This window comes from Lepidochelys kempii, chromosome 1 (genome assembly GCF_965140285.1).
Source record: "Lepidochelys kempii isolate rLepKem1 chromosome 1, rLepKem1.hap1, whole genome shotgun sequence".
NCBI lineage: Eukaryota > Metazoa > Chordata > Testudines > Cheloniidae > Lepidochelys > Lepidochelys kempii.
In genome coordinates, this window is record NC_136380.1 from 251,431,580 (window position 1) to 251,497,154 (window position 65,575).

The 65,575-nt window shown below is 41.8% G+C and overlaps 1 protein-coding gene across 2 annotated transcripts; it reads left to right on the plus strand.

The window, feature by feature from the left end:
* The first annotated feature begins 11,626 nt into the window (after positions 1-11,626).
* On the plus strand, positions 11,627-49,808 carry DRAM1 (DNA damage regulated autophagy modulator 1). Of its 2 annotated transcripts, none has more exons than XM_073323189.2 (7): positions 11,627-12,325; positions 22,213-22,280; positions 27,955-28,097; positions 38,437-38,614; positions 44,042-44,100; positions 46,669-46,761; positions 48,048-49,808. In XM_073323189.2, exons 1-7 carry the CDS (start codon positions 12,195-12,197, stop codon positions 48,090-48,092), a joined length of 717 nt encoding a protein of 238 aa, XP_073179290.1. In that variant the 5' UTR covers positions 11,627-12,194; the 3' UTR covers positions 48,093-49,808. The 2 variants fall into 2 exon arrangements, with proteins under 2 accessions (XP_073179290.1, XP_073179300.1); XM_073323199.2 differs by lacking the exon at positions 11,627-12,325 and adding an exon at positions 12,366-12,423.
* The last annotated feature ends 15,767 nt before the right edge of the window (positions 49,809-65,575 follow it).

Genomic DNA, 65,575 nt, shown 5'->3' on the forward strand with positions numbered 1-65,575 from the left:
CCTTCTGAGCCAGACTCACAAGCAAAGGCTTTGCCCTATGAAAAGCAGCAGTAGATCCATTGCTTTTAGTGTCCTTTGTTTATTGAAAGTCTCAAAAAAGGAAAGCATTTTGCCTAGCTGCCAAATATATTAAATATAAAGTTAACAAGTCTTACTAAAATTAAAGTTTTTTTAAAGACAAGTTGATATACATAATGCTTTAGCCTAATTTTTCAATGCCACACCATAATCTTGTCTGAGTTACTACTCTTTCCAGAGCTAATCCATATTTATTTGCTTTCTTTTAAATATTACCATGCTCCATATGGCCAGCTAATTGGATAGAATTAAAGAATCCTAATGCAATGAAGAAGATGGCACAGAGAAGAGGAGTTTGATATATTAGCTACTATGAAGCATTTGTGGAATGGATTATACAGAGAAGTGGTTGCAACTTTTTCAAAATGAAACTATGTTTCTGGTAATGAGCATCTAAGGAAGATTTTTGGGGTGGAGTATTTAGTAAAAATCATGGACGGTCATGGGTAGTAACCAAAAAGTCACAGCCAGACTTTTACTAAAAATACCCTTACTAAATCTTACCTGCTGAGGGTGGGGAGGCGGTGCTCCAGTGGAGGCTGCTGTTCTTGGGAGTGGGGGACAGCCTGTGGCCCCATCACTGTTGAAGCTGCTCCTGCAGGCGAGGGAGGTCTGTGGCACCGCTGCTGCTCCTGGACCACTGTTCCAGGGCAGCACCCGGAACCAGTTGCCTAGCCCCGCCAGAGCAGCATCCAGTGCGGCTGGCCCCAGAGCCACCCCAGCTGCTCAGGCAGCCCTGTGGTCAGCCGCACCAGCCGCTGCGGAAGTCATGGAGGTCCCGGAAAGTCATGTAATCTGTGACTTCTGTGACCTCCATGAAAGATTTGTAGCCTTAATAATGGTTGGCCCAAGAGTCAGATGAGAGACAAGGAACTGTTACATAAAACAGTGTGGCTGAGATAATATCTTTTATCATACCAACTTCTGTTGTTGAGATACAAACTTTTGAGCTGACATGGAGCTCTGTTTCAAGGGACCATTCAAGGGGAAGTGGCCCCGTAACACCTCTCCAGTCATAAGAAGGAAAGGAAGAAAGCTTGAAGGGGAGTTAAGTGGGTTATAGATTTCAGTATTAAGCCATAATTCCAGTGTCTCTATTCACTCCAGGATTTCTAGTATCTAGCAAAGTTATGAATTTAAGTTCCCAGGCTCACCTTTTGAAGGTGTTGTGCAGGTTTCATTTGAGGTTGAGGACTGGGAGGTCACACATATGCCTATCACAGAATGTGGCATACCTCATCCATGCATTAAATGCCCCAAAAAGCAGCTATGTGGGTGAGATGAGACAGAATCACTGCACTCTCAAATGAACTCACACAGAAAAATAAGACAAAAACACCCCATCACCTGCAGGTGAACACTTTTCACAAAACGATCACTCTATATCTGACCTATGCCATCCTGACAGACTGAGTAACCACATGAAGGAGCATCAGATTAAGTAGCAGAGCTAATTCCCCAGATGAGCCACAAGGAGGTGTTGCTGAGCAGTGAGTAGAGCAACCCTGTCACACTCAGGCTAGTGGGGCTGTAAAATTGTGCTGTAGATGTTTAGGCACAGGCTGGTGCCCAAGCTCACGGAGTCCCAGAGGCACGATGGTCCCAGACACCTGGCTCCAGCCTGAGCCAGAACATCTACACTGATATTTTACAGAGAGCCAGAGTCATCTGACATATGCCAGCCACAGGTGTTTATTTGCAGTATAAACATACCCTTTAAGCATGGGCGGCAGGTATAACAGGCCAGGAAAGGCTCTGCCTTCTTGGGCTGCAGCCACTGCCATGGGACACTGGGCTGAAGCGGCTGCCACCCTGGGCCAGCTGGGGTGGCCAGGACTGCTCTGGCTGGGGCTCAGGTTGGTCGGCTGGCTGGGGAAGGCCCAGGGCTCCTCTGGAGGTGAGGGACGGGGGTGTGGCTCGGGGTTCTGCTGGCCCAGGGCTTCTCCAGCCGGAGGGGGTGGTCCCAGGGGCAGGGCCTTGTGCAGAAGGGGGCGGGCTGTGAGGCTAGCCTCCCCGAAGGGGTGGGTCCACCCGCCGACCATGCCTTTGAGTACATTTCCCAGACCTGAAGAAGAAGAGCACTGAGTAAGCAAAATCAGTTGAGCTGGGTGCCTGGCACTGGGAGAGGAACTAGACAAAACTGAAAATTCTGATACATGATGGGATAATATGATCATCATATACTATATTTATCTAAAGAAGTTAAACATGGTGGAGAAAAAATACATAGAGATTACACTGATTCTACTGAAATAAAACATCTAGGTGGAGAAGACCATAAACATACCTATAAATCACAGGTCATAAAAATATACTAATGGGAATGTGCTAACAAGGTTTTTTATGAAAACCATGATAGTGAAGTCAAGATCCTGAACAGAATCAGGGAGGTAACAACAAAAACAGAGGAGTGACAGATGCCAGTTTTTTTTTGTTTTTCTTGTTGTGGGGAGCGGGGAAGAGACGTCCTAGACAGGGAGAAGTTATTGACATCAATAACACAACATGACTTCTAGCTACCACGTATAAACTAAGTGAGTGTCAGGATGTAGTTTGGAGAAATAATTTCTTGTCTATCATAAAAAATTTTTGTAACAGCTGGGTGTGCATCATACAAGACTTAGACCTAAATGCACAAATTCACATGCTTGAGCTAGTAAGTGATTATACAATATCATTGCATTTGACATCCTTGCAAGGATAAAACTATAGTTTCTTTGTAAACATCACTACGCATGAAACTTGGAATTAATCAGTCATGGTTTGACAGGAAAAAGAAATTACAGTCCATAGAATAACATAAGTACTGCTTAAGAAATAAAGCCTTACATCTCAGATGGGCTACATACCTCAAAACAAAAGAGGGGAAAAACAGTATATGATTAGAGTTTATTCGGACCCAAAAACTATTTTAAAAGGAATTCAGTGTACATGAAGCTTATAGAATATAATATACACTAAAATGGTGTTAAGAGAAAATGCAAAGGACATTCCGTTACAGATGTTTAGATCCTATCTAATGTTGGAGAGCTGGAGGATTAAAAACTGAGTGGAAGAGGGATAGATGACAGCCCTCATTCCACATCCGACATAAGACTAATGTATGTGTTCAACTTCAAACGTGGAGTAGTCCCATTAAAGTTAATGTGATAGTGACTGGTTATGTGCTTTAATAAAGTTAAGCATTGCTTAAGTCTTTATATTGGGGCCTTACTGACCTCCCTCTCCTCATCACATCAGCAAATGGGAAAGGCATCTTGCCCTTTGTTGGCACAGCTGCCAGACTCCACTCACAGCTCCCACCTGATAAGAAGAGAGGAGGATGTGGATGAAATCCTGCTTCTATGTGAAATTCTGCTCAGGTTGGGGTGTGGATCTTTGGCCAGAGGCATTTGATCCATAACCAGTTTCACAGGTTTGGCCCTAACACAACTTAAAAAAACCTCTTCTGCTAATGGTTAAAGCTACATTGTATACCTGGTGATGGCTACAATGATCCAAGTCACTTGATGCAGAGTCTTCTCAGTACTTCATTGTTTCCATAGAACTGCTCAGATCTACAGGTTTTCAAAAAGATACATGCTGCACAAACCCACTAAGGATACATCTGAGTGCAAAAGCTCCACTGCTTATGCGTTCAATCGTTAAGGGTGACATGGCTTGTTTTTTAAATTAGAAAAATATTGCTGATTAAAGGAATGTTAAAGGTGGTAGAGTCATGGTAAAATGAAGGGGTCTTAAAGGTAACACGCAAAGGAAAAAACAGTGTCTCCCCCCCCCACTTCTGTGAGGTGTCCAAAGCAGGTGTTTTCTTTTTGCCTTTTAAATGAAAAAAACCCCTCACTTCCCTGTTTGTGCTGGAGGTCTCCTTAGACTCAGAGGATTGGAGAACTGGAGTGAGACCGTTCCCTCCGTTTAAAGGACAGGTATGCTGAATCATTAACAAAGAGCTCTTCCTCCAGGTGTTCATCATCATGTGTTTGGTTTAAAATGATATTAATAGAACACAAGGTTATGAACTGTTTGACTAAAATCCCTCCCATCCTCAATCAACAGTTTTGGTCTCCATCTCTCATTTCCTGTGCTGATATAATCCTACTAGTTCTTCAGTCTTCCAGGGAGCCTCTAGCAAAAATCATAGAAGTTAATATATATCTAATGTAAATACCCTTACAGAACTTCTTTGCATATCATACAAGCAAAACAAAGACCTTTGTATTCCTTTATTTATGAGCAATTCTTTTTGTGAATAACAGCAATCATAATAGATTTTTTTACATCAGTATTTATAAACAATACCAAAAACAAATAACAGGACAGATTCTGACTGCCACCTAACCCCTGGGCAGAGCCTGAATGGAAGCCACCAGATCTCCTTAGCTGGGGATCATGCTGGTAGCCATATATGGTTCATATACACCACTTTCCCAGCCCCAGTCTAGAGGCAAAGGAGGCCTTGGCTTCAGCACACTGTAGTCTAGCAGTCCCCAGATGGTGGACAGCCTCTTGGGGTTGCTACCATTTTGAGTACTTTAGAGCAGTTCCTATGTTGCTCTAATTTTAAAAAGGGCCAAGATTGGCATCAAGCCAGCCCCAGGATCCATGCAGCTGTAACTGGTTCCTTTGTACTTTGTCTCAACTGCACTCAGAAAGCAGGGAGCAGCTGAAAAATCTAGTGCAATATACACGGTCCAAATTCCCCTCACCCAGCCAGTGCTTAAATACTATCATAGGCATAATAGAAAAGGTCTAGATTTGATAGATACAAATTTCAGATAAGCAAAATATGCAAACCTTATCTAAACAGTCTGTCTAGATTTAATAGAAACTCTCTTCAGTCCATCAACACTTAGAGATGTTTGTGTTTTCAGTATTTTGGATTTTTTAGCCATTAGTCAGTCCTTGGGCTTTCAAACCAGGCCTTGTACAAAGTGCTTTCACCTGACTGAGTTTCCACAGTTGTGAGTAACGGCAATATCCATTACTTCTCCTCTGAATATCCAGCCTCGGAGTTCATAGCCAAACTCAACATTTGTGGCCTCAAGCCAACAACCTCTGAATAAACTTTTAACAGTTTAGCCCTATTACCAGCCTTCCTCCAAACAATGATGTACAAAATGCAATGTAGAGTTACCATGGTGATGACACCACCATTGCCATATCATTGTAGGACTGAGGATGCCAGCTTTACAACACTGAATGGCAGTTTTTAAAATGCTGGGGAAAGCAACTGTGATTTAACTATACCAGAGTATTCCTGTGTTGTAACAGGTCCCTCAACCCATTAGTATCTATAACACATGTTGGAACTAATACTGAAAATTATTAATATGGGAAATCACACAACACCAGTTTAACCATAAATTCCTTTATTCAATCCAAAGGCCAAATGGTACATTAGGCAATAACTCTAAGCATGTCTAACAGCCTAAAAATAAGCAGTCACTACAGACAATACAGTAACAAAGTATTCATAAGCATGCGATCAATATATGTACAAATGGGCTAGACCTAGGCTGACCGTCTCATTCTGGTGTACTCCAGCATGATCAGGAAGGGTCTGATGAAGAACATTCAGATTTATGGCTCTCTTTCTATCCTTCATCTAACTTTAGCAAAAACCCAGTTTGAAGCAGTTTATTCTTGCTACTTTCCTTCCTCTCTGATCTTCTCTTCTCCCCCCCACCCCAGCCCCCACCGCTTAGCAGCAGAACAAGTGGAAAGGTTTGGACCGGTTTCTTTTAAGGCAGTTTTTCTTTGTCTTGTTACTGCATCTCTTTATTTTATTAGTTACATCCTACATATGTCCTTCCCCACTACTTATAATACTTATACTTATAATAAGACTTATTATTCTAAGGGCTTTCTTTTACTTGCTGGTTGGAGCCTTCTCCCTACTAGCCACAAACTATAAAGCAAATGTTATTTTCTCACAATATACTGAAGTTCAATTTGGAAAAGTAACATTTTGTCCTTGACATTCCACACGGATTTTCTCTATGCTCCTGCACTGAGCTAATTGAGATAGTAGCCCCCTGTGTCTTGTCCTGTTCCAGGCCCCTCGACCTCTACTGGCTGCAGTACTTCCACAGCTCACCCACACTGCAGCGGAAGCCTGGCCCAACTTACCTTCATGGACCATTCCAAGAGGAAGCATTTCCATGATGAACTTATAGTTGAAGTTCTGGACAGGGCCCACAAGCTGGTCCAGTACCAAAGAGAAAGATACTTGCGGCTAGAGGAGAGACAAGAGGAAAGACTCAGGCTGGCTGCACACCTTGAGGATGGGGTTTCAGCGCGGGAGCAGGCACTCGATTCACAGCTCCTGGAACAGGAATGGCAGTTAAAGGAGGAGCTCAGCGCTCAGCAGAAAGAGCTGTTTGAGCGGGTGATATCTCTAATGGCTGCAAGAGCGTCGGCTCCTGCTGCATCATCCAAGTCCCGTGTGGTAGGATGTGATGCAGTCCAGAAACAGCTTGGAAAACTCCATGGCTGGGTTGCCCATGCAATCAAACCCCAGGAGTGGCTGGGCAGAGCAACTTTACCCCATGCCACCCTCCATATTGACCCACTCTCCTAGGGATGCCTCCATCCCAACCTGGGCACCAAGGGCACAGCAAATGGGGAAAGAAAGGAAAAAAGAATGGGGGCAGGGGACATGCAATGGTAGGGTGTTTCTGTCTTGTACCTGTTTTCACTGTTTGCATTTATTCGTGCACTTTGTTTTTCTGTTTTGTTTTTTTTAAGGTACTGTTACTGGTGTTTTTAGTGTGGTAATGTCAGCTGGCTTGCCTGGCAGTGGTTGAATGTTGTATTTTTCTAATACATATTTATAAATAAACTTTTTTTTAATTAATCAAGAAAGTTTATCATTGTATCAAGTCATACAATCTGTATTTAAAATAATAAAAGTGAACACATGGTCAGGGACAATTAGGAATTAGTATGTAAACACTTTCTCAATATGTTTATCTACATCAGTGGTTCTCAAACTTATTTGATCAGGCCCCCCTTCTTTGTATCTGTAATCATTTACACGCTCCCCAAGTACATATACGGCCACCCAGCTGCAAAGGCAAAGTGGAGAGTAGTGGCTGCCAGCTGAGCGCCCAGCTCTGAAGGCAGCACCGTGCCAGCAGAAGCACAGAAGGAAAGTTGGCAATGTGGAAAGTGATATTTGTCAAATTCCCACATCTCCCTTGGCAGGCCCGCCCCATAGTTTGAGAACTGCTGATCTACATCAATCTATACTATGATTCACACCATCCACCTTTTTCAGAAGTGGTCATATCATTTATAAGTACATTGCATAACAATCAACACCCACCTCCCCAAGTATTGAAACCCACTACAATCAATAAGCCCATCTCCATCTCACACAAACACATTCATAAAGATACTATTTCCCACACTTCTATTAGGCCATGCAAGTCCATAATGTGGGAGCACAAAGCATCCCTGACTTCTATAGCCCAGGTGCATCTAGCTCCAGCTGTGATAGGTGGACTTTCTGACTGAATGTACCAATTCAGTGGCCCCTCGTGGTCATGGGTCCATTCAGCAGAAAGGGGCTCACCTCTGGCTTCACAAAGATTGTGAAGAGTACAGCAAGCCACAGTAAGGCGGACAGCATTGATGACACTGGAATCCAAATGGGTCTGTAGACATCTCCAACAGGATTTCAAACTGCCAAAAGCACATTCAACAACTATTCTACATCTGCTGAGAGTGTAATTAAACTTTCTTTTGCCAGGGCCTCTTAAATCAGGGTACAGTTTCAAAAACCAAGATTTATGACCGTGTCATTTGGTGGGAATAGAGTCTGAGCCTGTCCATGAATATAGACTGTGGTGGGCAAAACACTCTGCCATCATGAAATTCCCCAGTGCAACCCATGTTGTCATTCATAAATTTCCCTCTGTGGTCCACAAGGGCCTGCATAACAATGGAGTAGTCCCCTTTGCAGTTTAAGTACTCATGTGCTCCTTAAGAAGGAAAAACTATGGGTACATGAGTCCCATCAATGGCACAGTTAGAAAACTCCATTCTCTCAAAACCAGCAATTACTACAGCAGTGGTTTTCAAACTGCAAGTCGCAACCCAGTACTGGGTTGTGGAATGTAAGACACTTGGTCACGGCGGATCTGGTCAGCACCGCCGACTGGGCCAATAAAAATCCTATTGGCGGTACTTTCCGGCTAGGGCAGGCTAGTCCCTACCTGTTCCGACACCACACTGTGCCCCAGAAGCGGCCAATAGCAGGTCCAGCTCCTAGGTGGGGGGGCCATGGGGCTCTGCCCTTGCCCCGAGCACCGGCTCCACACTCCCATTGGCTGGGAACTGGCCAATGGGAGCTGGGCAGTGCCTGCAGGCGAGAGTCGCACTGAGCCATTTGTGCGCCTCCACCTAGGAGGCGGACTTGCTGCTGGCTGCTTCCGGGGCCCAGTGAGGTCCGCGGTGCCAGGACTGGCAGGAAGCCTGCCTTAGCACCCATGCTGTGCCGCTGACCTGGAGTTGCCTGAGGTAAGCCAGTGGCCCAAACCTGTGCCCCAATCCCCTGCCCCAGCCCTGAGCCCCCACAAACACATAGCCCCTTCCTGCACCCCAAACCCCTCATCCCTGGCCCCACCTCAGAGCCTGCACCCCCAGCCCAGAGCCCTGACCCCCCCACAGCCCCCTCCCACACCCTGAACCCCTCATTCCCAGCCCCACCCTGCAGCTTTCACCCCTGCACCTAAACCCTCTTCCCCAGCCCTGAGTCCCTCCCACACCCCAAACCCCTCATTCCTAGCTCCATTGGGTCGCGGGCATTAACAATTTTCTTCAACTGGGTTGCCAGAAAACAAGTTTGAAAACCACTGTATCGTTGGTCTTTTATGCCCGCCACCTTGGGGTAAACAACACCCCTTATTGCCTCAGAAATTTCCACCACTACTTTACCCATAGTCAAATTTCCAACACCAAACTGGTTGGCAATGTACCTGCAGCAGTCTGGGGTAGCCAGCTCCCAGACAGTATAGCAACCTGCTTCTGGATCACAATGGTCACTCTCACACTTTTGTTTACGCTGGAGGCTTGCGGCAAGCTACTCACAGAGCTCCAGAGATGTAGCTTTTTTCATGCAAAAGTTCTGGACCCACTGCTGGTCATCTCAGGTTTGCACGATAATGTTAACTGGTCCCACCAGGTCTGTGCTCGTGGCCCTGCTCCAGAAGCACAAGTCTACTTGGGGGGCATCAGCAGCTGTACCAAGCAAGCGTCATAAGCCGTATCAGCCAGTTTGAGTCTGTCACATCTGCGTCTTCCTCCTCTTGCTCCATCATTAGCTCTGTCAGGTGCTTTTGATAGTTCAGAATACACGGCGGAAAGGTCAACCAGCATCTCATGGAAGCTCTGCCTTTTTCTTGACACAGGAGTGAAAGCACACGCAAAATAAGTTAATTATAAGCCGCCTCTTTCATGTTGCTGGTGCTGGTAGCTGGGAACACACAAACCAAAATGACAGCTTGGCAGGATGTGTTGGCAGCTATTCAAACTTCCTGTAGCATGCAGGATGGAAGGTCAAGTTTTCCCACACTGCACCATGGTCAAAGGGCTACTCCAGCCACATCTCAGGATGGCACTAGGGAGTCTGGGATATGGTTGGTTTGACTTGGGTCTGCATGCAGCAGTGTGGATGCCAGAGCCCTACATTCAAGCCTGGATTAGAAATGTTTTAACCTAGAGTTAACAACCAGTGTAGATGCTTAAACCCTGGGTTCTCTAACCCAGGGTCAGATGACTCAAGTCCCACTAACGTGGAGTTTACATTGCAATGTAAATACCCCTTGTGTCTAGAACTGGCTTTTGGACCTCTTATGCCTTGTTTTCACTCAGCAAAAATTTGTGTTCTGAATTCATGTCCTGCAAACTTGTGTTAAAATGACACATTGCCTTGTCTTCACTAAGAATTTACTGTGTGTTAGCTAACATGAGCTAGCTTTTGTTCCTGGTGAGGATGAATACACAAAGCCTGTGGACATGGGCCTCCCTCTTGTAGGGAACTAGAAAGGAGAATACAAATCTGAACTTTAATATTTTTAGACAAAATATCCAGCCCTTTTCTTTGCAAAGATAACCTGGAAAACATATTTTTTTAAATAAATCAACATAAGCTGGTCACAGATCAAAATACTTTGTAAAAGCATTCTCAGGGCAGTGCAGCTCACTGCAGTGCCACAAACCTGGAGAACACTTCAATCTTTTTGGTCACTCGATTACAGGCCTAAAAGTTGCAATTCTTCAACAAAAAAACTTCATAAACAGACTCCAAGGAGAGACTGCTGAACTGGAATTAATTTGCAAACTGGATACAATTAATTTAGGCTTGAATAGAGACAGGGAGTGGATGGGTCATTACACAAAGTAAAACTATTTCCCCATGTTTATTCCCCCACCCACCGTTCCTCAGACGTTCTTGTCAACTGCTGGAAATGGCCCACCTTGATTATCACTACAAAAGGTCCCGTCCCCCCACTGCTACTAGCTCACCTTAAGTGATCACTCTCATTACAGTGTGTATGGTAACACCCATTGTTTCATGTTCTCTATGTATATAAATCTCCCCACTGTATTTTCCACTGAATGCATCCGATGAAGTGAGCTGTAGCTCACGAAAGCTTAGGCTCAAATAAATTTGTTAGTCTCTAAAGTGCCACAAGTCCTCCTTTTCTTTTTACAGATACAGATGAACACCGCTTACTCTGAAACAACTCTTAAATAGAGACCTGTTGGCTCCCTGCAGCCAGTTGGGCAGCTGGCCAAACAGGTGATTCTGCTGCAGCCCAGCTGGCTCATTACCCAGCCTGAGCTAGCTAGCCTTAGGCTCAGCTGAGGGAACGCTTACTTAACCCAGCCAGGGTGCTACAGCAACTGGCCTGTTGTTAGATGGTGTGGCTACTCTCCATCATGACAGGCTAACAGAAGGGAAATAACTGGAGACTAGATCACTCAAGTTAATTCTATAACAAGATTGTACCATAAAGCTGAAAGGCAGATGGGAGGGAAGACATCTAAGGTGTTTCTCTCTCTTCCCCTCTCTTTTTATGTAAAATAAATGTTACCATTTGGATGTGTCCCAAAGAATCATCTCGCTACTCTCCTCATCTCCTTATACCAGCTCTGTTCTCAGTGGGGCGATAACGGTGGTTAGAGATAGGGGCAGTTAGCAAGTCTGCTTCAAAAATGCTAAAACTAACTTTGCGGCAGCCAGTCGGAGAGTCAGGGCTTGCTGGGGCGTTCACGCCAGCCAACCCTGAATTCCTCCGTGCAGGAAACAAAAAGGGGAAGCGAGGAGCAGCAATATCCACGTGAAGGGCAGAAACGAAAGCGAAAGGGGACCTTCCCCTCGCGCGCGGTCACGGTGAAGCGCTGCGAACAACTCCACGGGAGAAGTCTCTGTGTGAACTTGGGGGCGGGGGACGCAAGCACTAGCTGCTTTACACTATTACCCAATAAATCATAAGAGAGAGAGAGAGAAAGACCCACGTCAGGAGGGGGTGGAGAGAGACAATTCCTTGAATGGGCTTACTTTTCGAATGTGCCAGGGGCCAAAGGGGGACTAGACAGCTAAGCCTGGCTGTGAGACTGACTAGACCCGTGTGCCTGCGTGTGAGAGGGGACAGTGCGGGGAGAGACGCGGGGTGTCCGTGGGGGGAGGCAGCCCTGTGTGTGTCGCGCCTGTGAAGAGAACTAGCCCCGTGGAGGGGAAGACCTGTGCGCGGGAGAGAAGGGACTAGCCCCGTGTGCGTGTAAGGGGACGGGGCCAGCCCTGCGTGGGGAGGAAGAGCGAAGAAGCCCCGAGAGCGAGAGAAGGGGAACAGCCCAGGGTGTGTGTGTGTGGCGGGGACAGACCGTGCAGTTCTGGCGGGGCAGGGAGACCCTCTCTCGGGGTGTCTCTGGAGAGCGGGGAGCTGGCAGCCGGTCGTGGCTCCTCCGCTGAGCCTTGTCCCATCCGCTTTGTGACTTCACTGGCTCCGTAACAAAGCCCGCTCCTCCACCCCGCCCGGCCGCTCCCGCTGCCCGGCGCCTCCAGTGCCCGGCCGGGGTGGGCTGCGGCCGCGGGCCCCCGGGGCAGGATGCTGTGCTTCATGCCGGGCGTGGCCTTCATCCCCGCGCTGCTCGTCTGCTGGTCCTCGGCCGCCTTCATCATCTCCTATATGATCGCCGTGCTAGGCGGGCACGTGGAGCCGCTTGTCCCCTACATCAGGTGGGAGCCCCCTGCCCTGCTCGCTGGAGGGGCGGGGCAGAGGCCGGGGCTTGCCCCCGGGTTGCAGAGCCGCAGGGCTCCGAGGTAGCAGCCCTCGGGTAAGGGGCAGCGAAAATGGGGGCTGGGATCTGGGGGATCAGGAGCTGGGAGCTGGGGCGTAATATTGGAGGCTGCCAGGAGACCGGAGGGCTGGAGTGGGGGGAAACCGGTGGAGGCTGCAGCCCAGGTGGCTGGGGAGAGCAGGCTGCAGCCAGGTGGGCGGAGGGCTGGAGTGGGGAGAAGCAGTTGAGCCCGCAGCCCAGGTGGCTGGGGAAAGGGGGAGGGTGCAGCGGGGGGAAGGGGCTGAGGTTTTAGAAGCTGGCGGGGTGGGGGCAGGGAAGGCCACTGCGCTGACACCTCAACGGAAAGGAGAAGAATCCTGCTCTTCCTGCCGAGGAGAGAGAGGCAGGGAAGTTGGTCTCGTCCTAGAGCAGAGGCTGGTCCCCGGGGTGGCTGCTTGCCCCCAGCGGGAGGAAGGAACCACGTATTGCAGCAGGGCCCCACCTGGCAGTTCTCCATAGCATAGAGTAGAGCCCTCTGGACGCGGGGGAGGCAGGACCGCTCTCCTTATACCAGTCATGCTTCTCGCGAGTCCTGCTTCCTTCATGACTGCAGAGTACAGGGGTTAAACAAGCCTCCCCTAGGCCCAAGCCCCTGCAGTGTCCTACTTATCCTGGTAAAACTCTTTCGGGTATTGGGAGTTTTGCCTGTGCCATGATAGCACTATTTGGACCCAAAGAGCAACAACGTGGTTCAAGGATCTAGAGAGAGTCTGACCTTATTTAAGAGCTGGTGTCCTGCAGTATTTATAGTCTGTGTAGAGAGCCCAGAATCTGATATTTTCATGGCTGGGTCTTTTAGAGGATGTCTTTTAAATGTCATCTTTGTTTATGTGTTGGGTTACTGAACCAAGACTGAAGCAATTTTTATGGCAATGTTTGTTTCTCTCTTTTCCTGATAACTTAGCATTCTTATAATTAAACTAGATGGGGGATAAAAGTCATTACTGTACATCAGAAAGGGATGGGAGGGCATGTGTGTGAAATGCCTTAAAATATTATATTTTATTTTCTACTTTCAATATTCAAGTACAGTTAAGTAAAATACAATTACTCATAGTTTTGACTTTATTCATATTTAATATCTGAATATTTTGGAGAATAATTATTTTGATTTAGTTCCTAGAAGGTTAAAAGTGACTGGCAAAGGGGAGAAATGCATTTGTTCCCTTTTTTTCCTTTATGGTGTGTAAATAGAATCTAAAAGGCAGTGTGGGGCAGTAGGGGTTGTATAGTTTTTCCCCCTCCCCTGCTTGTGTTTTTTTTATATATATTTCAAATCCTGTTTAGGCTGGAAGACTATGGCCCCAATCCTGAAAATACTTATGTACCTTTGTGGACATGAGTAGTTTCATGAGACTACTGTAAACACATAAAGTTACTCACATGTGTAAGAGTTTGCTAGTTTGGGGCCATGGTGAAAACTGGAGAAGTGGTTGGTATAAATGATGACATCAAAAGACACAAGAAAGATGAAAAAGGAGGCATCCGGTGGCACCTTAAAGACTAACAGATTTATTTGGGCATAAGCTTTTGTGGGTAAAAAGCCCACTTCTTCAGATGCATGGAGTGAAAATTACAGATACAGGTGATTTATTTGGGCATAAGCTACCCACGAAAGCGTATGCCCAAATAAATCTATTAGTCTTTAAGGTGCCATTGGACTCCTCGTTGTTTTGGTGGATACAGACTAACACTGTTACCCCTCTGATACAAGAAAGATGACTCATTAAGGGCCTTGGGCTTGAACTTAAAAGATATTTAGGTGCCTAAAGATGCAGATCGGCACCTAGCAGGATTTTCCAAGGCTCCTAACCTCATGGGAGTTAGGTGTCTAGGTATTTTTGAAAATGCCACTGCATACCTATCTGCATCTTTAGATGCCTATACAGTATACCTTTAAAAGTCTTGCCCCCCATCCAAAGCCCACTGAAGTCAATAGAGAGCTTCTCATGGACTTGGATTTCAGTGGTCTTTAGATCAGGTCCCATTGGCTTATGTTCATGAGAAAGTTGTATCGCTTTACCTATACCTGTATTGTTAAAGTGGTACAACACCGAGGTGTGGACACACTTATGTTGGTATAAAGGTGTTTACAATGGTATAGCTATTCCCATATGGGAAGAAGAATAATTATCCAGGTCTAAATCACCTTTTTACAAATATAACTGTGTTCACACTAGGGCTTTTACAGGCATAACTGTTTGGGTAAAAGAAACCCCACATCACTAACTAAAATAGTTATACCAGTAAAACTTTTAAGCGTAGACCAGAGCTAAGTGACTGTTGCTTCTTATAACAAACACAATCATGTAACTGTTTACCTTGTTCTTCCCACTCTTCTCCCTGATTCATCAGTTTTTCTCCATTTATTGTCTTAATATATGGGCCCTGCTCCTGTAAATATTTGCATGCTTATCTTTAATTGTTTCTGTGCTTAAATGTTTGTAGGATTAGGCTCTAAGAGTGTAAACTCTTTGGGACAGAGACTTGGGTATTTTAAATTACATGTATGTATGTACCCTGCATAGCACAATTGGGGCCCTGATCGGAGCCTCTAGAGCAGGGGTCAGCAACCTTTCAGAAGTGGTGTGCCAAATCTTCATTTATTCACTTTAATTTACGGTTTTGCATGCCAGTAATACATTTTAATGTTTTTTAGAAGGTCTCTCTCTATAAGTCTATACATACGACAATAGTTATATAATATAAAGTAAACAAGGTTTTCGAAATGTTTAAGAAGCGTCATTTAAAATTAAATTAAAATGCTGATCTTATGCTGCTGGCCCGCTCAGCCCATTGCCAGCCTGGGGTTCCGTTCACCTAGGCTGGCAGCATGCTGAGTGGGGCCTGCGGCCGGGACCCTGGCTGGCAAGGGGCCGGCAGCCAGAACCCCAGACCGGCAGCAGGCTGAGCGGAGCTGGCGGCTGGGACCCCAGACTGGCAGCAGGCTGAGCTGCTCAGCCCGCTGCCGCTCAGCCCGCTGCCCGTCTGGGGTTCCGTCTGCTGGGTCCTGCCAGCCAGGGTCCTGGCTGCCAGCCCTGCTCAGCCCACTGCCGGTCTGGGATCCTGACCCTGCTCACATAGAGTGGTTACTTACCTTCTTCCTGGTTCTAGCCCATTCTCGTCCTCTCTCTGCACTGAGCTGAGGGTGGGAGTGCACTGAGCACAGGGCTGGGGGTGAAGGAGCAAGCTAAGGGTTGGAGTGCAGGGTCTGGCCAGGAGCTAGAATGAGGGAGTGGGCTCAGGGTTGGGGCAAGAGGTTTGGGTGTGGAGTGCTTACCTGGGCAGCTCCCATTTCGTGCGAGGGGTGGGGATGGGAATGTGGGGCATGCAAGAGTTAGGACATGGGGTGTGAGGGGGCTGGGTATGTGTGGGGGGTGCAGGAGTCAGGGCTGGGGTGTGTTGGGGGTGCAGGGGTCAGGGGAGAGGGCTAGGTGTGTGTGAGGGGGTTGCAGGGCTCAGGGCAGAGGGCTGGGTGTGTGTGGGGTGCAGGGATGAGGGCTGGGGTGTGTGTGAGCAGGGTGCAGGGCTCAGGGCAGGGGGCTGGGGTGTGTGTGAGCGGGGTGCAGGGATCAGGGCAGGGAGCTGGGGTGTGTGTGAGCGGGGTGCAGGGATCAGGGCAGGGGGCTGGGGTGTGTGTGAGCAGGGTGCAGGGATCAGGGCGGAGGGCTGGGGTGTGTGTGAGCGGGGTGCAGGGATCAGGGCGGAGGGCTGGGGTGTGTGTGAGCGGGGTGCAGGGATCAGGGTGGAGGGCTGGGGTGTGTGTGAGGGGGTGCAGGGATCAGGGCAGGGGGCTGGGGGATGTGTGAGCGGGGTGCAGGGATCAGGGTGGAGGGCTGGGGTGTGTGTGAGGGGGTGCAGGGATCAGGGCAGGGGGCTGGGTGTGTGTGAGGGGGTGCAGGGATCAGGGCAGAGGAATGGGTGTGTATGAGGGGGTGCAGGGCTCAGGGCAGGGGGCTGGGAGTGTGGGCTGGGGTCATGGGGGTGCTCCTAGCCCCCTGCCCAGAGTGGCTCATGGCAGGGGGCTGGAGGGGATATGCCCTGATTCCACCCCCCTTCCCCAAGGCCTCGTCCCCACCTCTTCTCCGCCTCCTCCCCAGAACAGCTCCTCTTCTCCCCCTCCCACACAAGGGCCATCAGCTGATCGGTGGCAGGGAGGGAGAGGAGGAGGGGCAGGAACGCAGCATGCTGGGGGAAGAAGCGGGGGAGGGGGGAGCTTGCCTGCCCTGCAGCAGCAGCCGGCAGGACCAAGCTTCTTCATCCTGCGGGGCGGGAGAAGAGCGGGGCGGGCAGGATTTTTAATGGCATGCTGCTGCCTGCCGGGGTACCAGCCTGGGTTCAGCAGCGGGCTGAGTGGGGCCAGCGACTGGGACCTGGCAGGCAGCAGCGTGCCATTAAAAACGGGCTCGCCTGCCGACCCCTGCTCTAGAGGCAACTGCAATTCAAATAATACATAATACTAATTAAGAGGGGAAGAGATATTTATTCCATTTAAAACAACATTGTGTATTTATTTACACCTATTTAACTTCAATGGCATTCTGAGTCCAGGAAGCCTTTGGCCTTGCAAACGCAAAAATTGTACTGCTGTAACTATATACTCCTGGGGCCATTCTGCACCAAAAAAATAAAAGTTCTGTGCCAAGAAGTTAAAAATTCTGCAAATTTTATTTGTTAAAATAACACTACATAATCATGACAGTTTCAATTATTTTGGTAATTTATTTCAAAATACCTGTCAGCAAGTATGTCTGTAACAATACAGACACACACACACATTCCCCCCCGGAGTAGAGTGTTAAAGAAACCCCTTTGACAACCTAGTTCCTGTTTCTCTGCCCCCTTTCCCCCCGCCCTCCGAGCCCATCCGGGGGGCAGACACCCACAACCCCTCCTCCCCAGAGCCCACCTGTGGGGCCCCCCAGCCAATACACCCAAAACCCTGCTCCCCAGAGTTCAACCATGGGGTGACCTCAACCCAGATCCCACACCCTCTTTGCCCCCAGAGCCCAGCTGCAAATAACCCAGCTCTGCCGCATCCAGTTGTCCCTAGTGGCGGCTAGCAGCACTGCAGCCCATTTCTGTGGGGGGAAAGGAAATTCTGCATGCACAACATTAATTTCTGCAAAATTCTACATTGCAGAGTGGTGCAGAATTCCCCCAGGAGTAAACTATACCAGTAGAGCTAAAGCAGTACAATCCCCCTAGTGTGGACACAGTATTACTGGTGTAAAGGTGTTTATTCTAGTATAGCTCTTCCCCCTCCCCCCAATGGAAGGGAAATAAGATACACCAATTTAAACTTAAACCACTTTTACAGTGGTATAACTGTATCCACAATGGGCATTGTGCTGGTATAACTTTTGGTTTTTAAAAAAAAAATCACACTCCTAACTGACATAGTTATATCAGTATAAGAAGTGTATGGAGATTAGGCCTAAGTTATAGATTCAACGCCTTTACCCTTCAGTGAAGGTGTTAAGGTCTCACATTAAATATCCTTCTATCTTCCAGGAGATCCTTCAATAAAACTAGGAAAGACAGGACTTTATAATCTTGATATGTCTAAGATTTTGAATAAATACATACTCAGGAAACCCCTTCAGAAAATTTGCCCTGTCAGTTCAGAGCATCATAGAATTGCATTGGTGGAACAGGACATGCAGCAAAATTTGGCATACAATCTTTTAATAGTTATGAACTCAACTGATTTTGATAGATGACTGATTCAGCGTTCTGTGCTCTTCAGGATGATATTGTGATTCTTGCTAAACAGCTGTAACACATTGTTACACTGTTTAGTACTTGCTTCATTCCTTTAGTTTAATAACTAGCTTAATCAGGGGATTTAGCCATAAGTTAGCATAATTAAAGTGAAAGGGGAAGAATGTTGCAAGATATTTCAATTGTGCAATATGCCAGTCTTGGCTTATTTACTGGATATTAAAAAATGAACTAGTTCTCTTGAAAGGGGAGTTCCAGTTAGACAAAGCAAGATATTAACAGGTTTGATTCAAGTTTTCAGTTATAATCATTTTTATTTCATAAATACCCAATATATGTCCACTCATAGCTATTTCAGTTGTATTTCTTTATGATGTAACAGATATGTTAAGACATAGGCCTTGTCTACACTGGCCAGGACACCTATGTTAATATCTTTCTAGCAAACTGCTTAAACACAGTCGGTAGGAAACTGCTAACAGGACTTCACAGTCTATCATATATAGAACCTAAAATGGGGAGTGGATGTAGGATGGGTGGTGAGTCCTTTTCTTTATGCTGCTCAGAATCTAAACTGATCTTTACAAAAAAGCTTGAAGTCATTCAGTAGGATGTACTGGGTTGAATTTTCTGGCTCATTTTTAACTTGGTGGCTTAAATACTCAGTCAGACTCCTAAGGATATTTTCTGCAAGATGGTACTTTTTGGATCAATGAATGTCATAGTATGGAAGTATATCATGCCAATTCCTTGTGATGATAAATGTTGGGATTTCATTTTGAAGCAGAAGAATTTGACTTTATAGTAGGCATATAAGGTATTTTCTGACAGTGAGTGTAAATATTTTGGATCTTAAATATTCGTTCCCTTTCACCTCCATACACTTCAAAATAATATTTGATTCAGCAGAGTTCTGAGTGGAAATCTTAAACATTAATATTATAATTTCTCGCTAATTCCCTCATTTTATCCACAGTGGGTTACCTTTACCTGTACGTTATTGTAAATTAAATTAATAGCAGGTTTTGTTTCATCTGCGCTATATACTTTTTTCCATTTAAAAATTTCTATATGATGAATGTAATTTCATTTTAAATCTTTCTCAACTATAGGCTAAAGCAAATTATTTGTGTAAAATATCTACAATAGTGATCCTGAAAACATCAGTTATGCATTTTAAGGTTTCATTTCATGTTAGTTTTATTCTGTATGGTGAAAAGTATAGAATTTAACATGATTTTGTCCCTGAAAATCCAGTACTGTACCTTATGGTTACATTGTAGATGTGCCTATGATATTGTGGTATGAAAAAACAATCCTTTTTAAATACTGTACATATTTGAGTATATACAGCACTGAGTTTGCTTGAAACTGTAGAACTCTATAAAATTTAATTTAAGACAGCTTTAATTCAATAATGAGTGGAGCTCAGTACAATCTAAAATTATTTGGACTGCTCTTAAAATGTGAAGTGTTCCCAGAATTTCAAATTACTGCGTACTTCACGTGTGCAGATTCCATTCCTTTCTCACCTGAAGCTCTTCAAAGGCTTTGAAGTAACCACGGTTCAGTACTTGGCTTGCATAGAGCAGTTTCTAATTTGCAGAAGTACTTCAGAATTGTCTGAAGTGGCTCACTTTGGAAGTAAGTTTTCTGCCGTTTTTATAAAACTACTCCAGGCTCATGAGGAAAATATCAAAAATTCAAGGTTAAAAAGGCCTTGATAATTAAAGCAAAGATTGCAAATACACCTACACTATTAAATGTGAAATTAAGGCAACTTTATTGTTTTTACCAGGTTCACTGTCAGGTAAGGAATGTGTGATTATTAAAAAGTATGTGCTGTAGCAAGTCTTTGACTTGAACGAGCATAATAACTAGAAGATAAGATGAATAGAAAATCTTAACATTGTCCTGAGAGGCTGTACAAACTCTAAGATACTGATTAAATGCTGAAGTCTCCCAAGCTATTGCTCTCTGAACCCTATTAGAATTTTTATCCATATGTGCTGGGAGTCAGTATGGATGTTTTCAGTATTCATTACAACAACTTCACAAAGAAAAGGACTCACATCACTATCTTCAATGTATCCATCTAGTTTCTTGCCATTCTTGACCAGCTAGCCTAATTTTCAAGGAAGTGATAGACAGACTATGCACATCAATCATTTGGGGGCAGAGGGAGATTGTGATTCTCCGATTTAATTTTGAAGGTCTATTTCCAGTCTTCCTACTTGAAGTAAACAAGATGGCCAAACTTTTTTTAAAAACGGCCACTGACTTGGGGTGCCTTGGCTTTTTAGGATGCCTGATTTGAGGGAGTGGTGTTGAGCACCCACAATTTCAGTTGAAGTCAATGGGAACTTCAGATGCTCAGTACTTATGAAAATTAAACCAAGTTGGGCAGTCAAAAACTTGAAGCAGCCAAGTCAGTGGCCATTTTTGAAAATTTGGTTGTAAATAAATGGAAGTGGCAGAATAGAGGGAATCTAAGTACAATTCAATATTCTATATTAGTTTTCTGGGCGTTTGACACCTTTTCTTTCTATCACAATAAAATAAGGAATTGTTTGTCACATCAGTGGTTACAAGAATGAAGGCTTCTCAAAATTACTGAGTAGGTGAATTGGTGGCTCCTTTCAAGAAGATAACCAGTAAGAAAAGTGGAAGGAGAGCAGGGAGTACACATCACTTAAGTGAACTGCTTGTTCAATGCCTCCTCCCACCCCACTGTCCTGCTGGTAATAGCTTATCTAAAGTGATCATCAAGTTGGGCCATTTCCAGCACAAATCCAGGTTTTCTCACCCTCCCCCACCCCACACACACAAACTCACTCTCCTGCTGGTAATAGCCCATCCAAAGTGACAACTCTCTTCACAATGTGCATGATAATTGTTCAATGTGCAATATCAGCAAGGATCATTACGGTGTATATTGTTTAGTGTACTATAATTATATGTATACTGTAAAATCTACATTTATTTATTCCTGGAATTTTAGCAAGAACCTTGACATTTTTGCCATTAAATGACAACCATATTGCTGCAGGGGTGCTGGAACAATTTTTATAGTCGGGGTTCTGAGAGCCATTGAACCAAACTGTGAACCATGTGTATGATGGAAACCACTTCAAGCCAGGGACTGTGGCACACACGCCTAGTTCCAGCACCCATGTATTCCTGAAGAGAAGACTTGTGTGGATATAGCAGAAACTACCTTACTAAAGTGCCTCTAATAAAATTGTTTTACTAAACACAATAGCAAGCTAAGGAGGGAAAATTGCAGAGCTTATGTTTTGAACCAGTTGCAGGTTTGAATGTTAACAGTGTGCTGTAGTCTTGATTCTCCTTTCACTTTACAGCAGTTTTACATTCATATAATATCACTGATTTCAGTGGAGTTAGTCCTGATTTTTACTATGTAAATGAAAGGAGAATTGGGGCCCTTCAGTTCTATCATTTTAATGTAGCTGCTCCGTCCTTTTATCGTCAAAGGCAGAGCCACACATGTAGGGAGAGCAGGATACTGAGGACTGGGGTGTGAATCAGAGTACAACTCTGCCCTTTGATAGCAGAACCATCTGTAGGATCCAACAGTCCAACACAGAACCATATGTTCCCACAAGCCTGCATACTGTCGATTGACGTCTTAACTACAGTACTAGCTTAGCTGGCAATTGACATATAAAATGGCATTGACAGTGCCATCCTCCGTAAAGTTCACCAATGTCCTTCTAATTAGCTTCTAATTAGCTGTTCATAGATACCTTTTGTGTAACTCCAGGTCATCACAGGTCTGTATGAGTGATGAATTGCGGGAGGGATATAGCCCAGAGACTGTGTTCTATTGTAAGATAACAGTTTTTTCACCCAAAAATAAACATTCAGTTCGACCAGTAAAGCCTTAGACAGGCAACAGAGGACATTATATTTCCTTGTTTAAATGTCTGTCTTCTTAAAATAAAACTACATACAAATGACATTTCTTTTAGGGAATTGTATAATTGAGGACTTGAATCTTACAAGCTTCATGAACTAACTTTTTTGTTCTTCTTGTTTTAGTGACACAGGAACAAAACCTCCAGAAAGTGGCATATTTGGGTTTATGATTAATATTTCAGCATTTTTAGGTATGTATGGGTATTTGGTCTGAGCATATTAAGGGCCAAATTCTGTCTGAATATCAGAGAATTTGGATCTAGAAGTAGGATGAGTGCTGGTTGTCCCTATTCCAGTCCCCACAAAATACTGCAGAGAGCCTACTCCAGAACACTATAGAGGGAACTGCAGAGTGCCACTTTGGGGTCAGTGAGTGTATGGTATGGATCAATTCTCTGGTCTACTAAGACCACTTAATCAGTGCAAAGTGGCCTTAAAGCAGCTAGAAATGACCAGTGGAAGAAAACTGTCGGCTGATATAAATCTGGTTGCACCAGTTGCTCCCCACCACAACCCATAGTATAAGGGAAAGGAGGGGCCAGGGTGGGTGTGGAACCAGGAGAGGTGTGGTAGAACAGTGGTGTGGGCTCAGCTATGCCTGGTCTTCCACTGGCATAAGGTTCCTTAACAGGTTGGATAAAAATCAGTGATTTTGATTTTTTTTAAAATATCTGATTTTTAAAAATTTAAATTAAATATAGGTTTAGTTAAAAAAAATAAATCTATTCAAAATAACATTTGAAATTGACAACCTATGTTGAGGCCTAAACTTACTATAATCTATTAAAATAATTTAAATTAAATACAAAAAGGAAATTAAGCTGCATATTTGCTGTTTCAAAGAAAGTGAAATAACTGAAATGGTTGAAGTCACTGGCTAAGCACCTGGAACCAGAATTTGTTGATACGCTATACCAGCTTTTGATAGCAGTAGCCTCTTCTGCAGGTGCAGAGAAAATATTTTCATCATTTCAGTGTATTCAACTAGTTCAGTTCAATGACTAGTTCATTCAAAAGGGAGTTGAAAAAGCAGGAGAGCTTTTTATCCTCTTCCAATTTATGAATAAAAACAGGTGTGAGAGAATGAGCTCTACTAGTTCTAAAATCTTGAAGGACATGGTGAACAGAAACATTCAATTCACGAACTGCAGGCAATACTTCCTTTAATAAATAAGTTAGTTTTAAATGTAAAACATGTTTTGATAAACATTTTGATCAACTTTTTAAATGTATCCAACACATTTAAAAAATGCCGGTTTTGTGTACTTTGAATTGAATTTGAATATCCATTCAAATAGATTGACACAGATCACAAGTAAAAATTAGTTATCATCTAGTAAATAACTATTTTCTAACATAATAAAAATGTAAAAAATAAGAATCTGAATAAATGTAAGTTTAAGCTATGTAATTACTTAAACGTGTATAGATATAATGTATCCTCCTGGTGCACAAAAAGAAGAACCAATTTAGTATAAAGGCTATATTTAGTTGTAAATTGACATGTTTCAGTGGTTACCACCAATTTGAATCAATCTGTCTTATGAAATTAACTAAAAAGTACAAATGCAAAACACATTTGATTATTTGAATCCAGGTTTCCTGCTTGCTAATTAAAATCATGATCAAAATCAGTGATTTAAATTGCTTTGATTTAAATCAATCCACCCTGTCCGATCCGTCAGGAATCTTGCAGCGGGGCCAGGCGGTCCTGAATCAAGGAACTGCAACTGACTGCGCACCCTCCTCTCATCTGATGGAGTGGAGAATCTAGGCCTGTATATTTAAGCATATATGTTCCCCAACCCCAAAATGGTGTCTATACACAACCTCCTTCTCCAATTATATCACCTCTAAGTGCCTATCTGCATAGGCAAGTTTACTGTGTTGGGGAAATTGTGTATAACACTGTATGATTTGTTCTTCCCTATGTAGACAAGACCTGAGTTATGAACTGTGTTGTTATACTGTTCTTTTCAGAGCCCGATTTACAACATATTGACCCACTCCTGTTATAATGCAATTCTCTGATGCAGTCAATTTTCATATGTAAATAGATCTCTGATAGGAATTAATTGAGTATTAGGGCCTATAGATTGAGTATAAGAGCCTAAAGATAGTGATATTTTGGCAAAAAATATCTGTATACACTAGTTTGGAGGGATCTTATGGCAAGGGCTAGTCAGAATTGGGCCCCAAGAGTTAAGAACAATTTCTGATGACATAGTTGGGTGCACTTTTTTTCCTGTTACATCCAACAAAGAAACTATATGCTGGTCATTAACAGACGTGGTTCCCGAATATAGATATCTATCAGGGCAGACTAAAGTCTAATAAACTGTCCATCTTCCAACTTAGTGCTCATCTCCCTGTCATAACCTTTCTTAAGAACATAAGAATGGCCATACTGGGTCAGACCTAAGGTCCATCCAGCCCAGTATCCTGTCTACTGACAGTGGCCAATGCCAGATGCCCCAGAGGGAGTGAACTTAACAGGTAATGATCTAGTGATCTCTCTCCTGCCATCCATCTCCACCCTCTGACAAACAGAAGGTAGGGACACTATTCCTTACCCATCCTGGCTAATAGCGGTTAATGGACTTAACCTCTATGAATTTATCCAGTTCTCTTTTAAACCCTGTTATAGTCCTAGCCTTCACAACCTCCTCAGGCAAGGAGTTCCACAGGTTGACTGTGCGCTGAGTGAAGAAGAACTTCCTTTTATTTGTTTTAAACCTGCTACCCATTAATTTCATTCAATGGCCCCTAATTCTTATATTATGGGAACGAGTAAATAACTTCTTCTTATTCACTTTCTCCACACCACTCATGATTTTATATACCTCTATCATATCCCCTCTTAGTCTCCTCTTTTCCAAGCTGAAAAGTCCTAGCCTCTTTAATCTCTTCTCATATGGTACCCGTTCCAAACCCCTAATCATTTTAGTTGCCCTTTTCTGAATCTTTTCTAATGCCAGTATATCTTTTTTTAGGTGAGGGGACCACATCTGTATGCAGTATTCAAGATGTGGGCATACCATGGCTTTATATAAGGGCAATAAGATATTCTCCATCTTATTCTCTATCCCTTTTTTAATGATTCCTAACATCCCATTTGCTTTTTTGACTGCCGCTGCACACTGCGTGGACATCTTCAGAGAACTATCCATGATGACTCCAAGATCTTTCTCCTGATTAGTTGTAGCTAAATTAGCCCCCATCATATTGTATGTATAGTTGGGGTTATTTTTTCCAATGTGCATTACTTTACATTTATCCACATTACATTTCTTTTGCCGTTTTGTTGCCCAATCACTTAGTTTTGTGAGATCTTTTTGAAGTTCTTCACAGTCTGCTTTGCTCTTAACGATCTTGAGCAGTTTAGTATTGTCTGCAAACTTTGCTACCTCACTGTTTACCCCTTTCTCCAGATCATTTATGAATAGGTTGAATAGGATTGGTCCTAAGACTGACCCTTGGGAACACCACTAGTTACCCCTCTCCATTCTGAAAATTTATCAGTTATTTCTACCCTTTGTTCCCTGTCTTTTAACCAGTTCTCAATCCATGAAAGGCTCTTCCCTCTTATCCCATGACAACTTAATTTACATAAGAGCCTTTGGTGAGGGACCTTGTCAAAGGCTTTCTGGAAATCTAAGTACACTATGTCCACTGGATCCCCCTTGTCCACATGTTTGTTGACCCCTTCAAAGAACTCTATTAGATTAGTAAGACATGATCTCCCTTTACAGAAACCATGTTGACTTTTGCGCAACAATTTATGTTCTTCTATGTGTCTGACAATTTTATTCTTTACTATTGTTTCAACTAATTTGCCCGGTACTGACGTTAAACTTACCGGTCTGTAATTGCCAGGATCACCTCTAGAGCCCTTCTTAAATACTGGCGTTACATTAGCTATCTTCCAGTCATAGGGTACAGAAGCTGATTTAAAGGACAGGTTACAAACCATAGTTAATAGTTCCGCAATTTCACATTTGAGTTCTTTCAGAACTCTTGGGTGAATGCCATCTGGTTCCGGTGACTTGTTACTGTTAAGTTTTTCAATTAACTCCAAAACCTCCTCTAGTGACACTTCAATCTGGGACAATTCCTCAGATTTGTCATCTACAAAAGACGGCTCAGGTTTGGGAATCTCCCTAACATCCTCAGCCATGAAGACTGAAGCAAAGAATTCATTTAGTTTCTCTGCAATGACTTTATCGTCTTTAAGTGCTTCTTTTGTATCTCGATCATCCAGGGGCCCCACTGGTTGTTTAGCAGGCTTCCTGCTTCTGATGTACTTAGAAAACATTTTATTATTACCTTTTGAGTTTTTGGCTAGCTATTCTTCAAACTCCTTTTTGGCTTTTCTTATTACGTTTTTACATTTAATTTGGCAGTGTTTATGCTCCTTTCTATTTACCTCACTAGGATTTGACTTCCACTTTTTAAAAGATGCCTTTTTATCTCTCATTGCTTCTTTTACATGGTTGTTAAGCCATGGTGGCTCTTTTTTAGTTCTTTTACTGTATTTTTTAATTTGGGGTATACATTTAAGTTTAGCCTCTATTATGGTGTCTTTGAAAAGTGTCCATGCAGCTTGCAGGGATTTCACTCTAGTCACTGTACCTTTTAATTTCTGTTTAACTAACCTCCTCATTTTTGCATTGTTCCCCTTTCTGAAATTAAATGCCACAGTGTTGGGGTGTTCTTCCCACCACAGGAATGTTAAATGTTATTATATTATGGTCACTATTTCGAAGCGGTCCTGTTATAGTTACCTCTTGGACCAGATCCTGCGCTGCACTCAGGACTAGATCGAGAGTTGTGGGTTCTCTCTCCCCTTGTGGGTTCCTGTACCAGCTCCTTCAAGAAGCAGTCATTTAAAGCATTGAGAAATTTTGTCTCTGCATTTCGTCCTGAGGTGACATGTACCCAGTCAATATGGGGATAATTGAAATCCCCCACTATTATTGAGTTTTTCATTTTGATAGCCTCTCTAATCTCCCTTTAGCATTTATCGTCACTATCACTGTCCTGGTCAGGTGATCGATAATAGATCCCTACTGTTATATTCTTATTAGAGCATGGAATTACTATCCATAGAGATTCTATGGAACATGTGGATTCATTTAAGATTTTTCTTTCATTTGATTCTACATTTTCTTTCACATATAGTGCCACCCCCCCTCCCCCACTTCACAACCTGTTCTGTCCTTCCGATATATTTTGTGCCCCGGAGTGATTGTGTCCCGTTGATTGTCCTCACTCCACCAGGTTTCTGTGATGCCTATTATATCCTCCTTTAACATGAGGCACTCTAGTTCACCCATCTTATTATTTAGACTTCTAACATTTGTGTACAATCACTTTAAAAACGTGTCACTGTTTATTTGTCTGCCCTTTTCTGATGTGTCAGATTCTTTATGTGAATGTTCCTCGTCTGATCTGGCCCATACTTTATCCTCTTCCATCCCCTCTTCATGACTAAAATCTTGATGCTGGCTGCATGGTTGTCAACATTCTCTGCTCTCTAAAATCCAAATTGTAATGGGACTGAAATGACCCTGTTTCCTAAATTGTCCCAAAGTAATTTATGGGGGCAACTGGGGAAGATAGTATTGAGGCGACCCCTTCAGAATAGCATCTGAAAATAATACATGTAGAACTTACTACTTTTTAGTCCCCATTCCCACTCCCATCACAGTAGAATTAGAGAAGATGTAATTCAGTGCATAGTGGTTTTAAGTGAATTTTGTAAATGTATGTGTAATTTCACCAAAGAAAATGAAAAAGGATAATATAATTGCATGGTAAATGAAAATAAATGTTTTGGGGTGTTTTTTTTCTTTCTGTTTTTAGGTGCAGCTACAATGTACATCAGATATTTAATAATAGAGAAGCAAAACGAATCATCACATTTTATGAATCCTTCATGTAACTTAATTACATTATGTATTGGATTGCTGGGCTGTATTGGAATGGGCATTGTTGCAAATTTTCAGGTATGGTCCAATTTTAATCACAAATCTAATTTTAAAAGTTTTAACCATAAAAATTATAGATTTAAATGGTTAATGCTGTATTTATGGATCAGTAAATTAACAACATGAAAAACAATGTTTTACTTCCATCTCGTTCCACTAGTCTTTCAAAGGAAATATTTGGTTCCTAACTCTCTTAAGGCCACGTCTACACTAGAAACTTTTGCCTGTGTAGCAGTATCGGTTAAGGGTGTGATTTTTTTGGTGACATTTCTATTCCTTCAAAAGCTCTAGTGTAGACATAGTTATACTGGCATAAAAGTGCTTTTACCTGTTTAGCTTATTCTACTATTCTAATATCAGGACTGCTTTGCTGATATAAGTTACACCAGGTAGGTTTGCTGGTCTAGATATACTGGCAAAACCTTCTTGAGTACAGGATAGGCCTTATTCACAGGTAAAGACAGGGTGTAAATAGCACCAGTCTGCAAGTTATCACTCTAGTGAAACAAGTGATCTGTTAAGCCTTTCAGGTTTAGAGTGGAGGGCAAAACAAATTAGGTCTTCTCTACCCTAGCTTTATTGGCAAACCCTCCTATTGTAGGTTCAGCATATACCAATAAAAGCTGGGACTCCTTATATGCTTAAAGTTAAGCACAGGTGATAGTACCTTCCTTTTTTGAATGAGGATGGACTTAAGCATGTGTTTACATGCTTTGCTGAGTCAGGATGCATAGGAACATAGAAGACCATGCAGTTTAGAAGGATATGTGAAGGTAGATGTGACCTAGAGCACAGAAATTTTGCAACTGTAAGAAGTAGTGGGTTGTGAGCTAGGCTGAAATTTGTGTGTGTTTGTGTGTACGTGCAACTTGCATCTTCCTGCTGCCTGAGAAAGTAAGTCTTATTCTAAGAACACTTGAGTGGAAATATTTTGTTTTTATGTCCCAAGCCATTATAGTTTATACTGTAAAAATTGTAAGCAAATGACTAAGATAATTTACTAATCCTATGTCTTTGTCCACTTCTCTTTCTTTTAAAAAGAAAACAGCACACTTCCTGAGCTTAAAGATACTTGACCACATTAGGTAATTAGTGTTCTCATAGAGCAACAGAACACACACCATCCATTTAGAGACCAAGTAAAAGTATATTTTGTTCAGCTAGTCAGCTTTTTACCCATCAACTGATGTCATGCAGGATGCAGCAGACTCCAATTTGGGCTACAAACTCAGGTTTTATTATGCTCTCCAGGCTGGTAGACAGTGGGGACGTTGTAGAGGTGAGGGCAAAGTCTGTACCTATTTTTGGAGTGCTGACTAGCAGGGAGGAAGACTGGCTGTTCTACGAAGAGAACTTGGAATCATAGAATATCAGGGTTGGAAGGGACCTCAGGAGGTCATCTAGTCCAACCCCCTGCTCAAAGCAGGACCAATCCCCAACTAAATCATCCCAGCCAGGGCTTTGTCAAGCCTGACCTTAAAATCCTCTAAGAATTCCACCACCTCCCTAGATAACCCATTCCAGGGCTTCACCACCCTCCTAGTGAAAAAGTTTTTCCTACTATCCAACCTAAACTGCCCCGCCCCCCACTGCAACTTGAGACCATTACTCCTCATTCTGTCATCTGGTACCACTGAGAACAGTCTAGATCCATCCTCTTTGGAACCCCCTTTCAGGTAGTTGAAAGCAGCTATCAAATCCCTCCTCATTCTTCTCTTCTGCAGACTAAATAATCCCACTTCCCTCAGCCTCTCCTCATAAGTCATGTGTTCCAGCCCCCTAATAATTTTTGTTGCCCTTCACTGGACTCTTTCCAATTTTTCCACATCCTTCTTGTAGTGTGGGGCCCAAAACTGGACACAGTACTCTAGATGAGGCCTCACCAATGCCGAATAGAGGGGAATGATCATGTCCCTCGATCTGCTGACAATGCTCCTACTTATACAGCCCAAAATGCCATTAGCCTTCTTGGCAACAAGGGCACACTGTTGACTCATATCCAGCTTCTCGTCCACTGTAACCCCTAGGTCCTTTTCTGCAGAACTGCTGCCTAGCCACTTGGTCCCTAATCTGTAGCAGTGCATGGGATTCTTCCATCCTAAGTGCAGGACTCTGCACTTGTCCTTGTTGGACCTCATCAGAACTCTTTTGACCCAATCCTCTAATTTGTCTAGGTCCCTCTGTATCCTATCCCTACCTTCCACCATATCTACCACTCCTTCCAGTTTAGTGTCATCTGCAAATTTGCTGAGGGTGCAATCCATGCCATCCTCCAGATAGGTAATGAAGATATTGAATAAAACCAGCCCCAGGACTGACCCTTGGGGCACTCTGCTTGACATGGAGCCATTGATCACAACCTGTTGAGCCTGATGATCTAGCCAGCTTTCTATCCACCTTATAGTCCATTCATCCCGCCCATACTTCTTTAACTACTGGTAAGAATACTGTGGGAGACCGTATCAAAAGCTTTGCTAAAGTCAAGGAATAACACATCCACTGCTTTCCCCTCATCCACAGAGCCAGTTATCTCATCATAGAAGGCAATTAGGTTAGTCAGGCATGACTTGCCCTTGGTGAATCCATGCTGACTGTTCCTGATCACTTTCCTCTCCTCTAAGTGCTTCAGAACTGATTACCTGAGGACCTGCTCCATGATTTTTCCAGGGACTGAGGTGAAGCTCACTGGCCTATAGTTCCCAAGATCCTCCTCCTTCCCTTTTTTAAAGATGGGCACTTTTCCCAGTCATCCGTGACCTCCCCCGATCGCCATGAGTTTTCAAAGATAATGGCCAATGGCTCTGCTATCACATCAGCCAACTCCTTTAGCACCCTCGGATGCAGTGCATCCAGTTCCATGGACTTGTGCTCGTCCAGCTTTTCTAAATAGCCCTGAACCACTTCTTTCTCCACAGAGGGCTGGTCACCTCCTCCCCATGCTGTGCTACCCAGTGCAGTAGTCTGGGAGCTGACCTTGTTAGTGAAGACAGAGACGACAAAAAGCATTGAGTACATTAGCTTTTTCCACATCCTCTGTCACTAGGTTGCCTCCCTCATTCAGTAAGGGGCCCACGCTTTCCTTGACCACCTTCTTGTTACTAAGATACCTGAAGAAACCCTTCTTGTTACTCTTAACATCCCTTGCTAGCTGCAACTCCAAGTGTGATTTTCACTCCTGCATGCCTGAGCAATATTTTGGGCCCAATGGACACTTTGAGGTTCTAATATCTCTTACCTCCTTATATGCGTCCCATGCTTGCTTTCTGTATTGTCCTGCTTCACCTCTCTCAATACCATTACTCCTCAAACATTTTAACTACAAATATTTTTGAGGTATCTTGAACCAGAAATAGTCCCTCCCTTTGCTACTGCCCACTTGCTGGTAGCACTCTTCATGCTCCTAAGATGCCAGGTCTGCTCCTGGTGGTCCCCTCCTTCTCTTTCTCTCAGTACATGCTGTGGAGACAGAGCAGAGAGCAAGAACCACCAGACCAGACAAAAGAAGTGTTACGGGAGCAGAATAGGCAATATCAGTGTAACATCAAGAGCTCCCAATACTGCAATGAAGAGAAAAAAGTAAGATAGGAAGCAGAATGACATGAATGTGCAGTTGGAAATCTTGCAAAACAGAAGGTCTAGAAATATTTTATTTAAAAAAATACAATAATAAACTTCTCCTAGCCCTGGTCCTTGACCAGAGATCAGAAAGAAAAATTTTGATCTCTGCCCATTATCTCCTTTTTTTATTTTAACTTTCTCTCTCCAACTCTTTTTTGTTCTTTCTTTAAAAGATTCTTAATAAGGTTTTGGGATCTTGTCAGAAAGCATAAGATGAGTTCTCACTGATTCTGACATTCCTTATTTTACTATTTGGACTGCAATACAAACCAACTAAAGTCAGGGCCCCATTGTGCTTCATGCTGTACAAACACATAATAAGGTACAGGTCCCTGCCTCAAACAGCTTACAGTCTGAAGAGACAGGCAAAGGAAGTATCATCCCCATTTTGCAGACAAGAGAAAAGAGATATTAAGTGGTTTTATCAAAGGTCTCACAGGAAATCTGTTGGAGTGCTGGGAATTGAACCCTGATCTTCTGGGACCCATGCCACTATCTTAATCACAAGACTGTGTTACCTCTCTGAGAGTTACTTCTTAATTAGATGAAAATGAGACAAATGAGCAAAGTCTCATTATTGCCTCACTCTCATTCTCTGTGCTGGATGAGGAAAGGAATACACAGAATTGCATGGGAACTCTTCTGAAAGTAACTGACGTAAAAAACATCTATATTCCACCATTTTTCCCAATTCCTTTCTAGCTTGAGAGAAGCATTCTACACCACAGTATAAACTCCTGCTAGAGTTGCAAAAGGCCATCCAAACCAAGTGTTTTGCAATTATTGCAAAGTTCCTGTGTTACTGCTTCTGCAAACCTAGTAGAAAATCAGTTGATTATGTCCCTTGAGGGGAAAAAACTGTGGGATGTTATGAAGTATTTCTTTAATCTTCCCTGGGATGTCATGTAGCCTGCTGTACTTTATCAATAATTTACCAAAAGCCAGAGCCAAACAGTATGTTTAAATAATTTACAGCATTTTGCAAAGTTTGTTACCAGCTTTGATTTCACCTCTGAAATCTGGATATTTGAACTTTCATTTATTATTATGACTATCCTCGTATAGTAAAGTTCATTCTTAGTAGAATTAATCTGTTTCAAGCCATTTACTGTGTATAGAATACATTAATAATTCATTGTTTGCCAGTTTCCTCCTGTTACTTAATGTGATTACATATACTGTAGGTTTTTATATACTGAGAGTAGAAGATTTCGCATTTGGAGTGGAGGAAACCATTTTAATGAGGCACCAAGAGAGAAACATGTTTTTTGTTGGAATGGAGAGGCTATAGTCCCATCTTTTTGTTCTGCCATGTTTGTTATGCGACTTTCTGATAACAAACTCAGTCATATATTGTTAGGCCACAATATAGGCACATTTTGTTTTGTACACAGTATTGTGCGTGTATAGTAACCTAACAATGTACAATTGTGTATAGGGAAGGAACAGAGAAGAACAGTAATAGGCAACCAGAGAGAGCTGAGGAGAGAAGAGAGATAAGGCCTGTGAGTTAGCAAATCCATGGATGGTTTCAAAAACTGAGGAATACAGTTTTGCAAGTATTAAACGTTGGATGTTTCAGGCTAAAAAGTCTCCAGTGCAGTGTCCAGCTCTGTTAGTATTACCTTCAGGCAATATTTTGTAACAAAAGATTTACACGCTATAGAAATGAAATCATATAAATCATGCTTTGGATCTTAAAAATAATCCCTGTTATTGATTTGTTCTATCGGTAGCAAACAAAAAACAATTTTGGCATAAAACTCAGAGAGGGAGCCCAGTCACATCATTAATTTTGATTCTCATTTGATCTTGCCTGTTTTACCTTCTCATCTCTTAATGAGGGCTGTCAAACCATTAAAAAAATTAGTCACGATTAATTGCAGTTTCACTTGCACTGTTAAATAATAATGGAATACCAATTTAAATATATTATAAATATTTTTGGATGTTTCCTACATTTTCAAATATACTGATTTCAGTTACAACACAGAATACAAAGTGCACAGTGCTCACTTTATATTATTTTTTATTGCAAATATTTGCACTGTGAAAAAGATAAACAAAGAAATAGTATTTTTTCAATTCACCTGATACAAGTACTGTAGTGCAATCTCTTTATTGTGAAAGTGCAACTTACAAACGTAGGATTTTTTTTTTTAACATAACTGCACTCAAAAACAAAACAATGTAAAACTTTAGAGCCTATTAGTCAAAGCATGAGGGAGCATATGAACATTTAGCATATCTGGCATGTAACTATCTGGCAATGTTGGCTGTAACAGTATCAGGCGACTTTGTAAATCAGAAACAGGCAGCATTATCTCCTGCAAATTAAACAAACTTGTTTGTCTTAGTGATTGGCTGAACAAGAAGAAGGACTGAGTGGACTTACATGAGGTAAATTGAAAAATACTATTTATTTTATCTTTTTTACAGTGCAAATTTTTGTAATAAAAAATAATACAAAGTAAGCACTGTAAACTTTGTATTCTGAGTTGTAACTGAAATCAATATATTTGAAAATGTAGAAAAACATCCAAAAATATTTATAATAAACTTAAATTGGTATTCTATTATTAACACTGTGATTAAAACTTCAATTAATCACGACTGTTTTTTAGATCTAGTTAAATTGTTTTGCGTTAATAGCATGCATTAACTGTAATTAATCGACAGTCCTACTCTTAATTTCTTATCTCTTTTGTTTATTTATATTGTATTTTGGGTACAGCCTGCATGAAAGACATGACAAAATAAGGACCCAATCCTTCAAATTTCTGAGTACCCTGAACTGTCATAGATGGTGATGGGAACTGGGGTTCTCAATACCTTGGGTCCTACAGTTGTATGGTATAGTAAGTGAACTGAACAGTTATTTTTATTATTAACAATAGTACTTGGCTCTTACATAGCACTTATCTGTAGATCTAATAAAGCTTTATGAAAATATGTATCATCCCCATTTTACTAATGGGGAAACCGAGGCACAGAGCGGTTATGTGATTTCCTTAAAGTCAGAAAATCAGCCGCAAAGCTGGAATTAGAACCCAGCTCTCTTGACTACCCAGTGCAGTTCCCTAACCAGTAGATCATACTGTACCATTAACTCACTTAGAAAGTTCACGTATGGTGGTGGTTTGTTTTTCTCTAAACCCTCATTTTTCCCTAGTTAGAGAAATAAGCAACATGTAAAATGCTATAGTAGGGCTGAATGAGACTGGCGGGAGGCGGGGACTTCATTCTTTCTCTCTCCAAAACAAGTTGCTACATGTTTTGTGAAAACACTTCAATTTCACACATGCTGTGAATTTTATAATTTGCTTTTATCTATACAAATCTTGTGAGCTCGGTTGTAAATTTTTAATCAGTAAAATTAGTTGTAAGGAAAGTTTTTTGGTCATTTTGGTACTGGGGAAGGCAGGGTGGAAAGTATAATTTTAATGGTTTCAGAGTAGCAGCTGTGTTAGTCTGTATCCGCAAAAAGAAAAGGAGTACTTGTGGCACCTTAGAGACTAACAAATTTATTTGAGCATAAGCTTTCGTGAGCTACAGCTCACTTCATTGGATTCATGCAGTGGAAAATACAGTGGGGAGATTTTATATACACAGAGAACATGAAACAATGGGTGTTACCATACACACTGTAATGAGAGTGATCAGGTAAGGTGAGCTATTACCAGCAGGAGAGAAAAAAACCTTTTTGTAGTGATAATCAAGGTGGGCCATTTCCAGCAGTTGACAAGAATGTGTGAGGAACAGTGTCGGGGGTGGGGGGGAAATAAACATGGGGAAATAGTTTTACTTTGTGTAATGACACATCCACTCCCAGTCTTTATTCAAGCCTAATGTAATGATGTCCAATTTGCAAATTAATTCCAATTCAGCAGTCTCTCGTTGGAGTCTGTTTCTGAAGTTTTTTTTGTTGAAGAATTGCCACTTTTAGGTCTGTAATCGAGTGACCAGAGAGATTGACATGTTCTCCGACTGGTTTTTGAATGTTATAATTCTTGACGTCTGATTTGTGTCCATTTATTCTTTTATGTAGAGACTGTCTGGTTTAGCCAATGTACATGGCAGAGGGGCATTCTGGCACATGTTGGCATATATCACATTGGTAGATGTGCAGGTGAACGAGCCTCTGATAGTGTGGCTGATGTGATTAGGCCCTATGATGGTGTCCCCTGAATAGATATGTGGACACAGTTGGCAACAGGCTTTGTTGCAAGGATAGGTTCCTGGGTTAGTGTTTTTGTTGTGTGGTTGCTGGTGAGTATTTGCTTCAGGTTGGGGGGTTGTCTGTAGGCAAGGACTGGCCTGTCTCCCAAGATCTGTGAGAGTGATGGGTCGTCCTTCAGGATAGGTTGTAGATCCTTGATGATGCGTTGGAGAGGTTTTAGTTGGGGGCTGAAGGTGATGGCTGGTGGCGTTCTGTTATTTTCTTTGTTGGGCCTGTCCTGTAGTAGGTAACTTCTCGGTACTCTTCTGGCTCTGTCAATCTGTTTCTTCTCTTCAGCAGGTGGGTACTGTAGTTTGTAAGAATGCTTGATAGAGATCTTGTAGATGTTTGTCTCTGTCTGAGGGGTTGGAGCAAATGCGTTTGTATTGTAGAGCTTGGCTGTAGACAATGGATCGTGTGGTGTGGTCTGGATGAAAGCTGGAGGCATGTAGGTAAGTATAGCAGTCAGTAGGTTTCCGGTATAGGGTGGTGTTTATGTGACCATCGCTTATTAGCACTGTAGTGTCCAGGAACTGGATCTCTTGTGTGCTTAAATAAATAAATTTGTTAGTCCCTAAGGTGCCACAAGAACTCCTTTTCTTTTTATAATTTTAATGGTATTGCTCCTGAATGCTCAGCAAAACAGCCAGAAAGTGTGGGCGGAAGATAACTAGAAATGTCTCCTAAAAGCAAAAGAACTTCTGTGAAGGTGAACAGAGGTGATTCAGGTGTTTTGTTCTCTATTTTTAATCATACATTATTTTAAAATACAGAAGTGAAATACAATTGGTGGGATCGTGTTAAGAAGCGACTGACTATTAAAGGAGAAACTCCTCAGAACGTGATGAGTTAGGCAAATTTTCTGAGCCCTTTTTAGCATGTATGGAGGTGACGATGAAAGGCAGAGACGGTCCAAGAAATAAGTTAGAAAAGAAGAGAACAGTGGTGCTGGTAACAACACTCGTAGTTAAGCTTGCTTTTCAATTCAAAACTTTCAATTTTGAGACTCTGTTTTCATATATAGAAAGCATGGTGGGGAAAAGGAAAATTTAGATACCACAGTACTGAACATAGTATAAAAATCTAAACAGAAAAAAACACAATAGGGGGGCGGGGAGAAGGGGTGAAGTAAAAGGGGGGAAGCAGATGTTGAAGACAACAACAAAGTAAAATTACACCATCATAGGAAAGGAAAAGGAGAGAAAGATGGCTTCATGCCAGGAAGGGAAAGAAGATATAACAAAAGCAAGGAAGACATGTTCTATTAATGCTGCATTGCTCTGGTGGCAGAAACCAGCTTAAAAGCTGGTTTAACTAGCTATGAGAAGATTTCTCTGGCACAGAGGTGATATAGACCTGGCATAGTTTAACATATGCGGTTTATACATTTAGACAATCCAGGAAGTTCTTTTGACTGGCCATATACTTTATTTTACTGTAGGTTTCACTTCCAGATATATTTCAGAGTGAAAGAATCTTCAATAACCTGGATATCACAACATAAATAAAGATGGCTGATGACATGGAAAGGGGAAGGAGCTCAGGGGGTTGATAGAGGGATATGGAGATTTACACTTCAAAGTCACTGGTTTGGACTGCTGCACACCACCCTCCCCCCAGCTTTTATATTGCACACTGTCTGACTGACCATCTGAGAGTGGGGTATTTGAAGTGACCTGCCAGTTCTAGTCTCTTACCAGCAGTGAGGAAAAACACCACCAAAACATTTCATTGACAGTTGCAGCAGAAAAACTAAGGACTGGCTAGGTATAGAGAATATGAACTTATCACTCCTCAAACCAGTCCCTCAAATATAAAATGAAGACATGTTGGCAGATAGCATAGGCAATCTTGCATCATCTGTGTGGTACCTCTTTTCTGGGAAAAGCACTCAGTTTGCCAGTGCCTTCAAGCTGGCATCTTTCACAATCACTAAATTGTTCAGGTGGTATTTGGGATTTAGCTGGAACTGGTGGAGATGGCAGTGTTGTCTGAGTTCTTTTCTCTGGCCTGGTTCAGGTCAGATATTTCTCAGGATGATGAAGGCCTAATGTCCCAGGAAGTGGTGAGGCAGCAGCCAAGATGGTGAAGCTCATCTCAGTACCCAAATTTCCCTCCCCAAAGTCTCTTTAAGGACCCAAAAAGGGAGTGATGGATGGAATAGCTAGTCTCCTCATTTTTTTCTCCACCAATTAGGCCTAATTTCCAACACACCAGTTTTGGTTAATTGATTTCTGGTCCTCTATTCGTCTTGTTTACTATTTAACATTTTAACATGGTCCTTGAGTTATATCAGTCAATCTTTTGTTCATACAAATTCAGTCTGTCTCGCTTTTGCTCCTTTTCCCTTCAACAACTGTTGTTTATAGGTTATTGACACATTCCTTAACCTTTCCCTCACCTACCACAGTAGAGCTCGCAATTAGGACAGATCTGTAGGCCCAATTTTTACAGCCAGTTTCTAGGCACTACTGTAATATGAATAATAACAGATAATCCCTCTGCTGATTCTTTTTCCAGGAGTTATCTGTTCCCAGCGTCCATGATGGAGGAGCTCTTGTGGCTTTTGGCTCTGGTGTTGTTTACATTACAATTCAGTCTGTCATCTCTTTCAAGTCATGTCCACAATGGAACAGTCACTGTACATGTTATATAAGGATAGCCATCTCTATCGTGTCATGCATAGCTGTCATTCCCAGTATCCTTTTTGTGTATCACATTGTTGTATCTTTACATGCAAATGTTCTTCCTCTGACATTAAACCACTTCTAAAGTAAGATAAATGCCAGGCTACTGCTTATATTGCAGATGGAGCACCATGTTCAGCAAGTTGGCATTGTAAGAAGCATGAATGGCAATTACTGGATATTTCTAGAAGCTACACCTCAGTTGTCAGTAGCGTACTTAAGCCTTATGCCCTTGTTTCCTACTTTTTTTTTTTTTTTTTTTTGGTTGGGCGGTAGGGAAGAAAGCAAAGGGGATTCTATTCTAAGAGACAGCTAGTGAATGTAAATACAACACACACTGCACCACTCATGTACAAGAGTTAACCCTATAATAACCAGCCACCAACACACTACATACAGGCCAAACTACCCTGTAAGAAACAAAGAGGGCAGGTGGGAGCCTATCTATATTTGGCCCTCTGACTGAAGAGGCAAGCAGCCATCCTTCTAGCCTGTACTGTCTCCTCCTAGATAAACTATCTAGCCATCTTTGGAGTGTTAGCTAGAGGAACTAAATACTGAAATGCATAAGTTCCCATTACGTAGGCACTTTCTGTCTCAATTTACTCATTGAGTTCCCAAAAATAATCCACACAGTCTTTCTGTCCACTAACTTCCCTGCTTGGAATCTGCCTTTATTAACAAAACAATCCTCAACTTGAAGTTCCAACATAAAGGGCTCCCAGCTCTCTTTAGCTAGAGTCCTTCCACAGACCTCTGTCTTCCTTGTCCAACTCTGTGACTCCAAGAAATCAGCATGCAACCTCCCTCTGCTACTGTCCTGGCCCTACCTTGCTTTCTCAGGGTCTTACTCCCAGGCTGCTTCTCTGGAGCCCTCAGCTTCTGTTTAGACCTTTCTTCAGAGCCTGCCACAGTAAGCCAACTTACTCCCTCTGGTTCCCTTTTGCCAAACAGTTCTCTGCCCTTTATGAGGCTCACATGTTTCATCTGCCCCCAATCAATCCTGCCCCCTGTGGCTAGGATATAGTTAATTAGCATACAGAGGTGTGATTGAACAGGGTTGGCTAGCCTCAGGCCTCCTGGCCCTGAAATAGGCAGACCACCTTGCCATCAGAGTATGTGCAATAATTTACTCCTGGAGGAATTTATGTGCCAAAAAATTAAAAATTCTGTGCAGAATACTTTAAAATTCTGCAAATTTTATTTGTCAAAATAACACTACCTAATCACACCAGTTTCAATTAGTTTGGTAATTTATTTCAAAATACCTGTTAGCAAATATGTCTGTAACAGTACAGAGACGCACAAAAAATTCCCCCAGGAGTAGAGAGTTAAAGAACTCCCTATGACAACCCAGTTCCTGTTTCTCTTCCTCCTCCCAGAGCCTAGCTGGGGGGGCTAGACACCCACAACCACTCTACCCCCAGAGCCCACCTGTGGGAGCCCCCCAGCCCAGATATCCCCCAGAGCCCAGCCATGCCCCCCCTTGCCCAGATACTCAAACACCACCACACCAAAGCCCAGCCATCCCCCCCCCCCCCCCCCCGCAGCCCAGACACCCATCCTTCTACCCCTCCCCCAGCCCAGACACCCGCCCCCACTACCCTCGGAGCCCAGAGAGAGAAACAGCCTGATGCTGGGTCACAGGCTTGTGTGGAGTTTCCTGCACACCACTGTCTCCTTCCCTCAAGGCATGTGGGGAACTGCAGCTGCTGGGAACCCTCTAGTTCCCTTCCCCACCCCCTGGCAGTGTCTTCTATGTGCTAGCTGGGCTCTGGTGGGTCCAGCGGCTCCCAGTAGCAGCCAGCAGCATTGCAGACAATTTCTATGGGGGAAAGGAAATTCTGTGAGCACAACATTAATTTCTGCAAAATTCTGCATTGCCCAGAGGCACAGAATTCCCCCAGGAGTAGCAACAGCATGCAGTAATTGAAGTTATACAAATGTTTCAGAAGGCAGACTATGACCTAAGGTGCTCACATTCACAGCTTCTCCAGCTCACAATGGTGAATATTGTTAGCTCAACACAGGAATATGATGGTTGTTGTCAAGCATACTTCTTAAATTTGCAGCTTCTCTCACTCATGGTGGTGAATGTTCATAATGCAATTCATGACTGACCCACATCACTATGCTGGATAATACCAAGTATATGTATGTACTTGTCTTCTTGCTTCAACCTGTTTCTTTCAACTGTTTTATATTTTAAATATTTGTAATAGCTTTGTGTATGTGAAGAGGTCAGAAATACTAGTTTGTAAATCTGGTAAGAAATCCTGCTCTGGGAAAACGGAAGTTTATTTTATTATGCTGCCTGGCCATGTAACATGGAAACTAAAAACAGACCAAAGATGACAAATAATATTCACTTATTTCATAATCTGTATAATTGCTGACTGTTTTGTTATCCTGCTGGGCTTGTGACAGCTGCAGTGTTAGTGAGAGAAGGAACTCTGCTGTGAAGTTCCTGTTGAAAAAACGTTTTTCTTGTATATAAAATATATATTTTATACATATAAAACAAATTACATTTTACTTAAAGAAAAGTTATGATCACTTGTGCGCCAACTACTCTATTGGTGCATTCAACCTAATTGACAGGACAGTGTTCTTGTATAAACTTGTTACTATGAGCTGCTAGATATGAGTCACAGCATCCAAGCCTCTGGAAGAGAAATCACCTCTGTTGATCATTGTTTTAATCATAGAATCATAGAATATCAGGGTTGGAAGGGACCCCAGAAGGTCATCTAGTCCAACCCCCTGCTCGAAGCAGGACCAATTCCCAGTTAAATCATCCCAGCCAGGGCTTTGTCAAGCCTGACCTTAAAAACCTCTAAGGAAGGAGATTCTACCACCTCCCTAGGTAACGCATTCCAGTGTTTCACCACCCTCTTAGTGAAAAAGTTTTTCCTAATATCCAATCTAAACCTCCCCCACTGCAACTTGAGACCATTACTCCTCGTTCTGTCATCTGCTACCATTGAGAACAGTCTAGAGCCATCCTCTTTGGAACCCCCTTTCAGGTAGTTGAAAGCAGCTATCAAATCCCCCCTCATTCTTCTCTTCTGCAGGCTAAACAATCCCAGCTCCCTCAGCCTCTCCTCATCAGTCATGTGTTCTAGACCCCTAATCATTTTTGTTGCCCTTCGCTGGACTCTCTCCAATTTATCCACATCCTTCTTGTAGTGTGGGGCCCAAAACTGGACACAGTACTCCAGATGAGGCCTCACCAATGTCGAATAGAGGGGAACGATCATGTCCCTCGATCTGCTCGCTATGCCCCTACTTATACATCCCAAAATGCCATTGGCCTTCTTGGCAACACGGGCACACTGCTGACTCATATCCAGCTTCTCGTCCACTGTCACCCCTAGGTCCTTTTCCGCAGAACTGCTGCCTAGCCATTCGGTCCCTAGTCCGTAGCGGTGCATTAGATTCTTCCATCCTAAGTGCAGGACCCTGCACTTATCCTTATTGAACCTCATCAGATTTCTTTTGGCCCAATCCTCCAATTTGTCTAGGTCCTTCTGTATCCTATCCCTCCCCTCCAGCGTATCTACCACTCCTCCCAGTTTAGTATCATCCACAAATTTGCTGAGAGTGCAATCCACACCATCCTCCAGATCATTTATGAAGATATTGAACAAAACCGGCCCCAGGACCGACCCTTGGGGCACTCCAATTGATACCGGCTGCCAACTAGACATGGAGCCATTGATCACTACCCGTTGAGCCCGACAATCTAGCCAGCTTTCTACCCACCTTATAGTGCATTCATCCAGCCCATACTTCCTTAACTTGCTGACAAGAATACTGTGGGAGACCGTGTCAAAAGCTTTGCTAAAGTCAAGAAACAATACATCCACTGCTTTCCCTTCATCCACAGAACCAGTAATCTCATCATAAAAGGCGATTAGATTAGTCAGGCATGACCTTCCCTTGGTGAATCCATGCTGGCTGTTCCTGATCACTTTCCTCTCATGCAAGTGCTTCAGGATTGATTCTTTGAGGACCTGCTCCATGATTTTTCCAGGGACTGAGGTGAGGCTGACTGGCCTGTAGTTCCCAGGATCCTCCTTCTTCCCTTTTTTAAAGATTGGCACTACATTAGCCTTTTTCCAGTCATCCGGGACTTCCCCGGTTCGCCACGAGTTTTCAAAGATAATGGCCAATGGCTCTGCAATCACAGCCGCCAATTCCTTCAGCACTCTCGGATGCAACTCATCCGGCCCCATGGACTTGTGCATGTCCAGCTTTTCTAAATAGTCCCTAACCACCTCTATCTCCACAGAGGGCTGGCCATCTCTTCCCCATTTTGTGATGCCTTCTGGTTCAGATGAGTAAACTAATGAACAGGACTACTACTCATTGACAGGTTTCAGAGTGGTAGCCATGTTACTCTGTATCAGCAAAAACAATTAGGAGTCCTTGTGGCACCTTATAGACTAACATTTATTTGGACATAAGCTTTCGTGGGCTAAAACCCACTTCTTCAGAGGCATGGAGTGAAAAGTACAGAAAGCAGTATATATATTACAGCACATGAAAAGATGGGAGTTGCCTTACCAAGTGGGGGGTCAGTGCTAACGAGGCCAATTCAATTAAGGTGGAAATGGCCTATTTTCAACAGTGGCCTATTCTCAATAGTGACAAGCTCACACCTTCTTGTTAACTGTTGAGAATAGGCCACTTCCACCTTAATTGAATTGGCCTCATTAGCACTGAGTGAAACCATTAAACTTCAGGCTAGAAAATGTTTGGGGGGATTTTTTTTTCATTACAATGCTAACACCACCCTTATCACAGGACTAGGTTCCCTCTTGCCACATATAGCCCTAGAAACCAAAAGTTGATCAAAGGTTGGTCATGAGGATCCTACTCTAGCCCTTCATTTTGGCACCCACAATTTCCCTTTTATACTGAACTAGATGGCCTCGGTGGTCATTCTTCGGCTGCGAGACTTGGTGAACTTCCTTCTTAGAGGCTAACCAGAGTGTCACTGCACAGATTAGGGGCCTGCACCAAACCCCACTGAAGTCAATGAGAATCATTCTATTGACTTCAATTGGCTTTGGATTGGACCATAAATGACAAGCAGCGTTCACACAAATGATTACACATCTTAGCCATACAGCCAGGGTCTACTCTTGGTTTCTTCTCCTGTCCATAAGAATGCCTCATCTCACCCTCCTCCTTTGCAAAGACCCCTAATCTTATTTATTCAGAGTATCTTCTGTGTTGATCACTATAAGACGCTTTGTGGGAATATACTATGTTTGCTTGGCTTTTTAATATTCTGTTTTTATACTGCAGTGTAACTTGTTGTTTGGTGTCTTCAGTCTTAGAGAATGGGAACAGGGGATGCATTATAAATAGAAATATTTTCACTATTATTCATTAAGCAATTTTTATGATTTCCTTTACATTTTTCCCAGTGATTGCATGTGCATCATTAATTTCCATAACAAAAATTGACTGGATTCCAGGTGAAAAGGTAAACCCTTAGTAGGTAACCAATTTAATCCTGCAGTCTATTAGCTTGGGTATGCGATGCTATGTACTTTTAGGCACATGTAAGGACAAGAGCACAAGGAATTTAAATAGTGTATGACGATAAACAAGCTGTCAAGCCTCTGGCATTTCCCTATTTAGGGAAAAAACAGTTAACAGCTGAGCTTCCTAAAATTAGTGATTGGGAAACCTCAAAAGAGTTGGATTTTCATTTTAAGTAAGCGCCCAAAGTTCCAGACAATCTGATTATGCAAAATTGAGTGAGAAATCTTGTGATAAAACCTCCCTAGAAGTGAGTTGTTCAGCACTTTTACTTCCTTATGCAACCACATCCTCAAAAAATGAAATAAATAAAATAATCAATCTGATCTTCAACCCTCAGGAATATCTTGGTTTGAATTATGGATGACTGTTTAGCTCCAGTCTTTATTTTACTGTACTTTTTCAGCATCTCTAATTAAATCCTTGCCACTGATTAAGCATTTAGGGTCAGATCCAAAGCCTGTTGCAGTCAATAGCAGTCTTTCCATTAACTTAAATGGCTTGTGGATCAGGATCTTAGAGCACTTGTGGTGATGATTGGGAAGGATCTCAAAGTTGGATTTGTGGACAAGCTATACCACAGGAGGGAGTACTTTCTCTACAAATGAAGTAAAAGAATGCAGTGCCTGCATCTTGTTACTAAAGTTTATAAGGGTAAGCTGGGCAACATGCTTAGACAAAACAGTGGAAAAGCAGCTGAGAAGATGAATCTTCACAAGTTAGATATTTTTAATAATGTCAAGCTCCTGTGTTTATTGTGTTATGGAATGGGGTCCTTTTATTGAAACATTTGGCATATTTCAGAAAAAAACCCTTTCATTCTATTTGTGCCCCATTACAAGACAGCTTCTAGCACACCTCTTTTACAAAACACTCTGGATGCAGGCACAGTGCATGTGATAAGGATGGCCATCACTAAAATGTCATGCTTTTGCTTGAGGCCTAGCTCTACTGACTTCTGTGGCTTTGAATGAATGACTTGAATTTGGGCCATTGTCTCCATCATATTTAACAGGAATGATTATGGCCAAAGTGAACTTATTTTTATATCCTTCTACTGAGGTATTTTTTCCCTACAGTTTATTAACTTTATTATGCAATACATATTATTTAATGGTAGAGTATGCAAAGCCTGTAGCAGGGGTGGCCAAACTTACTGACTTTCTGAGCCAAATATGATAATCTTCAGACGTTTGACAGCCAGGCATGCCTCATTCAGCTTGTGGCTTCAGCCCTGTAGAATACGCCTGCTGGGGCTCAGGGCTTCAGCCCTGCACGGCATGCCTGCCGGGACTTGGGGCTTCAGTCCCAGTCCTGCGGAAGCCCCGAGTTTGGCAGGCGTCTCCTGTGAGGCTGAAGCCCGAAGACCCACCTCCCTGCAGGACAGGAGACCTGAGCTCCCTCTTCCCCACTCTGGTAGATAGAGAATACAGGGGGTTGGGGTGGGGGCAAAAAGGGGGCTCTAAGAGCTGCACTTTAACTGTAAAAGAGCCGCATGCAGCTCGCAAGCCACGGTTTGGCCACTCCTGGCGTATAGGATATTTAGTACTCTGCGAAAGCTTAAACCTGTATTAGCTTTCAGGAAACAAAGCACTGGGCAGATCTTCTGAGAATCAGTCTGGATCAGATATTTGCTGAAATATAGGTGTTTGGGAACGGGGAAGGAAGAGAAATTTTTTTTCTTTGCTAATTTTTAAATTTTGGTTTTTAAATAAATAGAGAGATATTGATCTCACTGGAAATGGAGTGACTTTATTATATAAAAAAAGTTCACTTCATGAAGGTGCAATAACTTAAAATGTTCTGGAAACATATAATTTATTGCACAATTTATAAACTTAATACTGTCAATTAAATGTGTTTATTTTTACTGGCTGTGTGTTACATATGAAGTCACTAGTTTTGTTATGCTTTTCACTATTTCATAATGGTACAAGTGATGTATACATGCGATATATAGAATATTGGATACGTTTTCCTTTCTTCACTCTTACAGTACTTTTAAAGGAGCTAGTCCTGCAAATTTCTGAGAGTCCTCAACTCCTGCTGAAGTTGACTGGTGTCGTGGGCTCTCAGCATCTTACAGGAAGCATTCAGCACCCTAGTCCAAATAATAAACATCCTAGAATAAAAACATTTGAGCATTGAATACAGGAGTTTGTTTTTGCTGCGGGTGACATCCTCAGAGTTTTCAAACAGAACTAGTTACATACCACAACTAGACAAATAAGAGTAGAAGGGACGTTTTACCCAAGCAGCTGTTATCCACCTTGGAAAGACGTGGAATGTATGAATATTACGCTAAATGTTTTTCTCTACCCAAACATAAAGGAAAGGGCAATTCCAAAAACTTAAGCAAGACCAGCCATTTACAGGTTTGATATTTCTCTACATGTACATTAATGAGAATTTCTATTTTTGTTTGATTTGCCATTTCTGTCTACCATTCCGTGTTAATTTTGTTTTAGTGTTTTATATGGAAGTGTGTTTTGTTTCTCATTTCCATCAGGATTATACTTACCATTTTGTGAGTGCAATCTGCGAATGGACAGTGGCCTTTAGTTTTATCATCTTCTTCTTAACCTTCATTAGAGATTTTCAGGTTGGTATTTATAAGCCTAAGCAGTAGTTTAAAAGGACTATCAATGATATAGTGATAGGTACTATAGAAATTAATAATTTTTAACCTAAGCTAGAAAGGTTAAAGGTATTCAAACATACAGATTTTATAACACACAGAGCTCATTTCTGGTTTCCACCAGGAACATTTTTACTTTAATTATATAATTATTCAAAATCCAGTGCTGGTGCCAGATCCTGAGCCCAGGATCTGGTAAATTGATAAATTTATCAATTATCTGGTAAATTGATTAGCTAAATTGATAACTTTACTCATGTGCTTAAGTGTTTGCAGGATCAGACCCTGTAAATAGTACGGTGTACGTGTATAACATGGCACCAAAATAAGTGAAGTAACTCACTTTGACTTGGGTTTTGTTTATTTTTTAAAACATTCTTTGTTTTTAAGAGGGATTTTATGTAAAAATTCACTTCATTTCAATCAGACTCCCCCTTTTTTTTAAAAGTTGTTCACTTTGATTTATACTGTCCAATAATTTGTGGAAGGATGTACTTGTCATTCTTTTCCCCTTTTTAACATAAAATACTTTTACAAATATTAAGTGAAAACCGTCTAGTGTGGAGAGATTGCACATTGATAGAACTGAGCTGATGGTTTAGTATTGAGCCTCTTGCATACTTATTGCCAGACCACCAACTGTATATCTGTTCTCTGAAAATAGCATATGTGCATAATGCATTCCTAGACACAGCACACTACTTGCTCTCTCTGCCACCAGCAGGACTCTCATATCATGGCCAGACAATGGAACAGTCAAATAAACACAGGGCTGGGTAATACATTTTGAGTTGTGTGCAAGCTTCAAATTACACACAACTCAAAATGTTATGGCATTAAAGAATTAACCAAACATATATGCACATGGTTTTATTAAAATAAACAGAAAATGCAAATATCTTATCCTAATTTACATCCTACAATAGAATATGAACAAAATATGAAAACTGTCAGATTTAGGCACTCAGAGAAAGGGTAAGTCTTTCAGCACTGCACACAGTTCACACACTGCAGTTTCAGACTCCAATCTCTGACACTTCTTAACCAGCACAGACAGAAAACCAACCTGTATATTACAATTCAAACACCAAACTCGAAACAAAAATCTTTTCCCTTCCAAAATTCCAAACGCTCTCATCATGTTCTACCTTTTGCCAAAACATCCCAATGCAGTCGCTGTGGTCCCTAGTATTGCACAGCACAATACTATGTAATTAATTTATGTTAAAGTGATCTTATTTTTCCTATAGGGAGTTACCTTAAGGATATCAACAGAAATGCATGAAGACTTCTGAAAATACAGAAATTATATTTTTATCAATGAACATTGTAGGGTTTTTTTTAATTAAAGAAAATGTTGCAGTGAAACAAGGGATTTCAGTGCTGATATGACATGAAGCCACTGCATCAACTCTGCAATCTGCAAAATCCTATCCAAGGAGACCTTTTTAATACTAACATTTTTAAATGCATTTTCCCCCTGAATGGGCTCTTTACTCTGCATCCTTGCAATATTTTATAATTTTTAATACTGTTTGATAATTTAAAAAAGGTACCAAAAGGTGACCTGTAAAAGCACTTTCAAATTCTGTTACAGTGTAAAACAGAAGCTCCTCAACTTTTCACTTTAGAGAAATGGTTTTTCCATTAATAGTAGTCTGATTAATGGCAGTAGTCTTAAACTAAAAAGGAAAATACGGTTTGCATATTATTTGCGAAGTGTCAAGAAACTGAACAAAATTAAATCAGTTTAATTTTAATTAGCACGTTAGATTGTGCTTTTCTCCCACATTCCGAATATTTTTTTGTCAAGATCTATGTCCTGTTAAGTTGCAAGACACTGGGTGGGAGGAAGATGGTGTTGTGAGCAGACATGGGTAACTTTGTTCCAAGGCCTACAGTTTTATGGTTTACTGGATTTCAGTACTTATAGTGTCAAGCTAATGGGTACATTATAAATATCCTAGATGGAAGTCTGGACTGTTAATATTGCTTGAAAAAATGTTTTCTGCTCCTCAGTTTCTTCTTCCCTGTAGAAGGCTAAAAGCTTATTTTAATGGTGGCTACAAGGTAGCTTAAAGCTGAAGAATGTAATGGGAAGGAAAGGGATAATAAAATATTACTTTTCAGAAACAGTCAGAGGGAAGTTGGATGCTTTGAGACCTTAATGCTGTTTGACTAGCATGGGCAAAGGTCTTCCAGCATACCTTTCTAACCAATGACAGCAGAATGCAAGCCTACCCTTGAGTCATCAAAAAGAGAACTGCAGAGGGAGGAGGGGAGCCACTTATAGTTATATAAAGGAACTGAATATCCTTACTGGAGGGCATCTAAGATTGAGATAGGCCATGGGACATGCTGCTAAATATTTTTTACTATAAATCTTTTTATACTTTTTTTTTTTTAAAGAAACTATTACTGCATTTGAAGAGTCTGGGGTGGAAGTTTGCTATAATAATTGAAGAGTCTGCCATATTACAACTAACCAGGACCTAGCATTTGCTAGTAGCTGGAGGCAGAAATATTCTTCATGCACTACAGAGAAAAGACAAAATTTCATTAACTCCATACAGGGTACTAACCACTGAGCTATCAGGCTAGTTCAGCAAAAATTGTACTTTCCAGGGCATATCACAATCATTTTCAGAAATACTGGTAATTGTCATTAGGGGTTAATTTTATATTAAATATCATGTACACTATCAGTGAAGAGTGATGTCTAAGACTTGCCAGCTGCTAATGCACCCTTTGATATGTATATTAAACTTAAAGCCAAATTCAGCTGAGTCTCCATTTTTTATTAACTTGGAAAAAAACCTGAAAGTTTCCTTTTAAGATTCCCCACAGCCAAAATAGTGTGACTTTTTTCTGCTTGACAGCACTGGCGGCTTTGCTATCTGTAGTGTTCTGTTTGCCTTAAATTTGAAAGTGTAACCATGACGCCTCCTGCTGAAAACCTAATCCAGACAATAAATGCAAGAGATGTGCCTGGCTGATTAAAGAATGTGTGTCCTATGGGGAAAGAAGACACAATGTTATATAGCATTTATTTTGATACCTCACAAGGATGTAGGACTCACAATAACTTCAAGGAAAGGGGAACTTCAAAAGAAAGGAAAAACAGGATTTAGAAACCTGGGAAAAGTTAGGAAATTTGCATTCATAGACTCAGTATGAAGCACAATGAAGAATATTTCATTAGCATGACAGAAGTAATGTTAGCCACATGTGGGATGCTTATCCTGTATTTTCAGTCATAGAATCTTGGCACCAAACACATGCCAAGCCAAGATACGGAACCATAAGGAGGAAACACCACTTGCATGATTAAATGGCAATGCACACAAGTTTATTCTGGCCAAATAACAGAAATTCAGCACAAATAATACATTAAACCAAAAATGTGGTAAATTAAATAAGAAGAAAGCTGAACAGCAACTAGCGAAAGACACATTCCCTGTCTCCCTGAGAGTCCACTCTGCCAGCCCATTTTTACATCTGAGCCAGAATTTCCCCCTTGCTTAAGGAGCTGCATCCAACAAGAAGAGTGCTGCATATGTAACGCCAACAGACTCCGGTCCTCAGCGGGCAGGATCAAGCGGGGGGGCGGGAGGGTGATTGGCCCTGCTTTGAGCAGGGGGTTAGACTAGATGACCTCCTGAGCTAAGTGCATGAGCTAAAAGCCAGCTGGCTGTTAGCTAAGGCTGTAGAGCAGACTCATTTTATCTCTCTAAGTGGTCTCCATGCCACTAGATGGGGGGCACCACCACACCCAGAAGGTGTGTGGGTTACACATACTCAGTCCTCTGCACAGTCCCAGGCAACACATTCCATTGATATGTTTTCCCCCTTGATATGCTTGATGGCACACCCTACTGTATCTGATAACTATTGCAAAGTTTTACTTTGTATAACAAAATAATTATTCCCAATAAAATAAGATTTACACTTGGGAATCTCACTAGATTCATTAGCGTGATGGACTGGATATAATTTCAGCTGACAATATGCAGTTCTTATACAGCTAAGACAGAGACATAAAGACATGAAATGTAGGAACTGAAATCCTTTAAGTGAAAGAATCTTGCCCTGGAACAACTAACACACAGTTTTCTCCAACACTGTCTTGGACGGTATTTGGTGTGTCAACTCTGGGACTGACTAGTTGGGTGTTAAGTCCACTGAAATGGTGGTAAAAATACATTCCATTTTCAATGGCCCTTCTTAATCAACAAAGCAATTTCATTTCAAGGGATCTCTTTGGAAAGTATTCCTAATCAAGCAGAGAACAAACATGCAGGTAATTAACACAGGGCTTGATTGTAAGTTTACAATCTGCCCTATGTGAGGGACAAACCATAGCGGTGACAACACAAGGGCAAACCAAGAAGGGAAACTGACTGAGTCACAATTCCTGCCCTGTTTTCCCCTTTGCTCCAGGGAAAGTAATCTACTGCGAGTTTATACCAATGAATTATACTGCTCAGCTGTGCTGCCCACCTGTGTGGGGTGGAGGGGAAAGTAGCAAAATAGCAGCCCCCGAAAGGCTGTTCCCTTCTACACCCCTGTACAGTGACCCATGATGTGGGTAGCCTGTACAGGAGAGTAAAGGGGAACTTGCACCCTGTCATGAAGACAGGCCACAAAGCTGCCCATAAAGTAAGACAAGGTGGATGAGGTAATAGCTTGTGAATCCTCAAAAGCTGGCCTCTTTCACCAACAGAAACAGCTACGACAACACTGCAAACAACCTAATAAGTAAAACACACACTTGATACACTCCATAACAATCTTGTATGCTTTCTGACATGCATCAGTGTTAAGGGGACATTTGATTAAATTGAAAGGAGACCAACTGAAATCTGATAAAAGGAAATACTGGGGACCAGCAGGAAGCTGAACAAAGATGGCTGCCTGAAGCCTACGCTATTCAGGAATAGTGAAGTAATCTGCCTCCATTGACTCCTTAAACCTACTAAATACTCCAAGAAAGCAAAGCACATGGTAGCAGAGAATGGACCCTCCAAAAAAATCCCAAAGTTTTAAAAATCTACCTCACTAAGAAGAGTGTTTCAGGCTCACACTGGAGAGGCCCTTTTGATTCTAAGTGAAAACATGGCAGCCAAAACAGGCAGGAATGACAAGGCTAAAGAAAATTAACTGGCCACCAAAATGAACCTCAGGGAATTGATCTCTGCACTTAAGACCATGATGTCCATAAGTATAGCAGTAAAGATGGAAGTTACTGATATAGAGGATCAAGTAACTGTGCTATAACCTGGCCTAGGAGAAACAAGTGAGAGAGACAGATGCAGAGCTGCATGTGAGCACCGCTGGAGCAGAGAAAGAGCGATGCAGCTTAAATTAGATGAAATAGAAACTAGAGCAAGTAGAAACAACATTAGAATTAAGGGGTTGCCTGAAAATGCTGAAGAAGGAAATCCAGTCTTGTATGTAAAAACTCTGATAGCGGAGTTGCTAAAGCTGAACTGTCTGGTAAAGGTGAAAGTGGCCAGAGCACATACGGCACTATTCTCTCTATTGGGCTTCATAACAGACTCAAAAAGAAAAGGAGTACTTGTGACACCTTAGAGACTAACCAATTTATTAGAGCATAAGCTTTCGTGAGCTACAGCTCATTTCCTCAGATGCATATCGTGGAAACTGCAGCAGGCTTTATATATACACAGAGAATATGAAACAATACCTACTCCCACCCCACTGTCCTGCTGGTAATAGCTATTACCAGCAGGACAGTGGGGTGGGAGTAGGTATTGTTTCATATTCTCTGTGTATATATAAAGCCTGCTGCAGTTTCCACGATATGCATCTGAGGAATTACCAGCAGGACAGTGGGGTGGGAATAGGTATTGTTTCATATTCTCTGTGTATATATAAAGCCTGCTGCAGTTTCCACGATATGCATCTGAGGAAGTGAGCTGTAGCTCACGAAAGCTTATGCTCTAATAAATTGGTTAGTCTCTAAGGTGCCACAAGTACTCCTTTTCTTTTTGCGAATACAGACTAACACGGCTGTTACTCTGAAACATAACAGACTCAAAGATCTGATTATCAGAAGAATGATTTAATATTGAAAGAAGCTAGAGGTTATTTAGATCTCATATTCAAATACCTTCAGCTACAATTTTTCCAAGAGCTTTCTACTCTAACTTTAAAAAAAAAGAAGAGAGATGGGGAAATTACAGCAGCACTCAGGAAGGCAGATATCCACTACAGATGTGGATTCCCATTTAAGCTCCCATTCACTTCCAAATAACTATTATACAGTAAGACACTTAAAACGAGGGAAAACTACACTCCAGTTATTTGGGATAGAAATCCAAATCTCAGACACACAAGCAGATACTCTAGAGGTAGAAACTAATGATAAACTGCTAGAAAAATCATGGCAGATGGTGAAACCCAGGAAAAGGAGAGCAGGAAAAGAAAAGACAGAGAACATACTGGCAACAGCAAAGTGAAGCGGAGGGTCAGATATCTGAGGATTAACTTGAAAATTAACCAGAAGGGACTTCTTGAAAGTCATCAAAAAACAATAATTGGGGATAAATATTGGTGAAATTGCTTTGAAAGAGGAGATTGTATACACATAGATGGACATATCCAGTCATTAGAAAGTATTGGGGTATGATTTGTAGCCAAATATTACAAACTGTTGGTTATGTATTACCAAATAATCCACTGGTAGTCCTCCTGGGGCTCCCAAATGGAAATGCTCACACTCAAAGAAATGAAAAGTTAATCTCTTATTAGCTAGTAACTGCTAGACACTGATAGCCACTCACTGGCAAAAGAAAAATAGTCCAAAACTAAAGGAATAGTTCTAGAAAATAGGGGAGACTGTTTTTATAAAAAAAAAAATCAATGCATCAATTACTTATGCATCAAAATAGAGGCAAAATAAATACTTAGATGATGTTTGGTTATGATTTATTCAGTACTCAAAGTACATTCATCTTAAAAAAATAAGCACCACCCGTCCAATATTTTTGAATATTAACATGTTATAGATATGCCAATTTGATGACTAGGAGTAGAGTCAGTAGTTTCACTCCATTTGATAAAATTAATCACAAACAACATGTCCTGGATGGTAGAAAAAGGATCCCTCTGTAATATGACAACACCCAATTAAATAGATTTGATTATTATATTACTGCAAAATATTTGTCTAACCAAAAAAACCAACAACTTACAGTTATAATGATTGTTTTGTTTTTAATATTTACATGGCAGTGTTTTGTAAATCTGTTAAAACTTCCTAAATAGTTATACAAAGGAGATACTTTTTCATGCAATGCACAATTGTAGGAATTCAGTGCCACAGGATGTCATCGAGGACAAGAATTTAGCAAGAATTATAGATGGTAAAGACATTTATATGGATAACAAATATAGAGATTTATAAAAAAGTTAATACAAAAAGACTGGGAGATATGCATGCTTCATGCATCAGGTAAATCTCTAATTACTAGGGTTTAGAACATGGCTTTCAAAAGAGGCAGATTATCCCATATCTGCCAAATTTAGGGTTTCTTTCACCTTCCCCTGAAGCAGTTGGTACTTGCCACTGTCAAAGATAGAATCCTGGACAATACCTAATTAAAACAATCTCTTCCAAGATGCTGTTGATTCCACAAAGAAATTGAAATATACCTAAGAAGGTAATGAGGGCCATATAACAATAAATACATAAGTTAAAAAGAAGGCTAAATAAACAAAGAAATGCAAACAGTAATAAAAACAGCCGCACAAAAAACCCAGGCAAAGGGGAGAACTGGCAAGTTTACAGAATGAAGCTTTGAGAGTGTAAAGAAAGAAAGATGGACAAACATACAACATGCATTCTCTTAGTTTTCTTGCTCTCTTTTTTTTAATAGGAGGCAGAAGAGATCAATGAAGGGGCTGGTATGCTGTCTGAGGCTATGTCTACATTACAGATGTCAGCCAGCATAGCTATGTGGGTTGGGATGTGGAGATGTGATCCAGTTCCACATAGCTGTGGTGGCAAAAGCCCCTACTATAGATGAAGTTATACTGGCAAAAGTTGCACTTTTACCAGTACAGCTTTTTTAACTGGCCAGGCGGTGGGGGGGAGTGGGGCTGGAATAAACCATACCGATGAAAATGCAGTTTTGCCAGTATAAGATGTGTCCACACTAGGAGCGCTTTGCTGGTATAGTATGCTGGTATTCCTATACTGATAGAGTACAGCCTCAGAAGTAACAAATATGAAATTCACCCCTATGCAGGAAGACACAAAGTTTATGCACCACTTAGGGTTACATGGCACATAGGCCTTCTGCATAGGGGTGAATTTCACCCCAAGAAGTCTTTTGCCTCCTTCAAAAGTCAAGGATGGAGTCCAGTTAGCCCTGGTAGTCTCAGTCTCTAGTAACTCTAATTTCTTTATCAACTACGGTGGTGTGATCCTGAGAGGATTTTTTCCAGATTCTTTGGGCAATATATTTCCTTTCATAGAATTGGACCTTTCCTCCTTCCTTGGGCACTCAGGGGCAAAGGATTCTTTGACCTTTTCTGCACTTCGCAACTCTGATAAAGAAAGTTCTAACAAAATATTTAAAAGCTCATTTCAACATGGGAAATAGCAAAAGAAACCGCTGATACAAACTATATTTAAAAAGAGGACTCAGGGATGATCTGGAAAATACACACGCACAAACTTGACCTCGTGAGCCTGATCTTCAGTTGGTGCAATTACGTGCAGTTCCACTGAAGCCAGTGCTGAGAATCTGGTCCTGAAAGTGGGTAGGACATTGGAAGCACTGACCATAGAACAAGAGAGAGAATTTAATCAGCATCAGTGGCAAGAAGTAACAAAAGAAGATCCATGCCCATGACTCTAATGCATCTTTTGGAGAAAAATGAGTAAGAATCAATAGTGATGACGCTACAGTGGACATAGTTTACCTAGACCTCAAAAAAAATTTGATATGGTACCACATAAAAATCTACTCTGTTGGCTCAGTGCTATGGGACATGGGAGCAGCTAAATAATATCTGCTGAGGAGACCAGAAACAAGGGTTCTAATACATAGAAAAGCTTACACAGATCTGTAATCTACTTGAATTGTAAACTCTTCCGAGCAGGGACCATTTTTTTGGTCTGTGTTTGTACAGCACCTAGCACAATGGGGTCCTGTAGGAGGGGATTTGCAAAAACTCACTGCATTGGTTTAACTCTGAATGGAAGACTTAACATTGACCTCAATGGAAGAAGATTTAAGCCAATGCTGAGCACTTTTGCAAGTCCCACTCACAACGTTAAGCGGCAACCCATATAAATTTCACTCCTGTCAGTTTTAGCACTCTTAAGTAGCCCCCTATAGAACTGCAGGCATGTTTCCTTTGTGTATTCCCTATACAATCTCTTATAGTTATTCTCTGATCTGTGCTTCCAAATATCTTACTGATTGTAAAGGGTGTGTAATTTATTTATTAATTTATTTTACTTTTGAAAGTATCAACACTCATAAGAACGGCCATACTGGGTCAGACCAAAGGTCCATCAAGCTCAGTATCCTGTCCTCTGACGGTGGCCAATGGCAAGCCCCAAAGGGAATGAACAGACAGGTTATCACCAAGTGATCCATGGCCTGTCACCCAGTCCCAGCTTCTGGCAAACTCCTTTAGCAAATTATCCCTGTTAGGCTTCATGGAAGAAATGTGTTTTAAGAACAGATGTGAAAGAGGAGAGGACCAGGGGCTGTACTAAACAAGTCTCTTACCCATTCACCACGTTCAGTTACATATGTACTTTAACTTTCTGAATGGGAGGCAGCAGGTACATTTAGTACAGCAGAGTTCTTGGATTGGTGAACTGAAACAGTTGCCTGGAAAGCTTGGGAATCTTTGAATCACTTAGTAAACACTAGTATTTAGTGATATTATTCTGTAAAAAGATTAAGTTATAAAATAGGTAATATACAGAACAGACCACTGAAGGCAGCAAAAGTAGTTGAAGAGTAAATTGTAATAAAAATGAGGTGACCAAATAACAAAAAAAAAACATTCTGTTGAGTACAACTGCTACTTGAACACAGCCTAGCCTAGCCTAGCTGTAATATGTGGCTTTCTTTGCCTATATAATTTCCTATGTGTCTCTGCTTCTGTTAGCTTGTAAACTCTACTGGGCAGGATCTTTCACAAGGTGCGCACACTTAGCATGAGAAGGCCTTTGCTGCTAGGTGTTATTAAAGTAACTATGATGTACGTTTTCTAAGGAATGGAAGAGGTAGAGGTCTATCTGTAAAGTTCAATCAAAATTTGGAAGTAGTGCTGGAATGTGCAAAGGTCCCTTCTACTTTTTAGTGGGGAATATGGTCAAATCCTACAACATTTAGGGTTGATATATTTATGGTTTCAAAAAATACACAATAGATGGCACCAATAGACCATGTTCTCACTGTGCATTTCCCACACTCAAGAAGAAGAAATTATTAGCTATCCTTGTAACCCGAATACTTTTGTAGGTAGTTTCCATTTCAATTTAATGGACACTGGGCCAGTTAGTTTCTTTTCCTATACCTCTAGAGAAAAAAGTATTACTTTTCATTGTGTCACTTTACTTTAAATTGCTTTATTTTCCCTTTTTTGTTTTAATCTGAGTTCGTGCACTTTACAATTGCAAAGGCTGGTTTTAAAATGACATTAATATTTAAATTGATTTCCGTTATCTGCAACAGAGAAGCTGCTTGCCATATGATAGTTTTACCAGTAGCAAAAACATGCACCTAACGTTGCAATTCAACTTGCAATCCAATTTGCATTATGAACCACCTGCTCTTGGGGAGTTTTCCATACTTAGTCTCCCCACAAAGATGAATTTTGTTTAAAAGTTTGAACAAAATCTTTTTAGCATTTTCAAATTAGGCATCTGAGAATAACACATTTTTTTGCATTTAAAAACACTCCAACTTGTTTTTACAAGTATGTAGGAGCATGCCCTTGTATCTAGAGCGCCTCCCTGTGTCCAGGAATCATGCTGCAGGGTCATTCAGTTTCACTCTCCCTTCATTCCTTCCAGCATCATGGTAGTCTATCATCTTACATGACCTAGTGCTTGGCTAAGTCCCTGCCCTTTCTCAGTTAACAGAAAAATCTAAAAATATGGAACTCAAAGTCCAATGGTTTCAGATATAGTCATTTACAGTCATATATAGTAATCATATCTAATTAATTTTTTCTTCTTGCCTTTCTTTCAAACAAGGAAGTTAAATAGGGGAAAGTTACAGCAATATTTTATGGTTTAAAATTTGAACAAAAAAAGAGCAAGAAATGCAAAAGTTATATTCAGCAAAATTAACTCTACCACACTGCACATGAGGCCGCATAGCCTTTTAGGCTGAGCATGGTACTAGGAACTTGGCATGCATGACTCACTGTGTGGTTTGGACAAGTTGTGTCGGACAAAATTTCCAAATGTCCATTAATTTTGGATGCTTAATTTGGGGGATTGATAGGCAGATATTCAGAGATGCTCAGCATCCAAGACTGTTACTGACTTTGATTGGGAATCATGGATACTCTTGTGTATTGAGAGGATGCTTCTGAAAATTTTGGCCTTAACCCTCTTTGGGTCTTGGTTTCCAATCTGTAAAATGGTGTTGTAAGGATTAATTGGTGAATTTACACAGAGTGCTTTAACAAGGTAAAAAACTAAGTACAAATATCATTATTACTACAGCGTATATCCAATAGAGTGGGAACTTCCTACAGTGAAATACATGTACTACTTCTCCCCCCATCAGCCCAAAGTTCATTGTAAGTGGAGTGAACTATCAAAGGAGGTCTACCCAGTGAAACATCGCTCCTCTTCATTCTGGAAGTGGTGGCAGGCAACTCTCTCTAGCCCTAAATTTGTAGGGGACTTTAGCAGCTGGCAGATCTTGCTGCAAGATTGTATCTTCACTTCCACTTACAGAACATCAAACATTTGAATTAAGCTTGATGAATTTCATGATATCTTCAAATAAATTACCAGACATATTTTCCCCACCATCATTCATCCAGTTCTCCGCCCAGTAGAGGGGAGCTGTAGCAACACCACCAACTTTGCTCCCTGAAGCCAGCAGAAGCAGCAAACCAATACTAGGAGCCGGGATTTCCCTTTACTTCTTGACTCACTCAACAGTGGCAATTTCCCTTCTGAACTTGTTGTATCAACCAGGCAAGGTACTAACAACCTTCAACAGGACTTTATTTTCAAAGTGGAAACCTGTTTACCAAGCTGCTGCGGCACCCTCTGTAGTTCTCACCCAGCCTCTGAACTCCTCCCCCCTCCTTCCTGTTTCCTGTCCTTTCAAACTCCCAACAGCCAGTGCTCCCACTCCTAATAATTACAAGCAACATCTAAACACCACATTCCCTCCTCTCTTAAGAAACTCTCCCAATTAAAATAAATATTATTGTTCTAACCAAAGGAACAAATATGAAACAAGACACTATACTATTGGCAGAAATATTACATTGAATACACTGTAGATACTACATAACAGTCTCTAGTCCAGACAGGTGGTCATATGGATCTGACAGGCCATCTCTCAAGCCCCGGTTCCAGTGCAATGTCTTGTTGTGTTGGTACTACGGTGAAGTCATCCAGTGAAGACTGGGTGTTGGCATAATCTCCTGTTGGTGCATAGGCAGGTGCAAGATAAGAAGCATTCCATACCCGCCCATCAGAAAGTCGATAGGTGTAAGGTCCCTTCTTCTCTATGATTTTAAGAGGAGCTGTGAATTTATGGTCCCCTTTGCGTAAAATGCCAGGTTTTCGTATTCTAACGAAGGAACCACACTCAAACTTTGGTTCCTTAGCACCCCGCTGCTTGTCTGTGAAAGCCTTAGACTTTGCTGTGTTCTGTTCTACTGTTTTTCTCACATCATCCTCATTTGGGGCATCAGGTTGTGCCTTTAACAATCCAGCAATGTTCAGTTTAGTATTCATTTGTTTCCCATGCAGTAACTCTGCGGGTGATCTTTGCATTGTGGCATGTCCTGTATCCCGGTATGCTTGCAAGAAATCAGTAGTGAAGGGTATCCACAATCGCCCTTCCAGTTTAGCCGTTTGCAAACTCTTTCAAACTTCTGTTAAACCATTCAATTTCCCCATTGGCTTGAGGGTAATATAGGGATGACCTTCTGTGTAAAATGTTCTTCTGTGATAGAAAAGTTTCAAACTCCAGGGAAGTAAATTGACTACCATTATCTGAAACCAGTTCTTTGGGGTTACCTTCCCTGCTAAAAACTGAAGAGAGGAACTTAATTACTGTAGCAGAAGAGATTTGCGATGTAAACGCTACCTCAGGCCATTTACTGAAATAGTCTATTAAAGTGATGGCATAATGGCAGTCAATAGGAGCAGTATCAAAGAGTCCTAAAATGTCAATTTCCACTTTTTCCCATGCAAATTCAGGAAGAGGAACAGGCTGTAATGGAGAGGTACATGTCACTGCTGTCTTATCGTGCATTTGGCAAGTGACATAGGATTTTATGAGTGCTTCAGTTTGAGAGTCCATCCCTGGCCACCAATACAGATCCCATAGTCGTTGTTTGGTTCGGACAATTCCTTGATGAGTATCGTGTGCCAGGTGTATGAGTTTTGACTAATTCTTCTGGCACAAGGAACGGTGTCAGAACACAGCCATCAAACAAAGAAAGTTCATCCCGAACTCTAAAATAAGGCAGCAAAACTGGGTCAAAGTTTTTAGGGTGACTGGGCCATCTCTTTGTCAGAAATTCCCATAGTTTTTGTTGAATTGGACACGCTGAACAAGCAGCTTGAAATTATTCTCTTGTAACTGCAGTGAGAGTGCTTGTAATAAGCACAACTACTACATCCTCATCCTCCGGTGGACCATCTGGTGAAGGTAAAGGCAGGCGAGAAAGGCAATCAGCGACCACATTTTGATTTCCAGGCTTATATTCCAGTTCTTCATTGAAAGAGAGTAGTCTTGCAGACCATCGAGCAATACAGTATGCTGCTCTTCCCAGTCCTTTCGTGGTGAGCAATGTCATCAAAGGGCTATGGTCTGTGTGCAACTTGAACATGTGGCCCCACAGGTAAGTTCTCCATTTTTCAGTAGCCCAGACACAAGCAAGTGCTTCTTTTTCGACTGTAGAATATTTTCTCTCAGCATTACTTAGTGTCCTTGAAGCAAATGCAACAGTCCTCTCTGTGTTGTCCTCATGCAGTTGTGTGAGAACAGCCCCAAGTCCATAATCAGAAGCAACAGTAGTTACAACTGTGGGCAATACAGGACTGAATAGTGCAAGTACTGGACTATGTACAATCAAGTCTTTCACCGTTTCGAAACTAGCTTGTGCATCTGTTGTCCACACTAAGGTTGAACTTCTCCATAGTAATTCCCATAACTGTTCAATGACAGAAGCATAACTGGGAATGAATTTTGCATACCAGGAGGTAAGACCCAAGAAGGAATGTAAGAAGGAATTTGTAATTTTGCAAATCTGTTGGAGGAGGAGCATTTGAAATTGCCAAGATATGATCTGGATCAGGTTTTAATCCATCCTGTGAAATTGTATGCCCCAGAAAGGAGAGTTCAGTTTGCCCAAATTTGCATTTGGACCTATTGAGCTGGAGGCCTGCTGTGCTGATGCAGTTTAGTACAGACTGCAGGTTATTGTCCTGCTCCTCAGAAGTATTTCCAAACATGATAATATCATCCAGATAGCACTGAACACCATGTTGATTCTTCAGAATCAATGCCAATTTTTTGAAAGGCACTTGGGGCAGATTTGAGACCGTATGGAACACGTTTAAAACAAAATAGTCCCTCATGTGTAATAAATGCTGTGAGGTCTCTGCTACCTTCATGCAACATAACCTGGTGGCATGCGCTCTGCAAATCAAGAGTAGAAAACATCTTTGCTCCAAGGAGTTCTGCAAATACTTCTTCTATGTGAGGAAGAGGATGGCTGTCAATCACAATAGCTTTATTTGGCTCCCTTAAGTCCACACAAAGGCGAATGCCTCCACCCTTCTTCTGAGTCACTACTATAGGTGAAATCCATTCTGAGGAGTCGATCTCTTCAATAATGTCCTTTTGAACAAGTTTTCTAACTTCCTCTGAAAATGGTAAGCGCCATAACTTCTGTCGTATAGGCACCACATTATTCCGCATTTTACCTTTATGCAGAAACCCATAAGCACAGCTGAGTTTCTCCTCAACCTGGTGTTGGGTCCCAGCTGAAATTGGTGTGTGTACCGCAAGAGTGCTTTGCTGAGGAAGATCAATTCGTCCACTAACTACCATGAGATTTAAAGCAGCCAATAAATCTCTGCCAAGGATAGGAGTGCCTTTGTGGACAATGTAGAACTCTGAAGTTACACAGCAATCACCAAAAGTAACTATTACTGGCAGGCAGCCATGTACTGGAATATGGTTTTTCAAATAGCACACCAAGCGAAGTTTGGGTTCAATAAGAGGCGCATCTTTAAAGTAATGCAGATAGATGGAATCAGGTAGTATAGATACTGCTGAGCCAGTGTCCAACATTAGCTGACTAGAGTATGGTTTGCCTGAGGGTATGGCGGAAACATTTACAGTGCACTTTATCTGTTCTGGAATATGTGCAGTAGTGATTTTGTCCATGCTCAGCACAGTAACATCTGGTATTGTAACTGCATACACCTGTTGATTGAACTGGCTACGGTGACATACTTTAAAAAAATGTCTAATCTTTTTGCAATGATTGCACTGAGCTACTTTTGCCGGACATCCTGTGTAGCTTGCAAGGTGTTGTGGGGATCCACAGCAAAAGCATGCTTTTACTGTATTTTGAATTTGCTGATTTGGTGGTTTTTCATTAGTTTTCCTCTTGCAATTGTGTGTCTGTAGTGGTAGAGAACTTTTCTGCAAAGGAGTCACAGCCTGGACAGTGCCTCCTGTACCCATGCTCATTATTTTGGCTTCAGCTGTAGCTGACTCAATCTGAGTAGCAATGGTTATTGCTTTTTCTAGTGTAAGTTGTAGTTCTAGAAGTAAGCGTTCTCTTACATGAAGCATGGTTGTTTTCTCAATGAGCTGGTCTCTAATCATCTCATCTGCCATATTCCCAAAGTCACAACTTACAATCAGACTCCTCAGGGAAGCAATATACTGCATAATAGTTCCCCCTGGTTTCTGCTCATGCTGGCGAAATCTGTAGCGATTAGCTACTACATTCACTTTTGGCACAAAAAAAATTCTTTAATGCAGTGAGTGCAGTCTCATATTTATCATCTGCAAGGGGAAAAGTGTAAAATATATGCTACCCTTCTGCTCCAAGGCAGTGGATTAGTAGATCACGTTTTCTTACTTCAGAAATCTCTGTATTACTGATTGCAAGCAGATAAGTCTCAAGCATATGAATCCAGGTAGTAAAAGCAACTGGAGGCTCACCTGGGCTTTGCAGAAAGGGTACAGGTGGGTTCAGAGGCAGAAGATCCATCCTCATTGCCAAAACGTTGTAGCAACCAGACAAGGTACTAACAAGCTTCAACAGGACTTTATTTTCAAAGTGGAAACCTGTTTACCAAGCTACTGCTGCGCCCTCCGTAGCTCTCTCCCAGCCTCTCAACTCCTCCCCCATCCTTCCTGTTTCCTGTGCTTTCAGACTCCCAACAGCCAGTGCTCCCAGTTCTAATAATTACAAGCAACAGCTAAACACCACAGAACTCGGGCAGAGGAGTGAGGGAGGTGATCCTCCTCTTTGGAGTCCAACACTTAATGGATGATCTTGCACCACTGAAGTTAATAGGAGTTTCTCCACAGATATCAATGGGAACCTGAACAGGGCCTCAAAGCACTGTTCAAGTTACCTTTACTCAATAGCCTCTCAGCACCATTAATCATCAAATATAATATTTTGGCACTCCCTTTTAATTTTTATTCCTGCCAACACATTATTCCAGAATGCAATCTGTGTGTGCCAGAATTATCCACAATAGCAAAAACCTCAAACCTGTACTTCTCTTCCTCAGAATCAGGAAGTGGAACATTTGTTTGTTAAAGCCCTAAGGAAGGACAGTGTTGTCAAAAACTTTGACTAATAATGTTTTACCTTCCAAATAAAAATTACTTGCAAGTACAAGGCAAGATTCATCCCTGGAGTAACTCCACTGACATCAATAGAGTTAAGTAATTCCATTGATGTCAATGGAATTACTCCCAGGGTGAATTTATCCCATTCAGAAAGTACAAGAGGAGCCACGGAGGTGTGCAACATCATTGCTTGCCTGTGTTTTTAGAGGCAGAATTCAAATGATTTCTGTAGAAAGACCACCAGTGTATAGTAAGTATTCTGATGCTAATATCAATTAAGGAGAAATGGAACTTTATTCTACTGATATCCTGCAGGGTTAGGAAACCAATATGCAGCAAAAAAGTGCGGAAACATTTTAATATGACTCGCAAGATCAAAAAGGTCCTGAGCTCTTGATTATAAGGCATATACACTGTCTGTGGCATTTGTACATCTCAGGGCTTGTCTACACTACCGCTTAAGTCAATGTAATTTACATCACTCAAGGATGTGAAAAAACCACCCCCTGAACAACGTAAGTTACATCGACTTAAACCACACTATGTTGGCAGGAGATGCTCTCCTGCCAACATAGCTTCTGCCTCTCATTGAGGTGGAGTAATTACATTGATGGGAGAGCGCTCTCTCGTCAACATAGCATGTCTTCCCCATACGCACTATATTGGTGCAGTAGCACAAGTGTAGCACAGTAGTGAAGACAAGACTTTAGTGCATAGTTGGAGCCACTTCTTATTTTCCTTTTGTCTGCTGGTGACTGGAGAATGCAATTCTAGCACAATTTTGCAATCTCAAATATTCTGGGATCAAGTCAAACTGCTCCCTAAAATGGCTCAGTGCACAAATAGCTCAAAGCTGCTGCTATTCAAAATCTTCACCATACTCCAATCTGAAGACCTGAAACATGGGGTTTTGCAGCCAGGTCTCTCAGTGTCACAGTGCTGGGATTTCAAGACTGGAAAATACCACGGGATCCTGCAAACCTAGGATTGCTTATTATTGTTGTTTTGTACTGGGTTTCATTCATGCAGGTGACCTTGGCAAAGTCAAACACTGACATTTTAGAGTGTGGCATGAGTGTTCCTTTTCGTGGTTGCTATTGTCCCTCTCAAAGGTAGTCTTCCATTATATAATAATTTCACCCTGTTTAGTCAAAAAAAATCTTGTTTTCATTATAATTAGACAAATAAATATGGAAAATAGTATTGTTACCTGTGTTACCTGAACTAGGTCTGTACATAACACACCTGACTGTACTCCTTTGAATGGATTTTGACAGTACCTTTTGATTTTAAGTGAAATGATTATTTCAGTTAATCTCTCAAGTGAAAAAAAAAAATCCCTCTTGTGCAGAGGACCAGCACCACTCACACCCTCAAAATAAAACTCAAAGAGTACAGAAGGTTTTCTCATGTAAATGGATGAATTTTAGCCTGAGCAAACAAAAATTCAGTTCACAAGCCCTGTATATGGATATCAACTTTAATTTTTAATGTAATTGTTTTGCTTACCAAATGTACACATTCACAAAGTTGAAAAAATCCCTGCTTTCCTAGAAATGCACTGGAGTCAATGGAATTCCACCAGAAACGAATCTGGCTCAGAGGGATTAATAATGGTAAATATACATTATGGTTTTGTAAGCAGGGTAGAAAAGATGGTAAGGGAAGGTCAAGCTCTAAGCCTCTGTAGTTGT

Coding starts and splice junctions, on each gene's coding strand:
- DRAM1 (XM_073323189.2), top strand. CDS start 12,195: ATGCTGTGCTTCATGCCGGGCGTGGCCTTCATCCCCGCGCTGCTCGTC. Junction 12,326..22,212: donor CCGCTTGTCCCCTACATCAG/GTGGGAGCCCCC, acceptor TTCTTGTTTTAG/TGACACAGGAACAAAACCTC. Junction 44,101..46,668: donor ACTGGATTCCAGGTGAAAAG/GTAAACCCTTAG, acceptor CATTTCCATCAG/GATTATACTTACCATTTTGT.